The sequence below is a fragment of the Natator depressus genome, chromosome 9 (assembly GCF_965152275.1).
Source record: "Natator depressus isolate rNatDep1 chromosome 9, rNatDep2.hap1, whole genome shotgun sequence".
Classification (NCBI taxonomy): domain Eukaryota; kingdom Metazoa; phylum Chordata; order Testudines; family Cheloniidae; genus Natator; species Natator depressus.
This window is the reverse complement of record NC_134242.1, coordinates 79,510,951-79,583,039: the sequence shown is the minus strand read 5'-3', so window position 1 is coordinate 79,583,039 and position 72,089 is coordinate 79,510,951. Positions and strand designations below refer to the sequence as shown.

Here is a 72,089-nt window from a genome sequence, read left to right as displayed (position 1 = left end):
TCACTGATGCCATATAAAGAGGAAATACCACCTCCCCACTACTTGATATTCCCCTGTTTATACACATAAGGATCTGTTAGCTATCTTAGCTACAACATGGCACTGGGAGCTCATGTTCAACTGCTGATCTACCTGACCTCTGGAAGTGAGGTCTGAATTAAAATAGTTTCCCAGGGATATGTTAGCAACCTCATCCCTTGGGCTGTTTAAAACTGCACTGGAAATCTCAGGGGACAATCCAACTTTGGACATTGAGGTAAGAACTTGGTGGAACCTGTCAGGCTTTTTCCATCTCCAGCTTTTGTGACTAGAGAACAATCCTCACCCCTTTTTTGCTCAATGTACTTCTTGTTCCTTATAACTTTGATGGGGCCTGTGATGCACAAGGTTCGGAGTCTTAGGACTTCAGAATAGTGATTCCAGCCTCCTTTGAAAGAGAAGATTCAAGACATGATTCTCAAGTGGTTAAACATGCATGACCAAAGCAACAGGGGGACGGAGTGCAGAATCATTCCTGTTATATGTCTATGCGCCTTTTACTTGAAATCTGATTTGGGGTCATTGCAGGCACCTGAATCTCCATGCCTATGATCCACTCCTAGTTAAGTCCAGATTCTAATATAAGAGATATATTTTGTATCACCGTGATATTGAAAAGTCTTCCAAGGTGCTTTCATGCCTTTCCTTGCACAAATGTCTCAGTTTCGTACAAAAAATTTTTCAGTGTTGCCAGCTCTCGTGACTTTACCAGGAGACTGGCAATATTTGGTGTTTTTTGTAAAGGCCCAGCTCCTGGATTCAAGTGAAGAATTTAAAAGAAAAAGAAGCAAAAAAGATTGTTTCTAGCTCTCATAGTTGCAAAGCAACACTTGAAAATATGAATCCTAAAGGCTCAAAAACCATAAAGCAAACAAAAACAACTCAAATCATATTAATTGTAAAAAATCATTATTTTGGGGGACCTGACTCAGGAGTTTGAACACTATTGCCATCTGACGGCTCTTCAGGGATGTATGTGTAATGAGTTAGTGAGTCTAAAACCAGTTCTTTGTGGACAAGTGACACACCACAATTAGAATGAGCTGTCTTCTTTGTGGACAGTCTCAGTAGAAAGGTCAAATATTGAAAGTTCCATGGACACTAAATGCCACTCCCAACCCTAGAAGTGGTCCCTTCAAGTCAAGGCTGAGGCACTATTTTCAGGGCAGCGTGTGAGGATTTGGAATGGCCGCTGCTTGTGCTGTGTAGATCTTGTGGCTAGATAGGAATGAAGCCCTCTGTTTATCCACAAGAGCTATCCAGTGCAGGCAATGGGCTGTGCAACTTCTTGAATACTGTTGTTGTCCACTCCACCAGCCCAGGACCAAATGTGAACATAACACATGAAAAAGACTCAAAATGAAGGACACAGCAAATTATTTTTGCAAGAAATGCAAAATACAGTGAAACACCTTCCCTTGGTGTAAATAATGCTTTCATAACTTCAGTGTCATGGTTCTCTATTTTTGAAGTAAATAATTTTCAACAACAAAAAACAAATTTTATATGGAATCTAGATAACTTTGGGACTGAAATGAGGGACATTTGAGAGGCATGTCACCAATCCCCAACAGTCATTCTTTGGAGAGGACGGATGGTCCAGTGGTTTGGGTGTAACCTGGGCAGATTTGGAGTCAATTCCTTGCCCTGCCACAGACTTCCCATGTGACCTTTGGCAAGTCATTTGGTGCCTCAATTTCCCATTTGTAAAATGGGATTTTCCTATTTCCCTTCCTCACAAAAGTGTTGATGGTGGCCTTGTCTTCACTGCTGGAAAGAGGGATTTTTTTTTACCTCCGTAATTAACACGTGAGGTAAAAACACAGTGAAGGTCACAAAATGTATTAGGTAAGGCAGTGGTATGGTGCTGACATCGACTAGTTTATCTTGTGGTAAAACTAATGTGCCTTGTTGTCACTGGGTTTTCACCTCGGGATAGTTCATGTGCATTAGTTACCCTGAGATAAAAACATACCTTTTGCTATCAGTGAAGACAAGACCTGAGAGATGCTCAGATACTACGGCAATGGGAGCCATATAAGTACCTGAAATAAATGTGAGATACAATTAAATCAACAGAAATACAAAAATAAAATACACATTAATGGGACAAAAATCACTCTTGAACCCCAACTAAAATGTACAAAAATGCAGCCTGTTTCTTAGCTTTTAATGAATACATGTAAATAGTAATGAGGGGTTTGCTTTGCATAGCTAGTCACATTAGTGGGAAAGATTGCATTGTTGTGTTCTCATTTAAAGTAGGAGATATGACTAAGAACTAAGAAAGATTTGAATAAATGATTTGAAATCATATTATTTTCCATTAATCATGCCTATTTTACATGCCTCCACCTGTTACTGTTTTAAGATAATCATTTGCTTCATAATCATAGTTTCCATTATGTTCAGTAGATTAACTGTTTATAATTTAGTGTTTTCCTGCTGAAGCTGAATTACAGCTCAGATTCCCGGATCAGTAATCTTAAAGTAGTTCTGTGCTTAGTTCTGCTCACCCCAGCAGAACGGCACTTCTCCTCCTCCTTTGGTTGTACAATCATGTTGGTTTTACGATTCCAGGACTTTAATTTTCATAGAGTACAGTAGTTTGTTCCAATACTCCACAGAATCACACACTAGCCAGGGAACAAGTCAGCAAGATAGAGGGACAAGAGAAAATTGTTCTTGATTAGCTTTGGAGGACACCTAGTGGTTTTAGTTGGGTAACACCAAAGGAACCTGATCGAATCAAAGCATTTACAGCCCATTTTGGTGAGTGGTTGTTCGTAGACTTAGTTCCATTGTGCTCCAGCTGGCTTTGATGTTTGTGCTCAAGAATAGAGATTTCAAAACCTGCTGGCGAGCTTCCCAGAGCCCCCCCCGGGGGGGGGCTTTTATAAATTAAATGTATTATCATTAACCCTTAAGTATCAAAACAAAACACCCTTTCTAAACCAGTAATACATCCCTGATTGATTTTTCCAGGTTCAAATCATTCAGTTCTACTTACCAGACCTGTAAAATACTCCAGCCACTTCCTTAGAGCTTTTTAGTCATTAAAAGAAATGCTCTGTCATATTTTCCCTGGAAAAAAATGATGCACGGGATGTTAAAAGGACACAAGCTGTCACCGCCAACTTAGTCCTAGCAGGCTTTTCCCAAAAGCTAAGATCAAAAGAAATCTTTATTTGATTGTTTTGAGCCAATCGAGAGTGCAGTTTTACAAATACAAACTCCTTCGCAGTGCTCATCAATCCAGAATATCACAGCACCAAGAAATGAAACAGACTTCACTGATTTTTCCTGTCAAAGCTGAGAGAAAAAGTAAGGAGACACACAAATGATGAAAATGTGCCAGCTGGAGTCCTTAGATTCTTTCCATTTTAATAATCTACTCTGCTATTAGTAACATAGGAAAGGAAATGTTTATTTACAATAAATCATTTTAAAGTGAATGTTGTTCATTTGCAAAAAAACAAGCCAATCTATTATAGACTAGTACAGATCATGGTTGGAAAATGTTACTGACAGGTCATTTGCCATCAGCTTTTTGACTAAGTCTTTCTTCCAAGTTATAAAGATTTATGTTGATTATGGTAACTTTAAGGCTATTTTATTTGCATGACTCTCATTTGTTGTAAACCCACCTAATCATTCTAATTTCCACAGGAGTAATCAAAGGTGCATAGAGATGGCGGGGACAAGGACGGGGAGTGTGAGAAAGATCTGGGGGATGCAATGGAGGCAGTAAGCAAGCAGATGAGTCAATGTATGGACAGAGGGTATCTGAGGGTTGCTGAAACTTCATAGACGAGCTGGAGGCTGGGTACAGACATGAGCAGCATGAACTAGAAATTTGCACACAAGGACAGGAGGTAAAATATTAAAATGGCTCAATGCAATCACAGGAAAGAGACCCTCCCAGAGATGCAGCTTGCCATCCACTTTGCTCAGCATGCAGTAGGAAATAGATAGCAGAGATTCCTAAAGGCTTCAGTGGGCCTGCAGGGTTCTCAGTGCCTCAGCCCTTGGTCAGGGAAGATATTATGCCTTCTCAGGTACCAGATGCATCCCAGGATCCTACCACAATGCATCAGAAGAAAAGGCCCCAAACAGTTAGTGCAAAGGATTAACCTAGTGATCCAGAGGCCAGGCTGCATGTGGTTGAGAAGGTACATGCATATCTGTTCCAAGGGAGCAGCTTGTAGCATTCTGATCAAAACCCCAGGAGTAGGGCAGCAGGCTTTGCTGTCTGTGCTCAAGAACAGAGATTTGAAAACCTGCCGGCAAACTCCCCACACTATCCAAACTCCATTCACCAAAAGTTTCCATTTCTCCTCCTCTGGATAGTCAGGGTTCTGTTGTCTACAGAACAGATGACTACAGCTGGGCCAACTTTTTTCATCAAAACTTTTTTTTGACAAAAAATGGCTTTTTGACCAAAGCAAACACTGTCATGAAAACTCAGTCAGTGAACTGATCTCCATTGCATTTTGAAGTGTGGCTACATAGGTCCAAGCCTGAGACTGGGTGTCTGGACTCCTAGCTTTGACACTATTTCACTGTGTGACCTCAGGCCAGTCACTCAACTGCCTATTCCTCAATTTCCCCCTTCTATGGAATGGGGCTAATAATAATTCGCAGGGGTGTTGTGAGGCTTACATCAGTTGTGAAGCCCACTGAGATCTCCAGATGAAAGGTACAGGAGAAGGGCAAAGGATTATTGCTAGCTGAAAAGTGGCTTGCTTGTCTCTGAATGTCAAAGACCCTCAGTTCAAACCTCAGGGCAAACTTCAAATACTGTCGTTTGTTTTAAGTTAAGATTTCTCCAAACCTTACTTGAACCTCTTAGAACCATAAAATCAGACTAGAAATCTCTGGAATAGGGTCTCTCATGAGATATCAAGTACTGCCAGTTGGACCAGATATAGCAGAGAACAGCTTCTCTCATGGTAGCTCAGCCCTCATATGATGAGGGCTGACTAGAAACTGGATGTTCAAAAGCAGATGGAAGTGAAAAGTTCTCATCTTTCTGGGTCTGGGCTGGCTTTTCAGATCATTTCCTATTTTATCCAAAATGGTTAGCACATTCCTCTGTAGCTCCTCTTGTCAGGTTTGGTACTGATTTGGCCTCTTTGTTTGGGTACAGCTAATTGAACCCCCTGAACTAGTCCTTCCTTGCTGAAGAACCACCTACAATAGTTCTCACTTGTTTACATACAAATTACTGTTTTCTCAGAGATTTGACTTCTTTAGATCCCACACAGTTTGGAGCTAGGCCAAAAGAGTGAGAACTGCTCCTAATCATGAAACTTACATTAATTAATATATATGTGCAGCTGTGAGTGGAGACACCAGCTGGTACTTGTTTGGTTTGATTACTTTGAAAATGAAATTTTTCATCCATTCAGGTATTAACAAATTACATTTCCCTTCAGGTTCTAATCCAGCCCAGGTCAGCAGGGACTGAAAGTCATTTTCCTCTGATAGTTGTTCAGTGGCCAATGTGTTATGAGAGGATAGACACACACAGGAAGGTGTCCACAACACAAAAAGCACCATAGTATGCCCTCTTGTAGGCATTCTCCAGAGAGAAGCCAAGGACCCAGTGGGTGATGGAGATTCCACTATGGTTCCTTGTACATCTCAATAAGGAATGGACATAACTTTGCCTTCACATATGCATGAACAGCTCCCGCTGACTTCAGTGGGAGTTACATGTATGTATTGGAGGCAAAATTGGGTTGTAGATGTGTAACGTGTGTGTGCTGACGCTAACTTCTTGGCTTTTGAGTATTAAAAGTTGTAACCTTAATATTGGAGTAACATTTAGTATTTAATTTCCCAATTTAATTTTTAAAAAGAAGATAAAGATTTACATTTAATGTAAATTTTACTGCATGAGCCTAGAGACCAACTTTAGTGGTGACTTAGAAACCTAGAAGGTCCCAACTTGTAAAGTTCAGCAATTTTTGAGCTATGTCCGTGCAACTTTTTAAAAAAAATCTTAATGTTTTCACAGCTGAAAAAGGCTATTTTATTCACACACAATTCAGAATAATTTATTCAAACTCTCCAACCAAATTCACCTTTGGCTAAGACTAAACATGGAAAATTTTAGCTCAACCCTTTTTTATTTGGAAAGTTCTGCTCACATAGAACAGAAGGGCTAGAATACTTTCTGGGGTTTTATACTTTGCCTGTCACTGTGCAATCTGAGAGCCAACAAAAGCCTGAAGGAAATCACAGCACTAGATCCGCCGATGGAGTAAATTGGCCCATGGCAGTCAACAGAGCAACGCTGAAGTACACTAAGGATCTGACTCTCAGTGTTTGCGGATGCTTATTTCAGCGCAAAAAAGGGACAAAACAGAGCCACCTAGCATGCCGCTAGGTTGAGTATTGACTGTCCAAGTACCTGATGTGCAGCATGGGATTGCAAACTACTTCTTTCTATCTCCTCACCTGTAGCATTGTCCTGGAGAGAGCAAAACACAACAAGGTACTCAGTCCCCGATTCCAAAAGGTATATAGGCTCCTAACTTCCATCTTCCAAGGCCCTCATCTTCGAACTACCTGGCTACATCAAATATTATTGCTAAGGGCCTACTGTCCCCTGTGCAAGAAAATCCTGGATGGGAGAAAGCAAATGCAATGAGTTCCTACTAGCAAAGTTTTCTTAAAATTGTCCTGGTAAGTGGGATTGGGCTCCCTTCTCCCCACGGACATAGACAGGGGTTTGACCCATTAAGGCCACAGGTCTCTTGCCATCTACTGAGGGCCTGTGCCTCCCTGCTAACCTCCCAACCAACTACTTCCTTTGCTTTCCCTTACTGACTACTGCTCCTGAAACCACCACGTCCCTCTTCATCAGGAGAAGCAGCTGTCGCTGGACACTGGTTCAGACCCCACAAAGTAATACTGACGAGGTCGGCATTATCTTGTGCTGGGACACCCTGTGGAGGTGAGGAGATAGAACAAAGTGCAAGACCAGATAGGAACTTCTATACAGGTGAAATGGGTCTTGATCTGCAGACGCGTTGGGGCTGATCCACCCTAGGGCATTGAGAAGAATGGGCAATTGCTTGTATGTGCTACTGACCGTGTCATTACAAAGTGACCACAAGTTTAAAAATCCCCACTGTAAAATTAATCTTCCCAGGACATCAGTAGGTGTTTTCACTCAGACTGAGATAACTAAACTCACAGTCTGAATAGCATTATTGCCCTCAATGACACCAATACATCACCAAGCCTATCAGAAGACTTAGCATCACAAAAGGATCGCCTTGTGAGCACAGCATGACAGTGTTACCTGCCACCAGCAGGCTGCCAAGAAACATGTCTCAGTAGGAATTTGTTTGGCCTTAACAGCAAGTTGAAAGATACTGCTGCTGGGTTTCTCCTCTGGCACTGGCAGCCATTGATATGAGTACAAAATATGCACTCATCTATTTTAGTGGCTCTTTATGATGGCATAGCTGGGATTGGTTTACAGTGTGCAAAGAAAACATATGGCAAATGGCACAGTATTTAAGGCCAGGACTTCAGTGTACAAACAAACTGAAGTCAGTAACTAGGTGAATAAGTTATATTTTAAGTCATTACCCCACTACTCAACAACAGACTGCTTCATAAAATCTAGAAATGGGCAAGGCCTATTAGACCATCCACCCCATATCCCGGCCAACACACAATTGTTCCCTACAGTATATTTTCTGGGTTTTTTGTCCAATCTAATTTTAAATATGCCAAGCTAGGAGGCTCCTAATGTTTCCCCTGGGAGATCCTTTCACAGCCTAATAGATGTTGAGTAATAGATTCCATAACCCTTGAAATAACAATTAGATTGTAAGCCTATAAATAATGCAAAACTTTGCTCTGTTCCTGTCTGTGTTTCGCAAACAAATATAATCTTACTGAAGCCCAAACCACAGGGACATTTTGCATAATATTTCAGTAAAGACTAGGAGCTAGTGAAGTTGTTTATATCTTACACAAAACACAACTCAGGGAAACTGAAGAGAGCTGCTATACATCCCGAGGATCTGATGGCATCATAAACCATGTATGCGGTTACCATGGTGATTTGTATGTGTAGGTATCTTGAGAGCTTTCGGTTGTGTAGATCTTACCCAGTATTTATTTAACAGTGAGGTTTGGGATACAAATATAACATAACATGAACACAGGAGATATCCTGCCGAATCCTAACACAGAATAAAAGGCCTAAGAGTCAAGACATTAACCTGCCAGGTAAGTGCACAACCATCTGGCTGTGAATGGAGAACAGTGACACCTTGTGATTCTGAATCTAAGGGGAAAAAGAACAGGAGTACTTGTGGCACCTTAGAGACTAACCAATTTATTTGAGCATAAGCTTTCGTGAGCTACAGCTCACTTCACGATGAAGTGAGCTGTAGCTCACGAAAGCTTATGCTCAAATAAGTTGGTTAGTCTCTAAGGTGCCACAAGTCCTCCTGTTCTTTTTGCGAATACAGACTAACACGGCTGCTACTCTGAAACCTGTCATTACGCAAGAATCTAAGGGGAGTGTCCCCTGCAGATTTGGCAGGGGTGTTCTGTCATACTCTAGAGCAGTGCTTCTCTATCTGATGTGGGGGACCAGCAATTTTTTTTCCCAATGTGCACGCAGACCGGTATCGGTCTGCAGACCACCACTTTGAGTTGCACTGCTCTATACCACTTAAGCAATAATATTTGTATTAAAACATAGCTCGGCATTTCCTAAACCCATTCACTCCTCAGCTCTTTGCTACCATATGCATGATGTACCACATATAGCATGCACCTCTGAAGGGTTGAATACTATTTCACTGTACATATTTAAAGGCAGAAATACAAAACCAAGTGTATAGCAGCCATCTGATGTTTGCAGCATCTGTTAAGAGTGTAATGGGTATCTGCATATAATGCCAGCTCTGAGCATTTACCTATTGAACACATTTCCAATAGGAGGAACCAACCAGGCAACTTTCACTTATTTAGCTTATAAAGGAGTTAGGAAATCACCTCATCACAACACTTTGCAACAATGATTTCTAACTCAGACATCTGGGAGCTGTTATTGTTAGTTCATGCACCAGGGAGGGTTTGAGGGTAATAAGCCCTCAGTGTTTGATTACACACACTGCAGAGCTGGAAGCCTCATGAAATAGGGCATATAGTGGAGGATTGAGCTTACAACCAAACTACTTAGATTGTAAGATCTTTGGGGTAGGGACTTTGTGTTCTGTGTTTGTACAGTGGCTAGCACAATGGGGTCCTGGATGCTACAACAATAAACAACAGTCTGCCAGGTAGTTTTCTGTTAGATCATTTTACCCATCTATGTGCTCTTTAAAACAAACTTTGTTCCATCATGCTGTGTCTCACCGAGTAACCTTGTAATCGTATTGATATTCCCTGTTTCTTCCCCCGCTGTCCCCCTACTCTTTCATTACCCTGCCTTATTGTGTCCTGTCTACAGTTAGTTTGGGAGCTTGCTGGGGCAGATACTCTGTTGTTTGGGAGGCACCCAGCATGGTTGGACATGGTTAAAATCATTAATAATGTCTGGGCATCATATCATGGTTTTTTGCTTGTGTGGGCTCCTAAGAGAAAGTATTCTTAACCAGAAAGCAAGTAATCCAAATGCATCACTGGCACAAACGTACACCCAAAGGAGCACTTTAATGTGGACATGCCAGTTGTATTACTGGTGTGCTAGTGATTAACATTCCAGGTTTCTCTTTTGCAGCCAAGGCCAGAGAGAACAGACTTTACTGTTGCAAGTTGTGATTACATCTACACCATGATACAGCTTTGTGCACATAGCCAGTCTGTGCTAAAATATCCTACATATATTTGTGTCTCAATCCTCATCTCCTTCAACCCTTCCTGGCCCACTTGTTTGTGTCATCCACCTATGGTGTCTTCTAGACTTTGGGGTATGGACTGTAATTAATTATGTTTTTTTACAGCCCCTAGCACAATGTGGCTTCAGACTAAGTGGCTGGGTAATATAAAAGACTAAAGGCTTTACTGGTGGTGTCCAGCCTCTAAGAACAATTGCACCCATGAGCAAATCAGCTGTATGTTCATGTCAACAGAACTTCTGCCAGTCGTGATGGGCGGGCATTATGCGATGAATCCAGATAATGTTATAGGTGTCTGAGCTGATAATTTGTGGGGTGGAGTTCAGTAGTGATGAGTAGTTTTAGTTTCCTGTTTCAGTCAGTTGTTGGCTTAGTAGCAGACCCAGCTTAAAGACAGCCACACGGAGCTATCTGAGTGGAATTTTCAAAGAGCCGTTTCAGTTAGGATTCTGGGGTGTGGACACACAAACTTTTTAAGTGGTGTCTCAGACTGTTTGCTAACACAGGTAACCACTTACACTATGCTTGATTTACACAGAATTTAGAAAGCAAGGCAAGGGTCTTATAAGATACCTCAGACAGATAGATACACTCTTTGTGAGACGAGTGTTTGTAAAGCAAGGTTTAAATATTGGTGACATTCGAGGCTTTGGCTGCAAGTAGAGATGGATCTGAACTTCCCCAAATGCTGGCATGTTTGCATCCAGGGTGTGAGGCTAGGCCCATCTCATGTTTTAAAGAGTGGGAATCAGGAAAGGTAGGTGGATAAGCACCCAGAAGTCCAGACACTAGTCTAAGACACCTAAATCTGCAGCATGTTTGGGATAAAAGAAGCTCTCAGGAGATTTCAGGGCTTGTTCCTTCCACTCAAGCCAGAAGTAGCATGGAAGTGGCCTCTCTCCAGATAATCCAGCATCTCCAATTTCCATTCTCAGCCAGACCCTGGCAGTGCAGAGGCAGCAAAAGTGGGGGCAGGAGGGAGAGTGTTAATAGAATTGTTTCTAGCATCAGGAAAGGTTCCTTTTGGTCCAGGTCTGGTTTGAAGTGGAGCCAGCTTTTTATATGATCAGAACTGCTTGTCCAATGCCATGTACTCTGCACCGACCTCTCTCTGGGTACGTCTACACTGGAACTGGAGTAATTTTTAGCTATGGTAGGGTATCCGTGCTAGCTCTGATGAAGCCAGCACCTAAAAATAGAAGTGTAGTCAGGGCAGCATAAGCAGTCTAACAGGCTAGCCACTCGAGTACGTATCTAAGGTTTCAGATGAGACTGTACTCAGGGTGGCTAGCCCACCCTACAGCTTGCACCATCACAGCTACACTTCTATTTTTTAATCTAGTAGCTCAGTCAAAGCTAGTGCAGGTATGCGTACCTGAGCTGGAAATTACATCCTCTGCTTCAGCTCCAGAGCAGACAGCACCTCAATTAGTCGTGGTGCACTGGTCTGCTTGGCACCTCTCATTTTGAGGATGGGCTAGGACATTATTCATAAGTCTCCATTTTCCAGCAGTTCAGTACTCAGGCATCAAAGTTCAATCAGAGCTGACAGCATGTGGCAAAGGAGCCTGGGAGTGAATTAAATCTAAGGCCTCATCTACACTAGAAAAGTGCACTTGAATGAAGTCAATTAAAATAGTAATGATAAAAAAAATTAGGTGAACTATTGCACCCTTCTAGCATAGACAAAGCCTCACGAACTAAGGTTCACTAGAAAAGGGGAGAAAAATGCCCTTCCCCCATAGTATTAGATGCTTTTGTTTTTCACAACACACATTTAATGGCTTTATCATCAAATGGAATTTTGTAGGTAAAAAGTGGTAAAAGTGCAGTTTGGCTGGTAGAACTATGTTCACAATAGTGGCTTTTGACAGCAGAGCACGTAGGTCACAAATCACACCTCTTCACGCCCCTGGACAACACAGCTATGCTGGCAGAAGTGAGTCGTGTGGACATGCCAATGGCATCTCTTGGCTTTGCCACAGCCTTGCCAGGTGACCTTGGGTAAGTCACTTCACAACTCTGTGCCCCAAGGATAATGATACTTACTGACTTTTGTAAAGCACCTAGAGAGCTAAAATGTTGTACATTAGAGTTATCCCTATTTCTCACACAGGGATGAGGCACAAAGAGGTTAAGTGGTTTGGCCAAGGCCACAAAAAGAGTCACTGTTAGAGCCACAATGAGAACTTGTATATATCCTAGTCCCATGCTTAGTCTGTTAGACTACATCTTTCTCACTGCATGAGCTAGTATATATATTTTGTGGGCAGTCAAATTGGAGTTGCCAGTAAATTTAGCCCTTTTTTCTATTCAGCAGCAGGCTCATTTTTATGTATTTATTATTTGTAATGGTTTACAGAATAGTGTTTGTAAACACATCTTATCCTATGCCTGTGTGAGATTCATCATAGGGTGATTGGCTGACTGAAGCTTTTTAAACAAGAGACTAAGTAATGGCAAACAAACCCAAAGGTAGCGAATAGGAATACTGAATACATTTGTTCATGCACCAGTACCATTGCGCACAGGCAAATCTGGGTAGCTGTATGAACAGCAGCCAGCATGTGAGCAAAACCCTTTAGTGAATAAAAGGGGCCTGAATGAGATTGAACCAAAGAGCTATCTGGAGTTGGGGTGAATGTTCGTGAACACTTGCTTTGCCGACTTGAGCCTCGCTAAGTTTAAGCCTGGACCTTTGTGTTATCAGCCAGAGTCGCGTTCCCAACTGATATTGTGCCAAATTTGGATTTACATAAAGCACCAAGAGGGCTTCCTGTCTCTTCCACTAACAATGAAATAGTATTTCACCAAACAGGCCTGAATTGTTTAATCACAACAATAATATACATTTTGTTTAAAACTGTAGATTCATATGCACACAACAGATTGGACGAAAATTCTCTCCCCTTAATCCTGCCTTGAGCCATCTTTAAGGAGAAGATTGAACAATGTGTTTGAGTCTTTAAAAATGTACATATGGGAGGGGAGGAGGGCTCAGGGGACTGCATATGAAACAGAGTCTTTTGCCTCTATGTCACCATTTCAAATCCAGCCCAGGATTGGAAGTTATTACCAGTTGATGGCTGTTCTATGGACAATGATTACTGTCTATATTACTAAGCATTTTCTCAGTGCTATACAAGATTCAGAAGACAACACAATCACAGCCCTAGCTAGTGAGATAGTTGTCCATATCAGGTACTGATGAGCCCCCTGTTTATCAGTCTCAGCAGAGGCCAAAGATTGAATGGCCACCTTCTGACCCCCATGGGAATCACTAAGAGTAGGGTATGTTAGTTTGCACTGCTGTTCTCCATCCACCTTGCCACAGCACTCTTTGCAGGGTGCTCCGAGGGCTCCACTCTCCAGGTCTGACAAACTTCACCAGCTCTAAATTCACCCCCACACAATTCTGATGTAAATCACAAGTCTAGCTGCAGCTCTTAGTCCCAGCTCAGAAAGGCTGCGGTGCACTTTTATAGCTTTCCAGGAAAGAAGTGTTTTTTAAAAAACAAGACAGATAACTACGTGCAACTAAAGCCACAGCACGGAGCAAAGACCAACACTCTTTACCCTATTGTACCTCCTGTCCTCTCCCCCTTAAAAGTAGGAGGGAAAACCAGCCTTGCCTTTCAGGTTCTGGCATAGCCATACAGACATTTTTGGATTTGATTGTAACAAATCAGAAGGTGTAAGAGGATTAAGTTATGAGGGTATAAAACCAAAATGATATAAAAAACTGAAACCAGACTTTTTCTAACATTCTCCGGTCCATTCAATGCACTGCTAGAGGCAAGTTCTTTTCCATCTTCATCTACTGTTATCACCTTTTACCAGTTTGGTTCGGTTCGGTTCGTTTCAATAAAGGCCAAGCTGCCTTTTGGAGATGTAATTTAAGCAAACACACCCACAACAAGTAATGATGACTGAATCCTGGCTACCATGTACTGCATAATTGCTATTCCACAATGGCTTTTTATCAAGGTGGTCAACACATTACATAGAACTTTGTCTTCAAAACTTGCTCTGATCTTCCCTTAAGATTGATGTTTGAGGAAGTTCACTAGCACAGGTGGGATCCCCAGTTGATCTATGGCACGTGCGCTGTTGGTCAGTTTCAGAAGCTTTCTGACAGCCAGCCTAGACTGAGACATCAAGGATTTTGGATGAGCTGCACAAGAAGGGGGAAGGGGGGGGGGGGGGAAAAAGACTGTAAACTTTCAGGACATTCAAAACCTTCTACCTTAAGCAAAGAGAGCACCGAGAAGGAGTCTCTCTCACAGCACACACCTCATTCACTGTGATGCACATTCTGCTTGGCTTGTGACCAGCCGTAAAGGGACTGGCAACTGCAACATTTTAAACGAATAAATGGCAGCGCAATGCCACCTGGGAGCCATATCGCTGGGCGAATCACGAATGATGAGAGACACTGTTTCACGGTGGCATTCCTGAAAGCAGATGGGCCTGCGTGGTTCAGGTTACATAATGCAAACTGCCTCTCTCTGTGTTGTGAATTTTAATACACTAGAGCAACCCGATCATCCATGACAATGACATTTTGCTCTAGGTAGGTAAAATTCAAATGCTGCTGGGATACAGCCTTTAGCCACATTCTCATGCCCCCGGTCCTATGGTCACACACCTATGAGCTCACTGAGGCGTCTGCCTAGCATTAAGGTACTGCATCTCCATGGCACTATGGACACAGGAGCAACTTGTTCTGGAAAGTTCTTGATATAGCCTTTCCCCTTTCAGGTTTTTCCTCAATGGCATGGGACAAGCTCCTTGCTGTGGCTGAGCTACTTAGCATGTGAAATGATGAGCTTAGCTATGGGGGTTTCACAAGGGCTGCACCTATACTGACAATTTTAGGGCAGTCTCCCACTAGTACAAGTGCAGCTCTGTGGGATAAGAACAACAGCGGGAGAACCAGCCACTAGCATTACCACTGGCGTCACCTAACTTTGCCGAGAGCATGCTAGGTTGGTAGAAGTACCAGAGCCTTGTCTACACGAGTCCTCCCACACTGGCTATCAATAGTGGAGCTGCACTGGTGCAAATTCTGTTCAGAAGCACTTTGAGGAGAACATCAAGAGGATGAAGTTAATGTGTCTAGCCATCCTCTTCTCCCCCACCCCCATCTTCCATCCCTCTCCTCCCACATTCTCTTTCAGATTCTGGAAGACAAAATACTAATTGTTCCTATGCATATTTCTACTCCTCCTGCTGCCCCCTCCACAAGACACTAATTGATCTAATGTCTGTACCAAACTGCTGAGATCACCGTACCTGTTCCCCCACTTTGGTACCTGATAACAGGAGGGGGGAAGGAAGGAGAATCCTGAGTATCAGTTTGATTTGATTCCTGGCCATACTGACTTTGATCGTCTTTTCTTCCCTCAAGACTCTCTCTTACTCCTTGCTGCAGTAACACTTTCTGCAGTCAACTCAGTTGGGTTGTGGCAGTGGAGATTTTCAGACCAGGCTCTATTGATGAAGGAGAGGAAAGTAACCTTCCTTTTAGGTACTCCATGTACTGAAGATTTGGTGGTGGGAGAAGGAAGGAAGGGAGTTAAGCAGCCTTGAATGCAGAGGAGTCCTGTGGTGAAGCTACGACAGGCTCATTGGCTCTTAATGTGAAAACTCTAGGTGACGGTGAGGTGAGGTGATCTACACTGACAGCTATGTCACCAATGGCCTTATCTCGAAACCAGACCTCCTTCAGTAGCAGCAAGTTTCTTCATTCTTCACCGTGCAATTTATTCATTTAAACTTGCTGCTACTAAAGAAGGTCTGGTTAAAACATTGTGTGTTTTAACCTGACCAACCAATAGGCAGATGATAGATTTAGCATCACTTCATTTTTTTATCCTGAAGAATGCAACCACTTCTGGGGCAAAAAGTAGCAGTTAATAGCCGCCAGCACCACCACCCAACAGAACAGGAAGTGAAAAAATACTGTGCCCACCTGAAACTCCAAGGAAATTTAGGCTAGCAAAAAGCCCTTATCAAATTGATCTCAAGTTGCTTTTTTGGAAATTGGCGTACTACCCAAGTGATGTACTATCAAAGCTGGAAGTCTAGTGCAAGTTTCCAAATCTATGGCAGTGCATACAAGTTACCTCTTTCCCTGATCAGCAGCGCCAAAGCCTCACTATTCGGTGAAATCTTATCTCCTGCGATGTTTGGTAAGTACACATTGGCTCCAAAATCAATGAGCAGTTTTATGAATTCACTCCCACAACCATGTCTTAGGCAGATTTCAAGCACCGTCTTGGGCTGCTTGATTCGTGCGATCATTTTCTTATCAGTGCAGTTGTAATTGGGATCTGCTCCATAAAGCAGCAGCATTTTAAAACACTCCAGATATCCGTAGACCGCTGAGAGATATAAAGGGCCAGAACAAGCTGCAGAGTTGGCAGCCCACTCCGGGACTCTTGCTTTAACATTGACTTCTGCCCCATAGTCTAAGAGTTCTTGCAGAATGCTGACATCTCCATCTCTAGAGGCCGTGAGCAATGGAGAACAGTTATTGTAGATGCTGCCGGAAGGACTGGCCCCTGCCTCCAATAGTACTTTAACACAATCTAGGTGGCCATTACTAACAGCAGTGAATAGCGGAGTTTGCGCCTTCACATCTAGGCTGTCCACTTCTGCTCCATGGGCCAAGAGAACTTCTAAACTTCGCAGATGGCCCTTTGAAGCTGCTAGGCGAAGTGGGGTCCCAGGTACGCCCCAACCACTTCTGCAGTTAATAAATGTTTTGTATCTGTCTTGGCACAAGAGTTCATCAAGAGTTTGATAATCGTCCTGGGACACTGCTTGGTTCAGCTCTTGTCTTTCTCCATTATCATCTTCATTTTCTCTGGGCTGGAGCATGGAGAAGATTTTGGTTATATCCACTAGATTCATTTTTGGTCTGTCTCTTAAGTACAACTCTCATCATGAACTGTGTAAAGCATGAGATCTATGGAACAAGAAACAGGATTAGGAACTAGTTCTAAAAACAGTCTCATTCCCTGCTCTGGGGAATCTCATACTCGCGTGGAGGAGCATCAGGACAAAATAATTGATTACCTTATAGTCATTCCTTCTCAAACACTTACATTTATTTCCACACCGATAGGTCAGAGGAAAACCACATGCAAAGTTTTACAACAAAAAGATCTGGACCAATGCTCCAGTATGAGCATGGGCTATGAAACCTCAATCTGCCTACACCCATGTAGGTATTCAGAAAGCAACAATCACAGTGGCACATACTACTAATCCTTATCCTGGTTTTGTATGGATTTTCTGAGGGTGAAGGAAGAGGGTACTGGATTAGGCATGGAGCTAGGATTCACAAGACTTGGCTTCAGTACCATCTTGTTGTATGCCTCGGGGGAAGTCACTTAAGGCTAGATTTTTGGAAAAGTTCAGCATCCAACTGCTAAAGTAGGCAGCTAAATTTAAACAGGGCTCAGAACTCATCAGCTCCCATTTTTCTTAATGAGAGTTGTTGGGTGCTGAATGCTTTTGAAAATCTGGCCCTTAAACTCACCGTGCCTCAGCAAACACCATCTGTAAAATGGGAATAATAATGCTTCACCAACAGCCACTTTTGCAAAGCACTTAGAGACCTAGATAACAGTCTCAAGAAGGTTTAGGAGCTGGCAGTGTTACTGACATTTACAGGTACAATAGACAACCAGCCTGGACATTTTGTCTGTCTTGCAATTTTTAAGTGACTGGAAAAGCCATGTTTTATTTATTATTATTATTATTTAAAAGAGAATTGTAGCACTAAGTAAAAATGCAATTCTAATTAAGGATTTTCAGAAAGGATCGTAAGGGACTTTCTGAATTAAATATGCAAGCAGCTGAATCTCTTACAGCAGGAATTTTCAACCTTTTTCTTTCCAAGGCCTCCCCAACATGCTATAAAAACTCCACGGCCCACTTGTGCCACAACAACTGGTTTTCTGCTTATAAAAGCCAGGGCCGGCATTAAAGGGTATGAAGCAGGGCAATTTCCTGGGGCCCCATGCCACAGGGCACACCATGAAGCTAAGTTGCTCAGGCTTCTGCTTCAGCCCCAGGTGGTGGGGCTTTTGCTTTCTGCCGTGGGCCAAAACGAGTCTAACACTGGTCCTGCTTGACAGACCCCCAAAACTTGCTGGGGGCCCTGGACCCCTGGTTGAAAACTACTGTCTTACAGAGCAGTTTTCCCTATCCCTGAGCAGGGCAGCTGAACCAAGCGGCATTTACATTTGTCTTATGGGCAGGGGAAATGTCTGACAATTGTTTCTTTTACCCAGAAGCTGTAATGGAATATGGAGGTTTGCCATATGGGATCAGTCCATTGATCCAGTTAGTCTGGTATCTAGCCTCTGCCCTGGCCAATTCCTAATGCTTCTGAGGAATGTGAAATCCTCCACAATCCACCTGACCAGCTATGAAATGCTATAACTTAGGGAAGGGCAGAAGGAATTCTTGACACATTCCAATCCCAAAGCATCTAGAATTTCCTCTAACAGAAGCTGCATCAGTAACAGCTCTATCCGTTCCTTCTCCTAAATGATTCCTGCAAATACTTTTATTAGGAGCTGAAATTCTCTATTTGTCAAGTTAGCTGTGTTATGCATCTAGTCTATTCCTTCAAACACATCTCTGACAAGAACGATGCTAACAATGGGATGATACCCACTAGCTTTGTATTAGGAAGTGTATCCACTTAGTCGTAAACAACTGGAGACGGGGGGGGGGGGGTTAGCGCGCCCTCCTCCACCCCCCAAAAAATTAGGGGCTGTATTAATAAAGGAAACGCTGAGTTTGGAACAGAAGCTCATTTATCTCACTTTATTAAAAGCAGACAAATTTAGTTATGATCCAAAACTACACATTAAAATGACATTCAACAGCTGTTATATTATTTTTAACTAAAGCGCCAATAAAAAAAAACTAGTCTATGCCCCGATCTAAGGAAGTTCCCATGTACCATTCCATCTTAGCAGCTACATTTTCTGAATTAGTTGAATCAGTTTTGTGGCAGTGTGTGCATCTATGAATCTGTTGCATCTGTATCTTCTAAACTTGTTTCAAACAAACAATTACCCTAAGTTAAGCAAGGAAGCCTTGGAGTTTGAGAAGAGAAACATCATAAAATTATACACAACTGATTTTTTAAACATAGGACTTGATTTGAAAGGAATGCACAGCTATACTTAAAGGAAAAGATACTGAAAACAAAGAACAGCTGTAATATTTACTAACAACAAATCAATGTATTAGAATAGTGTGCAAAAGCATCCATGCAGTGACACTCTTGATAGCGTAAAACCTGTAGTGAGAAACATATTTCATATAATTACTGATCAGAATAGCCAAAAATGAGATAATCGTCTATAGATTGAAGCAAAACATTTGCATGTTTGATCTTCAGAGAGAGAGAGTTTGGTCACAGTTAATAGACTTTAACACCAATAGTACATATACTTACACATTTAAAGCTGTGGTTACCAGGTTACTTTAAAGTTGCCAGAGCTGCCTGGCCATCATGATGTTGCTGTCTTACCTCTGTGAGGTAGTTGATGCTCACCTAGTGCTGTGAAGCAGGCAGCTTGTCCCAGTGCTAATTCTCTTTTACCTTTTACAAAAAGGGAGAGACGAGATCTTCCCAGGAGGAGAAGCCTCACCCAGGAATGGGGCACCAGCTCTGTAGAACTGGAGCAACGCAGGTCGTCAGGCACACAGCTGAAATGCCACTAGCAGGGATAAAGGCCAGGGCGCTCGGGCTAATTTTAGCCCCACAGGCGTTGTATCTTACTACTTCCATTCTTGGAAAGTTCTCACTGAGAAGGGTAAATATAGAGGGGTGGGATGGTGATGCTTTTAGGGGATGGGAGGTGGAGGGGGAGACAATCAGGCAGATGCTATGGAGGGTTAGAACTAGAACATGAGCACAGATCAGACATGCATTACATTGGTTTCATTACATCCCTTCCAAAGTCAGTCAATTTTATGCAGACTTGATTATTTTTCTTAACTAGAACACTGGTCAGATTCCTGCCCTGGACTTGCAGCATACTTACTACTGTGTTAGTTACACCCAAACTGGCAGTTTTTGTAATCTCTGAATCTTGCTCCATGCTCTCCTACCATTCAAACCTATGTTCTCTCAGCCTCTAATCTCCCCTCTCCTCCAACATCTTTTGCACCTTCAGAGCAACGTGCCACTAATTTCCAAGCTTTTAGTTTGTTTTATTATTAACCTGTGGAGAGACTGAGCTGACAATTGGCCTGCCCTCATTTCTAAAAGGAGAATGCTCTGTGTGTGTACGAGTGTTCGTTCATAAGAGGCGGTTTTCATTATGCTTTACTGAAGATGGTGTTCAGACATATGGACCAGTATACACCCTCCTTCCCAACCACCTCTTTGGTATTACAAAATTAAGTAGCATGCAACAAGGCAAAAAATCTCCAGTACCTTGGGAGGAGGATTAGCGGTGTTTGGACTGTGTTATCAACGGCTGTCAGCAGGCAGCAGTGTAATTTTATCTTAGCCAGTTCATTTTAAACCTTTTGGGGGTGAGGGGAGTAATTGTCTGACAGTCTGAAGCAGCATTATCAGAGCTATGAGAGATCAAGAAATAAACCAAATTATCCAGGAGAAAGATCTCCAAATACAAGAACTAAATCATGGGGCACTCTAAAAAGGAAGTTTTGGTTTTTTTTTAAACCCTCCACCAGTGGCAGAGTCAGAATTAGTTTGTGCAACACTTTGAAAATTGTTAACTGTTATGCAACACTAAGATAATTACTACAGGAAATTTGAAATGCATTGAAAAATGTGTAGACTTTCAGTCTATTTGGAATTTCACTAACTCCAAATAGGATATAAAGCAGATTCTATTGATTGGAAAGGACTAACTTCCCAAAGCTCAGGAATATTGTGAACAAAATTGATTGGGAGGAAAAATAGAAAGAAAAATATGAATGAAAATTGGGAGTTGTTTAAGAAGAGTTTATTGGATGACCAAGAAGCCATGATTCCACACCAGGAAAGAGAATAACTTGGGCTTTAAGCATATCCTGGTTCAGTAGTAAAGGAAGAAATTAGAAATAAAAAAGCAACATAAATGGGGGAAATGAATAGCAATCAATACAAATAAGAAGTTATGAAGTGTAGAAAATTGATAAGGAAAGCTAAAGAGATCAGGGAAAAAACTATATATAGCTGGCAGCACGAAGGACATTAAGTATATAAGGAACAAAAGAAATCCTAGGAATGGTATAGGCCATTTATAGGTAAATATGATAAAAATGTTAATGACAAAAAAAGGAGAAGTGTTCAATATACTGTTCATTTGAAATAAAGTGGGATATTATATTCGTATCACATAAGGATGATAAAGTACTTCCTAGTTCATTAATAACTAAGGAGGATGTTAAACAATGTCTACTAGGATAAACATTTTTAAATCAGCAGGCCAGGATAACATGCACCTACGACTACTAAAAGAATGGGCTGAGGAAATCTCTGGCCTGCTGATGTTAATTTTTAATAAATCTTGGAATACTGGGAAAATTCCAGAAGACTGAAAGAGTGCTAATGTTGTGTCAATATTCAAAAAGGGCAAGTGGAATGACCTCGGTAACTATAGTCTCATTAGTCTGACATCACTCCGTGACAAAATAACTAAAAAGCTTATATAGGATTTAAATTGATAAAGAATTAAAGGATGGGAATATACTTAATGCCAGTCAACATGGTTTATGGAAAATAGTTTTTGTCAAACAAACCTGACTTCATTCACTGAAATTACAAGTTTATTTGATAAAGGTAACTGTGTAGATGTAGTATACTTGGACTTTTGTAAGGTGTTTGACTTAGTACAGCACCACATTCTGATTAAAATATTAGCACCATACTAAATCAATAAAGCAAATGTTAAAGGGATTAAGAACTGGCTAACTCACAGATCTCAAAATGTAGCATTATTGGGGAATCATCACTGAATAGGAGTGTTTCTAATGGGGTTCTGCAGGAACTGGTACTACGTCCGATGCTGTTCACATTTCCATCAATGATCATGAGGTAAATATAAAAGCACTGATGATAAAATTTGCAGATGACACTAGTTCATTCATCAGTACAAAATAAGAGTTGGTCTTGTTTCCACTGAAGTCAAGTGGCAAACTAAGGGCATGGCTACACTTTCAGATGTAGAGCGCTTTGAGTTAAACCAGCCTTCGGAGAGCGCAGTAGGAAAAGCGCTGCAGTCTGTCCACACAGACAGCTTCAAGCGCACTGGCGTGGCCACATTTCTGGCACTTGCAGCGGCATTGGGAGCGGCGCATTATGGGAAGCTATCCCCACATGCAAGTGGCTGCAACATGCTTTTCAAATGAGGGGGAATGGAGTGTGAGAGGGAGTGTGTTGTGTGTATGTGGGGGGAGGGAGGGGTGGGTTTTGGGGGGGCTGAGAGCATGTCAGCATGCTGTCTTGTAACTTCAGACAGCAGCAGACCCCTCTCCCTCTCTCACACACAGCATTCCACAGTAATGGTTGCTTTGTCTCAGAGTAGATAAGCAGCCGGCTGTCAGAAACAGAGCTTTCAAAGGGCATATCCGCATTCCTGCAGCAATTCAAAAAACAACAACAAGAGTGGCCACTTGACTTAAGGGGATTATGGGACATTTCTAGAGGCTGATCAGAGCGCAGTAAAGCAACACCTCGTTCACACTGGTGCCACGGTGCTCCAGCGGGGGAGCAGCAAACATTATTCCACTCCCCGAGGTGGAGTACCAGCAGCGCTGTAGCTGCAGAGTCAGAGCGCTCTACGTGCCTTGCCAGTGTGGATGGGTAGTGAGCTAGGGCGCCCGGGGCTCCTTTATTGCGCTGTAACTTGCAAGTGTAGCCAAGCCCTAAGACACCTTAGCAATTCTACCATCTTATTTTATACACTTCTCCATTTCCCCCTTGCCTGATATAAATTTCCCCCCAGATCCTGCCTTTTTGATGCTCAACTTAGCTCGCAAGTGCCTTGCCCAGGGGCTGTCCTTAATTACCATACAAAGCACCACGCAATCCCTATCACATTACATTTAAGTGTTATTATTTCAAGGGAGTGCTTGTGCCTCTAGTTTGCACAAGTGTTCCATTTAAAGTGCAGTTCTACTCTGAAGAGTGACTATATAAAAATAGAACCTTCTCATGCCACAGATCTGCTGACTTCAGTGACAAAAATAATTTCTAGTTGTTTACTTGTATCATCTCTGATTAACCAACACAACTATGGAAGAGTGAACTGAAATCCATTCTCTCTCGTGTATCAATGGAATTCTTAAGTTGCACTCAGCTACACCTATGCAAACTCACTGAAGACAGGTAAGTGAGAATCTAATTTGGCCCATAGAACATTTGTTACTGGTGTTGACATATGGGGGAGGGGGAGTGTTTTTTTAAACTCCAAAGCCCAGGTTCTCAGAAAAAATTGGAACTTGTAAACTGAGCAGATTTGCTAAAGAAATTGAAACAGGATGGATCAGTTTTAGAGAAGCACTGTTCAGAACAGAACTGCACTTTACTCAATGCTATGAACTGCTGAGCAAAGGAGTTTGTGACAAACCCCTTGTTCACTGTTCCAGGAAGCCCCAAGTTGAGGATTCCATGTTTCTCCTCCAAACAGCTGACAGCTTCACTGAGAACTCAATTCTACTACCCCACCACACTTAATGAACGTTCAAAATATTTGTTTCTATGCATTTTTATTCTGCATGTAAATTGTTACTAATCTGAGACCTTCACATTTGCCAGCTAACAGATTTGTAGCTCAACCTTTAACGCTGTATCAGTTTGTCATTTTATGTAGTCACGGAGCCTTAACATTACACTTGTCATGTAGCTCTGCGGCCACTATTAGTTAAATTTAAATCAAACACTGAATCCCTGTAAAAATTACACTACAGTAAGAGAGGAGGAATATTAAAGGCTCTAAGACTGTGAAGACCACACAAAGAGAATTAAACAAAATGGGTCACAAGATTTTGGATACTTTATAGGCAAAAAATAATCTTAAGAACTAAGAAGTGGTTTATTTAACTTAACTGCTTCCCTCTCAAGTAATTTTCATCTCAACTCAGATTTAGTTAATGTGCTGTATTGACAGAAAACAGCAGATTTCAATTAAAAAATTAAGTTTCAATTAAGTTTACTAATTGCTGTACTTTTAGTTAATGCAAGGTATCTTTAGGAGAAATCAACTCACCCTAACAGCTGATAGGAAAAACAAGGCTTTGACAACATACCATTTTTAGATGTTGTAGGTATCTGCCTCCTCAAAAGTTTAAGATCACATTCAGTGGTGAAGGGAAATTATAAATCACCCACACCAAAGTTGTCAAATAGACAATAAGCTTCCCTGACATGTAAATTACAGCCTTATAGACTCAATTCAATTCAACAAATCCTAAGAAAAACCTAACATAGGCAAATGAAGAATTTCATTGACATTGTCAGGAATATTTAAGATTACTAAAATGAGAAAAATCTTAGAAGCCTGCAAGGATTTAGAACTTCCACTTGCCAGGAACATTTTTGCCTTAGGATACAGAAATAGAATTTGCACTTTCCAGTTCCATACAGCAGTTGATACCATTGATCATTTGGGTTAACCATTGGGCTGGTTAACACAAAGTGGCCTTGGGCACATGTCTGAGAATCATCTACCTTTGGCATTTCTCTTTAGCCAGCGTCTTTGACTGGGGTGGCAGGACTATGTTGAGGCAATTCACACTCATACTTGTGTTTCTTTGAGGCAGCATGACCTAGTTAATGGCTAGAGACCAGAGTTCTGTCCCCAGCTCTGCTGATGACCTGCTGTATATCCATGGGGAAATAATCGCATATCTGTGCCTCAGTTTCCCCATCTGTGAAATGGGGATAAAATTACCTACCTTTGTAAGGTGCTTTGAGATCTATAGTTGAAAAGCACTAAATAAGGGCTATGGTCCAGATTTTAAAAGGTATTTATATGCTGCTGTGCTCATTGGGATTTAGGCGAAGTACTAAAATCCCTTTTGTAAATGAGGGTTAGGCTCCTCAATCAATTAGGTGTTGCAACTACCTTTAAAAATCTGGACTTAAGTGATATATTGTTTTATCTTTCTCAGATTCTGATCCTGTTTCCCACATAAATTTAGGGGGCTATAATTGTACTCACTAATAGAACATTTGTCAAGATTTTTTGATCAGCAAGTTAACTGCATGTTCCGCCTCATTTCATTTGTATCCGTTTCTGTTAAAGTTGAATAAACTATTTGAAAACTGTCAAATAAAATTGGAACAATTCCAAAGGGGGTAGATTTTTAAATAGCATGAAAGACAAAATCCACTTTTTGAAGGCCAGGTTTTATAAACAAAAAAAAAAAAGTGTTTGAGGCCAGCAATATTCTACGGTTCCAGTCTTCTACTTAAAGAAAAACTGATCTTTAAGTAGGATCCCACAATACACAAACTTTGCTGTTTCTTAACCATGCCCATTGCTTGTTACTATAATATATGTTCTACTAATACCTGCCACAAATTAACAAATTTTAACATGCCCGCAATAAAGTTTGCATGCCGGTGTGATTTTATTTATGACCTTGTGGAAGTTTCATTGCTCAAGTAATTTAAAACTATACTGGACAAACCTCTGGAGGATGTTCTACAGAGAATAGTCCTACATTGCCCCTGCGGAATGTACGTGTATGAAAGAAAATGGACTAACTGACTTAAGGCTTTTCTACTTCTTATTTCTAGGATTCTTGGAATTTAAGAAGGGCTGTTCAATTAAAGCAGTGTCGTCAGCTTCATCCAAAGCAGCAGTTTCTAAGATTTAAATGCATCTCAGGTTTCAGAAACCCTAAGTTCAGAAATCTCTTTTCAGAAAGAAAATAGTAACTACTTGATCAGGAAAAACAGCAGGTGAAGAAGTGTGAATCTGCAGACAACACAGTAGGGATGGAAAGAAAGCTGGTATCTGCAGAAAGCTACAGAAGCTTACACACCTGTGGAGAGAATTTAAGAGGCACTGGCTATTATACAGGATTCTTGCCTAGGACAGCCAGGCAAAAATTGTGGGCTGGAAACTGAGGACAGAAGAAGCCCTAGAGCCCATACTGGATTTAAAATTTAAAAAGGAGTCGATATAATTATCTGTAAATAGCACCTCCATCAGAAAGATTCCAAATGTTATACACAAACTGATGTCCAAATCTATTCAAATACACCAGTTCAGCTATCACTGAACAGTGGCCACTGGAGCAATACACCGCAACTGACAGAAGAACTGCTATTCAGAGATCCAGGCCCTGTGGAACTGGGAATGCGGACCCCAGTTGTTGCAGGATCAAACCTCTAGTGCTCTGAGCAGAAATACAACATTTCTTAAAGAGACCTGTTTTACAATGAGATGCAGGGAAATGAGCTGCCAGGATGGTACAAGACCAGAATTTAGAGAGCTGCTACTAAAAATTTGCTGAAAGTCATTCGAAATGCCATTTTCTAGGGAGTCATTTGTGTCAAGGGAAGGTTGTTTTTGATGGAGGAAAAGTGTGTTTCCTTCTAATATATGGAGGGGAAAGCTGAGCATCACTCTGGGATAGCATGAAAATATGGACAGCATGTATTGTGATGGTTAATTGTGTTTCATTAGTATCATTCACCACAGATCAGACTGAGACCTCTATTGATATTGAGTAGTACCTTATTCTGCAAGTAAGTGCCACAGAAGCCAGTGGGACTGCTTGTAGAGTGATGTACTAGTCAGCATGAGCGGGGGTGAGGTATAGAGAGGGAAATCACACTCTAGTTAAGGTAACGTTTGTGATTTCTAGCCATCTGCATTGATTTGGCATTTTAATATTTTAAATTTTAACCCACGGCAGGAATTCACAAGCTAAAAAAACTGACCAAAGAGAGAATCATCACACAAACCTTTACCTTAAAAATGCAAAGACTTTCATTTTATTTTTGTAGGAAATAAAAATAAAATTGTAATGCAAATGAAGTGTCTTGAGCCAACCAAATGCCGTTTGAGACAAGAACACAGTGCTGCTCTAGACATGGTACAAAAAACGTTCAGCAGTGAATCAACGCAGCTGATTATACATATGCAGCTTCAAGGAAAACAGCACATGGGCTTTAATCATACACATTTTTATACAACTGTCCCTCAAGAAGTACATTAAAGACAAAATACCAACCGACTTACAGAAATAGCAAAAACATTTAAAGGTTTGAGCTGACTAAAACACAGAATTTTAGAGAAGTTCCTACAAAGACCAGCTCATGGCTAGTATAAGAAAAAAGTACTTCTTGTGCTCTGTTTACAGATGACTAGATCCAGTGCTACAAAGTGCACCATTAGTACACTACTACAGTAATACAGATGCCTATATACACATGAATGAATAGTATGAGAAAAGACATAGGCCAAACATTTTAACCGTGTCTTTCTGCATTGCTTTTGCAGTTTGAAGACACCAACGGATGCAGCAGCACGTGTGGTTTTAATACTTAACCTAACAAATCACACTGACTGCAACTGGTACTGAGTTGGGTACCATTAATACTACAGATATTTAGGAAAACAAGGGTTTTAACACTGCCTGTTGTGCGAATTTGCTTAATTGTGTTAATTGGGTGATGTATAAAGTATTTTAATTAAAACAAAACTATTACATTCGGAGAGGGCTTTCCCCAGCAGAACCCACATAGAGAATGTGCCTGCATGTGATGGGAACAGAAGGTAAAAAAGGATCGGCTTCCGATTCACAATGTGCATTAGTCATTTCCACACAAAGAATCTGGTCACTCTTTGCAAATTGGGGGTGGAGGGGAGAGAAGAGATTAAAAATGAAAATAAAAATTTTTTTTTTTTTTGCTTCCAGCCCCACCATAATGGTCATCCCCCATATATTTCTTATTGAATAGTATCAAAAACCAGATTTTTAAAATTAATTTATTGCATAAGTCACCAGCTCTAAAACTTGACTGGAAGACCAACTGTTCCTGAATGGGGTCTGATCCTACAAGGTGCACAGTGCCCAATGCTCACCGACCTCAGTGGGAACTGGAAGTACTAAGCACCTCAGAGGACTGGGTCCAAAGCGTATCTCCATCTGTGACCGAGAGTCAGTTCAAATGCAAAAAGGCAATTGTATAGGTCATGATCCTGCAATGTGCCAAACTCTCTCAGCTCCCTGAGGATATCATTAGGCATTGAAGGTAGCAAGCATATCCAGGAGGCACTCTACACTTTGTGGAATTGGACCCATAAAAGTTTAAAACAACAAAAATGTCCAGCTATTACTAGCAGTCTCCTTCCCTAGTCAGGAGGACTGGAGAGCAAAACCAGCAAGCACTCATATTCACCCTCTTCCCACTCGAAGAGTGTTTTTTCCTATGCATTTTATGGATGGAATTCCCTTACAGCTGAAATACACTGCAGCTAGACAATGCCATGGGAAAGAGTGTATAAACCGTGTTTTGTTTACTCTAAAAAGGGCCAACTAGAACTACAGCAGCTGTGACCCAATTAAACATTCCCTTTTTTCTGCCAAGCAGCGGAGAGAGCACCACTGTAGAGAACAATTTTGCAAGACAAAGCATAATTTAAGATTCCAGCATTATGAAGCTCATTAAAATATTCTGAAGAATGTGAAAAAAATAAAGCCATATTGCACCTCTTCCATCTCAACCTCTAAAGCATGTTAGAGTATCGACAGCTTCCTTAGGACCAATACATTTTACAACCAGATACCCACACACATTGTAACACTATCCATTGCAGCATGTGAAGTGAGAGACTATATACAGATGTGCAATCATTAGAATTTCTAATTCAAAACACAAAAAAAGCCCCAGGAGAGAAAACATTTATACCAACAAGACACCACCCACTCGAAATAGCGCATTTTCCAGTTATACAAGTCAGAATGGAAAGAGGCATGTAACACTGTTCCGTTTACAGCTCCAGATAAAAGTAGTCTTGACCCAATACATGCAGGCTACTGACTCTGGATAAATAAGTTACAGTAGTTTGTCTCCTATAAGGTGGATTTAAGACAACTGCTTCGTAACAGTTTTTAGATTTCCTGTTACACTAGTAGTGGCCCTATAATCAAATCACTCAACATCTTATCAGCAGGCAGGACATTATAAACAGAACATAGGCTTCTACAACCATTTTGAAAGCAACAGTAGGAAGCCAATGCTAGTCGATAGGAGTCCAGAGGACATGCTGCAGTGCTTTCAACTGCCTTTTATTTCTGAAACAGAAAATCTTCCTCTTGAATGAAAAGCTTCTAACTAGCTGGTCTTCAGATAGTCCAACAATGTTACGGCATCCCAAGAAACTATGGAATCGTTCCCATGACTACTACTTTACTGCACTCTGATTAGCACTATAGTACAAATGACTTCTGATACACACTCTAATTGTACAAACATACATCTTAACAAGATGAACTTTGTTGTAAACAGTTTCCCTTTTCAGTTGAGTTTTACATTTTGAAGATTTACAGCCATGCACACAGTTTTGTTACTGAAATCAAAAACAAGATTAAATGCAAAGATCACTATCAGTATGTAGAGTAATCCTGCCAGAGCTGCATGCACATACCAATAGTCAAGACAAGAATACAAGGGATTTGCAAAGATGTCAAAATGTCAGATTGTTCTAGATATAATAAAGGTCATAATGTATCTTTTTAAAAAACAAATCTATGGATGGTTTAGAAGACAAGGTACTGTATGAAGACTTCATAAAAACATTTTGCAAAATGCTTTTGTACAAAGATTAATGGTATGGCTAAATCCAACAGTAGTCAGTGGAAATCGTTTTTATACACACAGCACTGTACACAATTTTCATTAAAGATCACATAGAAGAGTGTTGAAGTTTAATATAATTGGTCCTGAAGAGTACCTCTACTGGCCTCATGTGCAATTTAAAAGTTCTCAATTTCAGGAAGGCCTATGTAAGGTTTAATACACGTTTGCTCCTGTCCAGAAAGGAAAGACAAGCTACATCTATTGATCCTTTTGAGAAGGGCTCAACCAGCAAAAACTGCCAGTGTGAAATTAATCTCTTATGGAAACTGTTGGGGAGAGGCAGAAGGAAAAGAAGTTCCCATTAAAATACAGTTTTCCATAGAAATCTAAAAAATCATTTTGAGCCATGCATACACTTAGAATTCTGGACCAACAGACTAAGATTAAAGGTGTTTCCTTTAAACATAAAACAACTATGTTAGTGTGGCAAACATGAAAAAAAGAGGTTAGCATACAGGTTAGTTTTGATTTTAGGAGTTGGGCAGAGCCCTTTTCTCTTTAAGGCAGAGGGATTCAAGAGTGAATTTTCTTCTCTTGAGATGTGAGATTCATTGCCACAGAAATAATGCATTTAGAAGTGTTAAACTAAACACCAAGATATTAAATGCATAATCATTTAAATGATGCAATATTTCTGGTGTATACCATAACTTAACATGTGTAGAAGAGTGGCTTTTTTGTCCTTAACAGATCTTTTCACCATCAGAGTTCTGTATTTGATGTGCTTATTACAGTGTTTACACTGTTTAGATACTATGTAATTATCTCCCTCATATCCTGAAAACAAATATTTTTATTTTTAAATCAGACTAAAACCAGCTTGCTTTAAAAACTGAAAAATCCACAAGAAAAAAAAGAAAGGACTTAAAAGGCTTGTTCTCATTGCCATTTTAGGCACTATACATTCTCTGCCATTCACCTTTTTGCATTATGTATATTGTGACCCATAACAGGATATTTTCTTGCCCAAACTGCAAACGAGATACTGAGAGTAATACAGTCAGCATAAAACCAGAGCTAGTTTCCTTCTTACTATTTACATAGTTTTACTTCCCCAGTCTCTACACATTGATCAGTTTGAACACTAAAAATAGCCTGTAGTCAGTTTCACATTCAGGTTGTATGCTCTACAAGGAGGGCTGCTGTATTTCATATTACCACAGGGGAATGTCTGAACTATTTATTGAAATAATATATTTTTTTAAAACTTTGAAAACATTCCTATTTGAATTAGGTTTCCATAAATCTAAAATTGGGTTTCAAGACCAGTACAAACTCTAAAACTTGAACCAGAGGAAGCAGAAATATTTTCAGGACAACTGAATATACACAAGAGGCCATTTGAAACCTCAGAGATATTTTACTTTTTGTAATATATTTCCCCAGAAAAGTTCAGTACTGATGGAACACCTGTTTCTCCTTATTGCTGGTTTTTGTGTGTGTGTGTTTTTACCCAATTTCTCCAGCTGAATTTACTGAGATTTAAGGAAGTCAAATACTTGGCAAACACCACAGTGAGTCCATGACTCAGCCAGAATTACAACCCAGGGAGATATCCTCTCCTCCCCCCCCCCCCCCCCCAAACAACAAGATGACAATCCCCAATAACATTTTTCACCTGTTTTACAAAATCAAGAAGTCCACTGTCATGAGAGGTGTTGTTTATTATCATGGTCTAAAGCAAAAATCTTTTTAAAAAGTTGCCTGTCTGAATGCAAATTACTGAAAGGTAGGCCAGTGAGAATGGAGACTATGAGCAGTAGGATCATCCCTCTTTGGCTTTAACAGAACGGGAGCTGATACATAGTATTTTGTGTATAATGGAATTGATCATGAGAGATGCTGAGCACCTGCAACTGTTACTGAAATTAATGAAATGTTTGTTTTGTTTTAAGGGGGGGGGGGGGAAATGAGTTTGAATGTCTTAACTAGAAACGGAATGCAAAGTGAGCAGAATTTGCATTCATGTTTTAAGATCAACTATTACATTCTCAGTTGGCACTTAGGATGTGCTGTGAGGCGATCATTTTTAGCCTTCGTTTTTAATACAGAAATACATTGCATTTGTTGTTGCTGCCTTGTTTCTAGGTTTGAGAGAAAGCACATTTCTAGGTCAGAACAAAAAGTTATCCCCTTGTTGCAAGACCCACGTTGGCAGGATAAAACAAGAAAAGTTCTGGGGTAAAGTTAAACATTTCCCTCCTTTCTGGTTTGTAACTCACAGGATTTTAGGGGAAACGTCTTCACCACTGTCAAATGCAAATACTACAGTATGTTTTTGTGTGGTTCAAGTACATTAAATCAAATAGGGATAGGATATTCTTAGACATGTGGGAGTAAAGAAAAGCCAGTGACTCAGGTGACCATCTGAGATCCTAGGAAAGTTGGCAGCAGGGACATATACAAAACGGAGTTTTAAAAACACTGACCACAAAAGAATCATGTACTAAAGCTGCATATTACAATAATAAAAATTACATTGTCGCGGTTGGACATTAAGATGGTCTCAATAAAAAAAGGCACAGTTCCTTACAAATGTGCAAAGGAAATGAAAATAATTAATCAGCCTCTGCTACAGTGTAGGATTCCATGCAGAGCATCATTAAACAGTTAAGAAAAGCCTTTTTAGCATATCCACATTTTAAGGTGAACTAAAATGGCATTTACATCCTTTCATTGCCAAAACCCAAATCACATCTCTCCTACCCCAGTTATAAATACTGTGTGGCTTTTAACCCTCCATATCAAAGTGACCAAAAGCATCTTTATACTCTGAAAACCTAGTAATGGAAGTCATCTTTAAAACCTGGTAGGAGAGACCACATTTCCACTGGAAAATGAGGTTTATACTCTCAGTCAAGGTAGCCTTCTAGGCAGCTCTGCATGCACATTTATCTTTTAATCTGTGGTGATGCAACCCAAAACTAAAGGTAAAATCCCTTCTCTAGGTTGTTCACACACCTCACAAAGAACAGCCCCTCCACACACACACACATTAACACTTGGCTGTACATGGTCGAGGCAGCTATGCCTTCACAGGGCACAGATTTTGCATACCTTACTGCCACATTTGCATGGCTCACACAGACTACACTATAAGAACTAATCACTGGTGCTGCAGCTTCTCTTTTTTAGCGTCCGATTCTATAACTTCCGTGGTGCTGTTAAGGTCAGGAAGCACATGGTGATTAGCAAGGTTCTCTTTGTTCCTTTGGTCCTGATCAGGCATGATGCTGACTTCTTCCACTATGGCACCATTGGTCAACAGAGCAGGTGGTTCACTTTCGTAATCCTGGGGAGTGTTCAGCATTGGGGTTTTCGAAGACTCAACTGAGGCATTAACAATTTTAGATAAGGAGCAAACTTCATCTGGCAGGGGACCATCTAGGAAGGGCAGCTTCTATACCAGCAGAAAGGAATTAGTGAAAAAGATTAACAAAAGATGAGACACCCTGACACCAGGGCTTTATGTTGAACAAATGTTAATAGTCTTGAAAAAAACACTCATATCCACCAGTTCCTGAGCAATGCATCTCCTAGGTCAATGCCTCTTTTGCAATAAGCACTCTTAATATTTTATGCACAATCTGTATGCAACATAGCATTTGTAAGAGTATCAGGAAAATGGCTTTTCTTAAAACAGTGTGTTTGAGCTAGCAATTCTACAATTTTCAGTATTCATACTAATCTAACAAAGGACTCAAACACCACCTCACTAGTCTATTTTTAGATGCCTAGTCATGTGCACAGAAAGGAAATCATAAGTATAGAATTTTGCAATTTAGCAATTAAAAGCCACACTGCTCTTTTCTGTAGGCTGTATAGAACAGATATCTATGTACAAGCTACAGATCTTAAACAGTGGATCTACACTATTTTTTCTGCCTTGTGAATTTGCATCCTCATTTTTCTCTGTACAACAGGTCACAGAAAAGAAAACACTTCTATATTTAGCAAAATTTTCTTTTGTTACTGGTGAAAGGAGATGGATTAATTATACTAGATATTTTAGTGCTTTGTTCTCCAGGGGTGGCACAGCACACGCAGCAACAGTGCTAGCTTCTCCCATGTACCTCAACCCTGTTCAGGAGTGGCCACTCTACGGGGGGAAGAGAATGTGACCCATTTACTCTTTGGTCCCTCTGATATGAGGGAGTCAATTGTAATCGGGTTGTAAATGTCAATTACCTAGATATATTCAAACAAGTGTTGGGATTCCAACGTGTGCTGGATTTGCACCAGTCACCTAGAGATATATGGCGCCACTATCCTAGTCTCAGACATATTTGCTCAGATCATCATGCAGTTTTGTACATTATCCACGTGCAGGACTCACGTTTTCCAGGTCAGTTGCATTGTCCTCCAACTTTATCTTCTGGCTCATGCAGTTGAGAAGATGGTCCAACACACACTGCTTTGGATGCATCCCTTTGTCAAAGCGGTTATACATTCCGCACCAGAACCTCAAGGACAGAAGGAAAGGGAATTAAAAGATCTGCTGTACTCTGTTGCTTGTGACAGGGAGCAATTGTTGTTCCTGTTTAAAGAAGAGATTTTCCACTAGTTCAGGCTCCACGTTTACTTAAAAACCTAAAATCCTAGGTTTTATAAAACCTAATAGGAATAGACAAGTTTTCATGAAGTTTTAGAAGGGCTAAATAAAAAGTTCTGAGGATCTACATATTCTTCACCATGCCCAACATGGTCCAGAGAATAGGGTACCAGACAAGGAGGAGACCCAAGTTTGCTCTGCAATGGATTGCACTGTGAGCTTTGACAATTCAATTAATGTACATACCTTTAACTTTTCCCATCTATACCCTCATTTCCAAAGTACCTTGACTCTGCAGTAATATTTAGCACTTTGAGATTTGTGGATTGAAACAGCATTGTGCACTAGTGACTGAGGAACAGGAAGTGAAATTGACCAATGCAATTGTACAGTAGTGCCCAAGGCAAATAAAGATGAAAAACAAGCAGCATAAAATAATAAAAATCCATTCGATTTTATAATAATTTCAGCAGCAACAGCATACTTGTGTGTATCAGCAGCACTTTAACACAAGAAGATCCCTGTTTTAAAAAATATATATATAAGGAGGCACTATTTTTAACAATAATGTGTCCACTCTCTCTAAGGAAAGCTCTCAGAGCTGAAGTGGCATATATTTTAAATTATTCTTATTTTTTTCCTGTAACAGGGAGGCGGCTATCCGGAGATCAAATATTTAAAATAATAGTACTTGCACTTATTTAGTAGATATCTATCAATTTCAAACTGCTTTACTAGTTGGAAAGCATGGTTATCCTCATTTTACAGATGAGGAAATGGAGGCACGCAGAAGTCAAGTGACTCATGCCAGGACACATGGCAAGGCATTTTAGTTATCACTTCCATTCCTGTGAAAAAAAAGTGTCCCTCCTCCAGTAAGTGACTTACTGGAAACTGAAAGGTAGAGTGTTTGGCTTAAGCTCCTTGTAAGCTGTGAATCCCTTATACAGAGGATTCCTGAACTCCTGCTTCTTCTGTAATAGGAAAGGCCACAGGGAATGGGTCTTCTCAAAGATCCTGTCAATTACAAAAAAATCTAATCACTAACAGTTACGAACAGTATTAGTATAATTCTAGCTGCACTGTTCAAGATTTGAGTAGGGCTGCATAGAAGATATTTATCCTTTCTATAGTGCAATTAGTGCACCTTACAAACACAGACACACCCCAGTCCAAGCCCTAGGGAGCTGAAAATTTAAATTAGACAATGGAGGGAGTAAAGTGAAGGGGAATAAATTGACACCTGTAAGTTACTGTGGAGTTGCTATTTAAAACAGAGTTTTGGGGATACATTCCTCAATAGATGAGATTAAGTCTTTCACACTGCAGAGCACCTGCAAGAATTAAGAGAATTTATCCCTTAACCTTGATTACCTTTCCAATTAAATTTTTAAAAAAAAGAGTTTAAAGAGACTTCCAGACCTTTGCCCCATGAACTGCCAACTCACTTCAGAGCCTCCCGTTCCCTATGGCAAGTCCCAAGGAAGTTGCCAAACTGGCAGGAGTAGACATGGTCATGGATTTCGAGGAGGAACCGCTCATTGAATTCAAATGCACAGGGAAACTGCTGCATGAGTTGCCAGACACATTCAGCGAACTGAGTGAAGACAGGGGACACTTCCTTTGCATCACCATCGAGATGGCCACACCTGGAGAGTTAGAAAGAAAGCTACGAGGTTGCATCCTATAACATTCAACAATAAGAGAAACACTCTGACCATCATGTGACCTGGAGAGAGAGTAAATCTTTAGGAGAAGTGACCCCAGTAAGTCACTCTATATCATGTATGGTTTAGGTGCCGAGATAGTTGGTGCTGAGGTACAGAGTACTGTCAAGGTAATTAGTACTGAGGTTGGAAGGTTCTGGGGAACACATAACCAAGGCATTTGGTACCGAGGGAAGCAGAGTCCACCAATTTAGTGGGGATCACATGTCCTGTCTTGGCGGTTGATACCAGTACACTGGAAAGGTCTTGACAAATGAGTCTGTATTGTGAATCTGATGACTCATGTCTCAGTTTGCTAGGTGCCAAGGATGGTGACCTGTGCCTTGGCTCATCTCTGGAGTGGTAGTGGCAGACAAATGAGGCCTCTAGGTACAGGTGGCCCAGGAGTTCAAGGTGCAATCTCGGTTCACCAGGACACTAACAGAGAGAGAGAGAGAGACCGACCAGATGGCTGAGGCCTAGTGACAGCCCTCCTCTCAGGGTATGTCTACATTGTGAAATGAGGTCCATCTTATAGAAGTCGATTTTTAGAAATCCATTTTATACAGTTGATTGTGTATGTCCACACTAAGCGCATTAAGTTGGAGTGCATCCTCACTGCCATGGCAAGCATCGACTTATGGATCGGTGCACTGTGGGTAGTTATCCCACAGTTCCCGCAGTCTCCGCCGTCCATTGGAATTCTGGGTTAAGCTCCCAATGCCTGATGGGGCAAAAACATTGTTGCGGGTGGTTTTGGGTACATGTCATCAGTCGCCCCTCCCTCCGTGAAAGCAATGTCAGACAATTGTTTCGTGCCTTTTTTCCGTGCAGACACCATACCAGGTCAAGCATGGAGCCGCTCAGCTCAGCTCACTGTCACCGCTGCTGTTTTGTCCTGTGTGCTGCTGTCAGCAGACGGTGCAGTAGACTGCTAACCATAGTCATCCACTGCTTCTGCTGCAACTCTGCTCTCCTGCAGACACCGTGCCACGACAAGCATGGAGCCCACTCAGCTCACCATCACCGCTGCTGTTGTCAGATTTGTAAACACCTCGCACATTATCCTGGAGTATATGCAGAACCAGACTAAGAGACACCAGCACGAGGAGGATTTTGATGAGGACATGGACACAGACGTTTCTGAAAGCACGGGCTGTGGCAATTGGGACAGCATGGCAACAGTGGGGCTAGTTGATACAGTGGAACACCGATTCTGGGCCTGGCAAACACAGACTGGTGGGACCACATAGTGTTGCGGGTATGGGACGATTTCCCGTGGTTGCAAAACTTTCGCATGCGCAAGGCCACTTTCCTGGAACTCTGAGTTGCTTTCCCCCACCCTGAAGTGCAGAAATACCAAGATGAGAGATGACCTGACAGTTGAGAAGCGAGTGGCAATAGCCCAGTGGAAGCTTGCAACGCCTAACTGCTACCTGTCAGTCAAGAATCAATTTGGAGTGGGCAAGTCTACTGTGGGGGCTGCTGTGATCCAAGTAGCCAATGCAGTCATTGACATTCAGTTATCAAGGGAAATGTGCAGGTCATGCTGGATGGCTTTGCTGCAATGGGGTTCCTTAACTGTGGTGGGGCGATAGACAGAACGCAAATCTCCTTCTTGGCACCAGACCACCTTGCCAACCAGTACATAAACTGCAAGGGGTACTTCTCAATGGTGCTGCAAGCACTGGTGGATCACAAGGGACTTACTTCCCAGACCAGAAAATTACCCTTGGGGATGTTGAAATGCCAGTAGTTATCCTTGGGGACCCAGCCTACCCCTTGCTCCCATGGCTCATGAAGCCTTACACAAGCAGCCTGCACAGTAGTAAGGAGCAGTTCAACTATAGGCTGAGCAAGTGCAGAATGGTAGAAGAATATGCCTTTGGACATTTAAAAGCGCGCTGGTGCTGTTTGCTGACTAGGTCAGGCCTCTGCGCAACCAACATTCCCATTGTTATTGCTGCTTGCTGTGTACTCCATAATAGCTGTGAGAGTAAGGGGGAGATGTTTATGGCAGGTTGGAAGGTTGAGGCAAATCACCTGGCGTCCAATTTTGAGCAGCCAGACACCAGGGTGATCAAAAGAGCACAGTAAGGCACGCTGTGCATCAGAGAGGCTTTGAAAACCAGTTTCATGACTGGCCAGGCTTCGGTGTGACAGTTGTGTGTGTTTCTCCTTGATGCAAACCCACCCCCTTTGTTGATTTTAGTTCCCTGTAAGCCAACCACCCTCTCCCCTTCAAATTAAAGTAACTATTGTTTTGAAACCATGCATTCTTTATTAATTAAAAAAAAATGAGATAGCTGACAAGGGAGCCTGGGTGGAGGGCAGAAGGAGGGAAGGACAAGGCCACATAGCTTTTTGTAGCCACACTAAAAATCGAACTGTTGAAATGACAGCCTTCTGTTGCTTGGGCCATCCTCTGGAGTGGAGTGGCTGGGTGCCCGGAGCCCTCCCCCCCTCCCCCCGGCGTTCTTGGGCGTCTGGGTGAGGAGGCTATGGAACATGGGGCGGGTAGGCGGTTATACAGTGGATGCAGCGGGGGGTCTGTGCTCTTGTTGGCTTTCCTGCAGCTCCAACAGACGCTTCATCATGTCCGTTTGCTCCCCCATTAGCCTCAGCATCGCATCCTGCCTCCGTTCTTCGCGCTCACTTAATTCTTTCCTGGCCTCTGCCACTGAATACCTCCATGCATTAAGCTGTACCCTATCAGTGTGGGAGGACTGCATGAGCTCGGAAAATGTGTCATTGCAAGTCCATTTTTTTCAGCTTCTAATCTGCGATAACCTCAGGGACAGAGATGATGGGGGAAGAGTAGAAACATTTGCACCTGGGGGGAGATAAGGGAGAGTAAAACTGGGTTGGCTTCTTACACCTCTGCAACATGTGAGAATGTTTCAAACTGCAGCACCCTCCCTTCCCAGAGCAAGCAATGGGTTGGGTTTCACATTTAAAAGAAGGGGCTGCAGTATTCGGGTAGATGTGAAGCACACACCTACCCCCACCCCATGGCTATTCTCCAGGATGATCCCTTCACACCTCCTCCCCCCCGCCGCGTGGCTATTCTCTGGGATGATCCGTTTTAGCCAAGCGCAAACAGCCCAGCATGAATGGGGTCCTTTTACTGTTCCCTTACAAAAATTCCCCTATTTCAATCAGGTGACCATGAACACTATTGCTTTTAAACCCTGTACTGTAGTTACAAATGTGCTCTCACCAGAGGTGCCTTCTCCGGCTTCAGGGTCAGGGATCCCGCCTTGGGAGGGTATTGGCTCCAGGGTGATGAAAAGGTCCTGGCTGCCAGGGAGAATGGATTCACCACTTGCCTGCTGTGCATTCTCCTCCTCTTGATCCTCCTCTTCATCCACAAAATCCTCCTCCGTGTGGCGTGAGACTCCCCCCTTGCAGATGTCCATGGACAGCGGTGGGGTAGTGGTAGGGTCCCCCCCTAGAATGCCATGCAGCTGTTCATAGAAGCAGCATGTATGGGGCTCTGACCCGGAGCGACCGTTTGCCTCTTTTGTCTTTTGGTAGGCTTGCCTGAGCTCCTTAACTTTCACGCGGCACTGCTGTGTGTCCCCGGTGTAGCCTCTGTCCAACATGCCCTGTGAGATTTTGGCAAATATATTTGCATTTCTTCTTTTGGATCGGAGTTCTGCCTGCACAGATGCTTCTCCCCATATAGCAATCAGATCCAGTGTCTCCCTTTTGGTCCATGCTGGAGCTCATTTGCGATTCTGGGACTGAATGGTCACCTGTGCTGCTGAGTGCTGCTGAGCTCGCCATGCTGACCAAACAGGAAATGAAATTCAAAAGTTCCCGGAGCTTTTCCTGTGTACCTGGCTAGTGCATCAGAGTTCAAAGTGCTGTCCAGAGTGGCCACATTGAAGCACTCTGGGATAGCTCCTGGAGGCTAATACTGTCTATTTGCATCTGCACTACCCCAAATTCGACCCAGCAAGGTTGATTTTAGTGCTACTCCCCTCATCGGGGAGGAGTACAGAAGTCGATTTTAAGAGCCCTTTAGGTCGACGGAACGGGGTTGGTTGTGTGGATGCGGTCATTTTTAAAATCGACCTAACGCAGCTAAATTCGACTTAACCCCATAGTGTAGACCAGGCCTCAGTGTCTGAGGAATCTTGTATCAATCTCAAGGAAGAACAGCTTCATACAGGCTTCCCTTACTCCGAGTGCATTTGGAAAAAGTGTGTCAAATAGAACACGGTTCTGCGATGTGTCCATCTCCAATGCAGAATAGGCAATACGAGAACCCATCATTAATAGGCAAAGAATCACACAGGGGACAGATCTTAAATACTGGTGATTTAGTTTCTGCCATGAAGCTAGTACCACCCCCATCTCTCCATATTCTATACTAACAAACGTATTTAATTAAAATATATATATTGCCAATGGGTGACTAGGCATGTGAAAACTTCACTACCACAGTGCTCTGGGAAAGGGCAGATACTGCATGGGTTCCATCTTGCTGCAATGGGCGGTAAGAAAAAACTGAGGGGTGGTTGGGCCTGTTCTGCACTTTATGCCCTTGGATGGAGGGTGCGCAGGACCTAGGGCACAGGCAGGGCTTCAACAGACATTGCTGGCCAAAATAATCCAATTTGCACACAGACTGGAATCCATACGGACAATCATCCAAAGAACATTATTGCTTAGATGAGGCTCAGAACACCTCATATAATTTTGCAAAATGTTTTCTAGGTAAGAAAGGATTATTTTTCCTTTTAGTATATCCAGAAACAAAAGGACCAGAACAAAGGAGGGTTCACAACAGTTTAGCAAAGCAGGCAATTCTCCTACTCTGGCACTGAACATTCCACCACTGCCAGGAAAGCCAGTGGGTTGGAAAGGGACACTGCCTTCAAATCTACAGAAACAAGTAGCAACTTTTGCAAGTTTGCTTGGGGCAAACAAATTGTTCAGTACTATTTTTTCCAAGCTAATGGCAACATGGTCTCCTGCTACAGAGAGCAAGCTGAATACATACAGGGGACAAAGTCACAGCCTGAACTCCTTCATTCTATCTACAGTATCATGCAGCTAACCAAATTACAAAGGGGAAATTCACCTTCCCATGAAGCATCGTGCACCAATCATGACTAGAGGCAGAATAACTCTCTCATCCTATGTTCCTAGGCGATGATGAAATTTCACTCTTCCCTAAGAGCTTGACAAAGTGTGCAAAAAGTAATTTACATTTTATGCTGTCCTTCCTTTACAATACTGGTGAAAGGCACATTTAGTTTCTGGTCTTAGAAAAACACAAGGTGAAAACAGTTCTTCCCACAGAGGGAAGAACTGTGGGATATGTTTGTTTGGGCTGCAGTTCATCTTTGAATAAGTCCTTATAAGGTAACGTTATGTGGATCTCTAAATGGGCTTTTCTTCAGGTGTGTCTCACTCTAAGAAAAAATATTTATTGACTACACTATTAAACAAGAGTATTTTCATATTGAGACAATCGTTAAACAAAGTTCACTTCAGTACAGAACCTCAGTTCTTCACCATTTAATGTGATAAAATAATCAGACTATTTCTTCCTAGTGTTAGTCTGGACCAAGTAAATCTCTGTATTTTTCATTTGTTAATTAAGTTACCATGCAGTGCAAATGGACTATCAATTAGAGAGCAACATTTTTATAAGCCCATGGAATGCAAGTCTTAAATTGGTTACTACTAGAATTGTGGGCTGAAGTTAAAGCTGCAAATACTCTGTAAATGTTTGTTGGGTTTTGCCCCTAGCCCGGTCAACTCAGAAGGGGATCAGAGGCAAAAAGCCCCTCCAAAACGTGAGTGTTTCACACCCAGTATCCATGTAATATCAACCCATTGTACAGATGGAGAAATGGAAGCGTAGAGGTTAAATAATTTGCTCATTTTGTAAATCAATGAATATAGGAAAACATGCACAAAACCCAAGAGTTGATGAACCCTAAGGACTCCAATTCAAAAAGAGCAAATGCCCCTTACTCTAAGCATATACAGGTTGCATTTTATCTTCAACCCTTCCCTCCTGTTACCACCCCGAATATAATCGGCTTTTACCTGTGTGAGAACTTGTGGCCCATCGCAATCCATTCCTTTTCTATTAGAACCTTCAGTTTCAAAGAGAGAGAGAGAAAGTAAATGAAAAACTATTAAGTTGCTTGGAAAAAAGTGAAATGATGCCTCAATACCACAGAATTCTTCTAGCTAGGCTTAGTGGATAGTATCTGTCATACCCTGCCTATTTATCAAAAAAGGTTGATGAAAATTATAAGATGATTTATGGAATTGGAACGATCCTCCATCACCAGTATTAGACTATTGCTGGGATAGGATGTTATTCTGAATCTTATTGAGAATGTTTGTGCTGTCACTTTGCTGGTGATTTTGCTTTATTAACATAAGAATTAATTTCAATAAATACATTACTACCCCCAGGATACAAGTAAACCCTTTCAAAACATAACCCCACAGACCAGACATCTGGACATTTTTCTTGAGGTATATGCTAGAACCATCACTGTTTATTCCACTACACAGCTACTTCATTCTGAAGAGACCCAAAAATACCTTGAAAATTTTATTTTTAAGAACATATAAATGGGAATGTAAGGAGTATTCCATCAAATGGTACAGGCCTTAATTTCTGGCCTTAAATATAGCTGCATTTTTTTGTTTACTTAATTGAGATGTTTCTATTTTAGAAAAGTATGAACCTTCATAAAACCCTTATCAAAGAAAATGTATGGGATTAATTTAGCAAGGACATGTACAGTGATGCACTGAATAAATGAATCGGTGCCTTAAAGGCATACCTTTTTAGACCATATTACATAGTCAGCCCAGAAGTCGTCATCCAGGGATTTAAAGAGCAGAAGATACCCATACACTTACATTATTTTACATTTTACATTATTATTGTTTTAATGGTTTTGGGATCTTTTTTGGGTATTTATTATATTGACCTGGGAATGACTACACTTTTATGATTCATAAGGTACATTTTGGATGTTACAAAAATGAAAAAAATGTCTTTTATATTATATTAGCACCCAGTGGTCCTGATCAGAATCAGAAGAATTCGCCGCTCCAGGCCAATGGGGGCTGCGGGAAGCAGCAGGGGCCAAGGGACATGCTGGCTGCCCTTCCCGCAGCCCCCATTGGCCCGGAGCAGCGAACCGTGGCCAGTGGGAGCCGCAATCAGCCGAACCTGCGGACGCAGCAGGTAAACAAACCGGTCTGGCCTGCCAGGGGCTTTCCCTGAACAAGCGACAGACCAGCTTTGAGAACCACTGATCTAAAGTGTTTAATCAGGGCTTGTTTACATTCCAAACACTTCACAACGCTACAATGCATATTTCATTTTTAAAACCCAAAGCATATCTGTTCTTACCATGAGTCCTTTAAAAGTTCTATAAAACGGGTCTAAGAGGAGGCTAGCCAGTGAACAGACCTGAGCTGTACGATCCCACCCATCTGAGCAGTGGACTAAGACACTGGCTTTTTCTTCTTTCACTGCCTGCCAAGAAGAGAATAAAACAGAACACAATTTAACAGCTTGGTAGTTGTGGTAACTAAACATAATCCCTTCATCTCACAAAGTCTGATTTATCTTTAATAGAGTTTCCGAACGGCACATTACAGAACAAATACAGAGACGTGGCCCTCACCTCTAAGAGTTTTCAATTTAACTTGAAATGTTACACAAGTTGGTGGGAGGTAACAAATAGCAAGGAAGAGTCGGGATGAGGAAGGACACAGATTTCAGCAATATGAACATGCAATTACTTGGCATGTGTATATTCATATCCATATAATATATATTTGTATTTGTATTTGTAGCTGACACTTCTTGTGGGCATTATGGGGGAAGAAATCTTAAAGATGGATGTAAATGAGGAAAGTTTGCCCTATCGCTACTCTGGGACTGGGAATTTTCAAGGAAAATTAGGGGACAGAGGAAGATCATCACCCCAACTTCCTCCCATATTTGTGTCTCTCTTCCTTTGTACCAGTAGCAGAAGACTAATACAAAATCATTCCTCTTTTAAAAAAAAATCAAGAGAAAGGAATTCACCATGGAGCAACCCAGAGAAGAGAATATTTATGCAAGGCAATTGATTTCTACCAATCATTTCCTGCATTCCCTTTGCGGTTACTGAAGATCTGTTTGCGGCAGCAAATTTGCTCCTTCCACTTGATCAGCAGAAAAGTCATGTGCCTTACAATTGCCCATGGAAAAAGAGATCAGTGTTAAAAGTTCAAAATTATGCCATCCATATGGCATATAGTGACAGGAGATGACAAACACACTCAGAAAAACCCTCACTTAGAGCACCACAATTTTTGCTAACTAGTGAAAGTGTTAAGAAAAGTTATGAGTTGTTTGCAACATTAATTACACATCAGGGCACCTAGGCATCTTTTTTAATTATTCAAATTGAAGTAAAATAAAATTAAGGAGGACAAATGAACAGTAGGCAATGTTGCTCGTTAGAATATACTGGATAGGTCACAGTTTCAATCCATGTAGGAAAACACTATATTATAGTCACAAGACACACACAAAGAGACAATTAGGTCTCCCAGTCAAAGTCTTTACCATTGCAGGCTCATTTTCTACATTTTCGGGTAGAGTCTCCAATCTAGTGTTAAGTGTCCAAACAATGGGGCTTCCCCCACTTCTCTTGGGCAACTATTTCACAGCTGTCATTACTAACAGGAGGGGGGGTGTGTGTGGGGGGGGGGGGGAGGGAGAGAGAGAGAGTGTGTGTGTGTGTGTGTGTGTGTGTGTGTGTGTGTAAAAATAAATTTCTCTTGGGGAAAGTTATACCTTAGCAAGAAAGACTCCAGCATCCATTACAGCTTTAATGTGCCGTAACCAGCCTGAGTTCTCCAGTCCAGTAAGAAAGTCACTCATTGAGGGAGATTTTGTTTCACACACTGAAAACACAAACAAAAGAATTAGCAGAGATTTCTCAAATGAAATGCACAGTAACCATGATTTTCTCAACCCCTCCTGTCCATCAGTGCTAATCCTCCTCCCCTCCTCCACTGAATAATAGTGACACAGCTTGGTTGATCCTGAAAGCTAATGTTCTCTGAATACTGAAATACAGGAATCAATTTTCTCTCTTTAAAGAGATCACACACTATGGATATTGTGTGCGTGTGTAAACACACAATTAAAATTCTTTAGCTTGCAGAGGGCTCTAGCATTTAAGCCTGGAGGATCTTTTCCCTCCTTTCACCATTATAATCAAAATCTCATTTCAAAAGAGCTCTCTTCAACCAAGGCAGGTGATTTAAGGTTTTATGTGTTTACCCATCCCTTCATTATAGGACATCACACATACTCAGACACCACCATCATATAATCACTATAAGAAACTGACTAGAGAAAGATGGGGTGTTCTAATTTCTAGAGGTAAATGACGTATCTAACCTTGAAGAGGGCTCAGATAATATGGTGAAAAGCATGGTAGAAAATGCTTATAATGTTATAGTTCAATAGTTCCTCAGAACCTCTGAGACATACTATCTTTGTCAAGGCCTTCTAGCCAAGGGGATAAAATAGGAATAAACTAACATTTATTCTGCTTTTTTCACCCACTCCAAAATAAATCATCCAGCATCAGGTCCTCTTGACTAGAGCAGTACTTTTGCATATGCCAAACCCCCTGTTTTGTCTAGCCTGATTTTTCTCCAAGGCCAATACCAAACCCTGGATCCTACCAGACCAGCTGATCTGAGCATCAGTTATTCGATCACTCCATAGCATTACATTGCCAACCCAAATATTAACCTCTTATATATTTTGAATGACTGTGTTTGTATTATATGCCTCACGATTCTAGGCAATGGGACAAGACAGAAGGACTTATAGTATCAGCTTCAAAACGTTCCCCAGCCTCCGCCAGCGGAAGGATGTTAATACTATAGTGAATAAGCCAGCAGGAAGTACTGTATCAATACTCTCACTCTTCTCTTTCTTCACTTAGGGTCTGAGTCCCCTTTCAGTTTTAGACCAGAACAGCTCCATTAGCTTCAATGGCATGGCTCCCAATTTACATCAGTGTAAATGAGAGGAGAATCAGACCCCTAATCTCCACTGGTCCAGAAGAGTGTCCCCTCAAGTTCACCCCAAATAGCCATGCAAGGCCCTGAGAATGCACATTCACATTTAAAAACAAATGAAAAAAATAAAAATTACATAGTACAAGTTGTTAACTCTCCTGCAGGAGAGCTCTGAAACCTACTCTCACATCACAGATTGCTCATACCAAAATAACCCAAATAAAAATAACTTCTTTCAATTGCATTTCAGTATTTCATAAATTAACTAATGATCAGCTTAATGGTAAAAGGCTATGATCATCTTACTTGTTTGTTTTTATTTTTGTATGTGGTTGTTTACTTTTAATGACAAAATTTGCTAAATATTAGCTTTTATTTTAGATGCATGGTAAAACTGAACACAATGCCTCTTATCAGATCCTTTTTTAAAGTATGCAGTATTGTTGCAGTCGTGTCAGTCCCAGGATATTAGCGAGACAAGGTGGATGAGGTAATATCTTTTATTAGACCAACTTCTGTTGGTGAGAGAGAGAAGCTTTCAAGCCTACCTAGAGCTCTTCTTCGAAAGCTTGTCTCTTTCACCAAGTTTTTAAAGAACATTTTAACATCAGCTAAAATACTGTAACACTTTGAGCCTTTTCTATAAGACTAGCACAAAGCCAGATATTTACTCTCCTTATCTTTTTTCTGTCCCATGCCCCGAAGTGCACATGCAGTTATGTACACAGGATGTGTCTATTGTGGACTGCGAGTTACGTCAATAGGTGGCAACCAACACCACAGGGACACAGGCAAGTGCCATACCTTCCAAGAGTTTCTGCAAGCTGCTCCGCATCACGTGGATGTTTTCTATGCCGATGAATTTAAAGCGAATGTTGTCATAGTTATCTTCATTCTCATAACCCTTACCAGCAGCTCGGTTTGCCATGGCATTTAACTGTAGAAATCAAGTGAAAAAAAATGCATAAGCAAACCTGGCTCACAAATGCTTTTCATCTTCCAGAACATCAGGCAAAGCAAGTTCACAAAAGTGAGAGTGGTGGGGAACGTTGTTAGTTTTGGTTATTTTTGCCCATGAATTGTTTCCAATCGTTTTACTAAAATTATGTGTGTGCAGTCAACTAACACTAGGCAAAGGCCTAAGAACCTGGATGTCAATTTCAAGCTGCCTAACACAAAGTAGTATCAAAAGCTTGTTTAACTACAGAAGTTTCATTGTTATCACAACTGAGATTCATTTTCTCTTTTTAATTGAGAAGCTAGAAAAAAAACAAATAAAAGCAACAGTTACATTTGAACACATCTTTCATCTAGCAGAAATATTTTTATAAAGCACCATAAAGTGCATGGTGCTGCAAAAATAATAAAAGGATTCCAAAGCACTTGAAAAAAAATAAAGAGAGTTTGTTTAATCTATCACTAAAATGCAGCCAACTCAGAGGTGGAACATGGCAGCTGCTTATTAGCAAACAGCAACAATGTGTAAGTTTACAACAGCAAGAATACAGTATTCAATTGAAGTTGCACGAAGAAGTTAAGGAAAAGGGATGTTGATTATCCAGAATGGAATTGAGCCAGGCCCATACGAAAGTTACCATAAAATCTAGAATGGCCACAAGTGAATAGGACCTCAGTTTTAACTCTCAATCCCAAATCCATGGATTTTGGAAGTGGAGTAGTTTGCATCCATGGAAAGGAATGAGGTAGAGAGATTCAGAAACACAAGCCTAGTAGCACATAGTGAAAATAAATCTAGGTTATTTCATTCTCCTTAAACAGGTTAAACACTGGCTAGTGAGAGTGAGAAACGTGGCTAAATATAATCTCCTCCCTTGCCATCGAGTGGATTATCACTAAATAGCTATTAATTTAATCATAAATGTCGATGGAACACCTGTCAAAGTACACGAGCACCACACAAATGCCAGATGAATGTATTATGATCAATGTTACTACAAACAAATGATTATGGAACAAATAGCACAACAGAATTAGCTCTAGGAAACACCATACTCAACAGCCGAAGACTTGCTGAAACATCCTCTACGTTTACCTGGAGGAGACACCTGATCTGCACCTTGTGTGTCCCATTTCCAGCCTAATACAGGCCATGCCAATATCCCCTAATAGTAGATGAGCTCACTACTTCAGATTCAAAATGGCCAGCAGTATAGAGCTGCTTTTTTTGTAGTTGGATAGTATGCAAATCCTCATGTTCCAATTTCCTTATGCCTAGAACTCTTCATGAATAGGTCCACAACAGATGCAGACATCTCACCTTGTTTTCAAGCTATTTATGTCTCAAGATGTAATCATTAGATGTTTCAGTGCAACTTCATGCAAGCGTTTCCCGATCGCCTAGGACAGAGCTATTACTGAGCCAACATCCCAACAGTGACGTTTTAGCCCTGAAGTGCCATTACTGAGGTAAAAGGAACTCCGTATACTGTAATGGCAGGTTTCACAACGCACTAGCAACTTTTATGCTCTCCACTGCAATATTCATTAAAATTACTTTTATGTCAGAACATTGCAGGAACTGCACTTCTTCAGACTGTATGAAACCAGATAATCCTTGAATGCCACTGTGCCTCCGAACCATACCAATACTAGCACTTCAGATTTGTGCAACCAGTACTTTAAACTCTCCTCCCAAGTCAATGATAAACTCGGGGCCTGACCTCTGTACTGGGACCCATTCCACTGCCTCAGTCAACCACTAAAGGTCATTAAAGTTGGGCTACTCTTAACTATAACGTCAGATAATCTGGTATACTCTAGGAACGAGTGCCCCTATGATGACCGCAGTTTGATCTCACACAAACGAATGGGGGGAGGAGGGGAGACATTAGGACCAAGAACAGCAGCTGGACACGGAGTTTATCATTAAGGAGTGGTGAGGTGGACACCAGTTTCTTGGGGAAGGAAGGAGTGGCCTCTGACATCCCCCACCATAATTTTACCAGAGCTTCCTCAGACTATACTAGGTTAGAGATCTGAAAACCATGATCCATTGGAAGCAGTGTTGACATAACAGATGTGAACTTTAGGAACATCCACAAATCCCATTGATACCTTTGGCCTTGTGTCTACAACATACATGAAGGGACTCCCTGGGTTGGCTTGTCTAATTGCCTGCAGCATCTGTTCATCCTCCACACAGCGAGCACTGAACCCAGAGAGAGGCTGGCTACAGCGACATATGGCAGCCTGAAACACACAATAGTTTACTGTAGAGAAAAGATCAAAATCAGGCATATTTATTGCTCTGAGGGACACACTAAAATTTGATGGGGATGGTTCTAAGCCTGGTCTCTGTTTAACTGTAAAGCTTCTGTCAAGTGGACAAATTAGTGAAAAATTCCAGCTCATGCTTCTAATCTTCTCAAGAGCTTTGGGAGTCTCAAGTGGATTGTGCTTCTATGGAGACAATTATCCACCCTCCTCTCAAATGCATTGCTCTTCTGCCTAATGACTCCTATCTGTTGTAATAATTGGGCCTCCAAATTTACCTTAATCATGCACTCAACTGTTAAAAGTATGTGGAAGTTCATAAAATGCCATAATAACCTATAACAACAAATGTGGATGGCAAACGATGCAAAAGGGAGATAGAATAACTGAATTAATCTAAACAAAAAGGCCAAATTGATCTGATTCAAGGACTGTGTTGAAATTATGCTCGCTAAAAACAGAAGATGTGGAGCTGGAAGTTAATGAGCCAAAGCTTGTATGTTGGATATTAGGCCTAATTGGTGGACAACATAATGAGGGTGTGACATACTATACCTTAGGGAAGTGTCTTATAACCCCCGTATTCCTCATCTGTACATAACTGTGATACTGCATATAAAGCATGCCATGTGAGGTAGCAGGGAAAAGGTTATGATTGGCTGAAAGACACTGTTCTATCTAAATATGTGTATCACCAATACGTAAGAATTGTGTTGTATGGTTTTCACTAAAATATGCTGTGGGTTTGGGAGGCACCCAGATACCAGCTATACAGAGACACTGACAAGGGAGGTAACCAACAACCAGGGGGATGCTGTTGAACAGACATCAGCCATTGTCCAGCGAGGGAGCTACAATGAATGACTCACCTGCACTGATGAAGTGGTGAACCAATTAATAAATCTGCACTGCTCATCTTCAGCAGTGCAAGACGGTATATTCCTGAGGTAAAGTGCTGGGAGCTAGTGGGATTTTGCTAATGCCTTTCTCTGTGTGATTCATGAGCGGCTCTGGAAGCATTCATGCAATCTAGCTGAGTGTGGGACTCCACATGTGGTTGTGCTGCTGAGTGATAACACCGCCTGGAGGGGCTTACTGCTTGTCACTAGCAAGGCATTGTGAGAGACAGCCCAGGCTGGAGAGAGAAAGGGACAGAGCGGTCCCACTGTCCCAGGCTGCACCCTGGGGATCTCGTCACAGAGGGGATGGGCTATTCCACCTATCACTCCCATCTTGGGTCCTTAAAACAAATATTTTGTGGGGAAAAGTACTAAAGGACCAAAAATGAACAACAGATGGAAAGAACAGAGAAGGCTACTGGAGCGAGCTTCATATCAATGGATGCCACTCCCACCATTTCCTGGGACTCTGGGCCTTCACCATCCTGATCCTGAGAGGTGTCTTGATCAGAAGGGGCCGGAAAGAGAGGGACCCAAATGACGTTACCATCTCTACCAGCTCAAGCTGAATCCTAACCACCACGTGCAAAGACAGTTATTACTATCTTCAATACTATCTAAGAGACTGTCAAACAAGGGGACCTTTCTTTCTAAGCCTCGTCTTTAACAACAACAGGATCTCCAGCCCAACTCAACTAAGGCCTGGTCTACACTGGGGGAGGGGGATCGATCCAAGATACGCAACTTCGTGAAAGTGTAGCTGAAGTTGACGTACTTAGATCTACTTACCGCAGTGAAGACACCGCGGTAAGTCGACTGCTGATGCTCCCCCGTTGACTCCGCCTGCACCTCTCGCTCCGGTGGAGTACCGGAGTCGACGGGAGAGTGCTCGTAGGTCGATTTATCGCGTCTAGACTAGACTAGACGCGATAAATCAACCCCAGCTGGCTGAGGTCTCTATATAAAAGCCAGACATTGTTTAACACTGTTTAAATGTTGGACAGTGACTGATCTATGTTCACGTTTGACCCATTTATTCTATCTAATACATACAACATATCCCAACTGTTGCTGTCCCCCTTCCCCACACCCCTTCCCTTGTTCTGACTTCCTCTCTTCATGACTTTAGTTAGCTATTACCGATCCACACTTATAGCAATGCTGAATTTGACTGTAAACTTCAGTAGTTTCTGACAACACAACTCCATGCAATTTGTTGTGTCAACGCAAGCTTCCTCAGGAAAGCACCTCGAGCCTAACAAGTTAACTGTGACAGGATTTTGCTCATCTCTGCGCCTGAAACAATGCTGAAACAAAGTTAAAAAAGCTGCATTCTACTCTTCAGTTAGAACACACTTCACTTATTCTGAGTTAATACAAAAAAATAAGGATTTGTTCCAAGCTATTTCCTTCTGTTCAAAAGTCAGAAAATTGAGCTGAGTTAAGCTGCAATTTGTTAAAGATTGTCCATTGTAACTTACTTAGTTTACAAACCCCAAAAGGCATTTCTTACAATTGATCCAAGTGAGATTTCAAAGAGGAAGTTTGAAAGGATCATGCTTTTTTTATGTTGGTGTAGAGGACAAGCTTTGCCAAGTGACTGTTTTATTTGGGGAAAGGGGAAAGTAAAAAAAAGTCTCAACTTCTGATAGCTGAAGTTGTGTTTGCTTAGAAATTTCTTCAAATGTAAAAAACAATAGTTACACTTGCATATACATTGCTCATAGAAGGATCTCAAGTGCTTTAAAAAACAATTAAGCCTCAACTCCTTATGAAATAGGTCAGCATTACCCATATCTCAAAGGATTATATCAGGTCACATTGCAAGCTAGTGGCAGAGATACAACTCCTGGCTTCTGTTCTAACTCTCCAATTCTTTTAACAACTTGATCACATTCCTTCCCTATATTAAAGCTGGGTGGGCAGCAAGAAAAATAATGAGAAGACGACCAGAATGTGCATAACTAACATTGTTTTCTTTGTAAAGATAGGAAAGCACTGGGATCCGCCCTCTGCTTCTGAACTTTGAACTTCCAAACACAGTTGCTTTATTAGCAGCCTTTGGCACCACTATTTCTGGAGGGTACGTGTTGCAGACCTAGAGTACAAATGGGGGGGAAAAAATCCAAATATTAAATTTGCCAGCTTGATATTAAGATGCCTGAATAATTAAAGATTTGTTACTTAGCTTTAATAAATAGTAACCATGGATCAGCTTGATATACAACCAAAATTAATCTTTCAAAAGATTAAAATAATTAATGCTGTTTTTCAAACATGTGAAACACTATAATTAATATGGATGCACGAAACTAAGTAAACATTTGATATACTAATTCCAGTTTGTCCTTGAAGAAACAAGACAATAGCAATGCATAAAACAGTAAGATTATACTAATAAAATGCATCTTCTGAGGATCGTGGCTCATGTAGGAGCAAAGACTAGAAGTGAAGACAGGTTGTTCTTACGTTAAATAAAATAACTGCCCCCCACTCCAATGCCCTGTGCATCTTGGAATGAGCTCCAACCACACAGAGCTGATACTCGAATAATTTTCAGCCCCCCAAAATTTTTAAGGCTTGGTGTCTTTTCAGTGTACACTTCAGACACAAATTATTCTCAAAGCCTGGCTTTACTTAGATTTGTTGTTTATAAACCTAAACTGGGAAACACTAGAGGAATTAAAAATAAAAAGATCCCGAATGAGAGGTATACACTGAAGCCTAAATTTCAAAAGTGACTAATGATTTTGGGTAATCAACTTCAGATGACTGAAGAGGCTTAATTTTCAGGAAGTGCTGGGAGCAACCTTTCAGAGATCTCAAGTTGGGTGTTCAAAAACTGAGGCACCAAAAATTACTGATCACTTCTGAAAATGTAGGTCTGTGTTCCTTGGTGGATATCCACTGCCTGGTGGCAGAATTATACACACAATACAATTTAATAGACTGCCTCCTTTCTCAGATTTGACTGCTTTGTCTTTTAGCCAGGAAAGGGATCTCTCCGTGTACAATTTCCAAAGAAATACAGAGAACATTTTAAAGCAGGTGTCTAAATAAGTGATGCTTAAAATCTTTCTTGGCATAAAGCTTGTTGGGTTTAACTGAGCTTAAAGAGAGGAGAGAAGGCGGCAACTGGCAATAGCAGCTCAGTAGGAGTGGAAGAATCAGGGATTTAGGCCCCTTTTTTCTGAGAGAGGATTGAAACCAAGTAGAGAATGAGCCAGTCCTTTTTTACTGCTTTTGTTCTTTTCTTTTTGCTCCCAACCTGAAAAGGCAGAGTGGTTCCACTGCTCCTCCACACATCAGATACCCACCTGGGTATGTATATATGGGGAAGGGGGTTGGGAAGGTTCCCTTTTATCTAGGGAAGCTAAAGGAATCTTAGTTTCCTGGTGAGTTTGTTTGATGCTTCTCTAGAAAATGAATATCTGGTATTTTCCCAGTGGGATCATGCAAATCAAGAAGACTGCAGCTCTCTGCTCTTTTACACTATCACGATCTCTGGCTTCATATCAAGAAGATGATACTTTAGATAGACTGAGCTCACTTCTCTCAAGGCATCAGTTACGCAGCAGTAGAATGGCTGTTCCATGTCATTAGTACAAATAAAAGGATGTTGCACTGAGTGGCTACTCTGCACAATAAGTTACCTCATAGTCCTTATTAGCATCCGTTATTTCCCAGAAGTCATTTGGAATTCCCATACGCTGATAATCTACTTTTAAATCAATCAGCTTCCATCCAATCTCCCGGTTATCTTTAGGCATTTTGGGGTTATAAGAAAATGCATAAAGTTCTTCAGGTTTCACTGGGGAGAGGAAATTTAAAAATTAAATAGAGAGAAAAATTTAATACACATGCAAAAGAAAGTCAAATGTTCCACACTTTCTCCTAAAGATTGTCCCTGGGGTCAGGCACACAGGGCAAATCACCGTTCTGCATTTAGATGACAACTAAATGAAAGCTAGCAGAACCAAACCTTTTCTGGTTCTTTGGCATCATTATACCAAACGTTTAAAGCAGTCAGTAAAGAATGATTGGGAGACCTAGAAACATATGCATGTTATTATACCACACCAGGGGACTGAAGAAAAAGATACAGCAAGTTACTTGTACTTTTATAACATGAACAATCAACTATCCTAATAGTTTTGCTAGTAGTTTGTTATGCACTTCTCCTCCATTCTCTTTAGAGGAAACCTTTGCATGCATGCTATTAGTGACAACGTGTATTCAGTCTCCAACTCATAATGATGAAAAACCTATAAACATGGTCCATCAGAAGGTATGGTCTAAATTACCACCTTATGACTTAAGATATCATATATGTTGTACAGATTCTTTACCTATGTTACTAACAACATCACAGATGAAAACTGACACAATCTGAAGTATTTACTTTAATTTTCACCATTTCTTTTTGTTCACTTGTGGAACTTTATTCAGCCTGAAAAAGGTATCTAGTCTGCTTCTCGTGCACTACCAAAATGTTGTTCAGAGCATCCTGAGAGCACAGAGGTATGGTTTAAATAAAAAAAGAAAGTTAGTGAAAAACATTTCTAATCACATTAGGTGATACATGATAGACTGCCTAATGACAAAAATATGAGTTAAGCACCTCTCAGGATCAAGGACTATATTTATGAAGGGCAATATGTTAAAGGCCAAAACTGTACATATAATGTTCATTCATATATACATATGAGATCCTGAGATGCATTCAGATTCATAATTTTAGTCATTGGGAATTGCCTCTACTCAGGACCCAACCAGATCAGGTCCATACATAGGACCTGCAGCCTGTATCATGATGCTAAACAAAATACAAACATCCACCATAAAACCAAGCAAGCACTAAAACAAACATTTTAAAATGAATAACTTTTAAAATTTTAATTTTAGACTTAAAGCTATGTATTTCCTACTTAACAGGTTCCATTAAGAATACATTGGCCTTTCCCAGCAATGCATGAAGATTTAATCCATAAACAGCAGAGAGCAACTAAAACTAACAGCTTCTGCAAAGAGTTCACACAACACAGTTCTTATCAGCCTGGAGCTTCCCATTTCAATAGTGTGCTCTCCTTCCTGCAGGAAAACTTAATAGATCTCTGGAGCATTACTGTCAGCCCAACAAGAGCTTCAGGCTGAGTCTGAGAAACGGTAATTCCGCCATCCCCTCCACACCACACCTCACCTCCAATTTCATTCCTTCTCTTCAAAAAATGCAAATCCTGTCAGTAACTCACTCAGTTGATACTCAAGACAGCAAGCTTTCCTGAGACAGATTGAGTCCTACCAGAGTCTGAAAGTACCCAGCTTGCCAAACAGGTAACCCTCAACTGTCAATCACATACTAGCAAATAATGAATAATTATTTGCTCTGCCAAAACAGATGAAGCAGGCATGCAAACAGAAATCTTAAACTGACAAGAGTAAACTGTGAGAACCCATGAATAGGACAGAATAGTTACAGTAAGTTACATATGCAGCCACAGGGCAATAGAAATTTTCTATTTCCTGCAAGTGACAGTTACCACAGTATCTGTAATATTTCATAGCTATAGGACAGTAATAGCCATTAACAGATCACCAGAAACTTGTATATGATCATATGCCAGATTACAAAGTTTTAATTCTAATACTGTAATAAGGAGACTGAATAGCTCAGGAGATAAATGAAAGTTTTTATCATACTATATTCCTCTAAGTCATCAGTTCAAACCTAGTCCAGGGTTCAAGCATTTTGCTGGGACAGCGTGGGTAAAGTCTGCACTGCGTCTGTACAAAGGACTTCATTTTACTAGGCTGTCAGTTTAGCATCTTTCACCAGTACTAAAAAAAAAAAAAAAGAGGATCATAAAGTTCTTCTGGGATAGCAGACTAGACACATTTCAGACGGCATCAACAATTCTGCCTTAAGACTCTCCCAACCATCTCATTTACACAGTAATAAATACTAGGGCTGTTGATTAATCACAGTTAACTCACGCAATTAACTCAAAAAAATTAATCACGATTAATTGCAGTTTTAATCGCACTATTAAACAATAGAATACCAACTGAAATTTATTAAATATTTTGGATGTTTTTCTACATTTTCAATTACAACACAGAATACAATATATATGAAATCAAAGCGTATATTTTATTACAAATATTTGCACTGTAAAAATGATAAACAAAAAGTAGTATTTTTCAATTCACCTCATACAAGTACTATCATGACAAAGAAATTGCATTAAAGTGCAACTTACAAATGTAGATTTTTTTGTTGTTACATAACTGCACTCAAAAACAAAACAATGTAAAACTTCAGGGCCTACAAGTCCACTCAGTCCTACTTCTTGTTTAGCCAATCGCTAAGACAAACAAGTTTGTTTACATTTACAGCAGATAATGCTGCCCGCTTCTTGTTTACAATGTCACCAGAAAGTGAGAACAGGCATTTGCATTGCACTATTGTAACTGGCATTGCAAGGTATTTACGTGCCAGATATACTAAACATTCATATGCCCCTTCATGCTTCAGCCACCATTCCAGAGGACATGCTTCCATGCTAATGACGCACATTAAAAAAATACGTTAATTAAATTTGTGACTGAACTACTTGGGGGAGAATTGTACATCCCCTGCTCTGTTTTACCCGCATTCTTCCATATATTTCATGTTATAGCAGTCTCGGATGATGACCCAGCACACATTGTTCATTTTAAGAACACTTTCACTGCAGATTTGACAAAATGCAAAGAAGGTATCAATGTGAGTTTTCTAAAGATAGCTACAGCACTCAACCCAAGGTTTAAGAATCTGAAGTGCCTTCCAAAATCTGAGAGGGACGAAGTGTAGAGCTTGCTTTCAGAAGTCTTAAAAGAGCAACACTCCAATGCAGAAACTACAGAACCTGAACCACCAAAAACGAAAATCAACCTTCTGCTGGTGGCATCTGATTCAAATAATGAAAATGAACATGCATTGGTTCACACTGCTTTGGATTGTTATCAAGCAGAACCCATCATCAGCATGGACACATGTCCCCTGGAAGGGTGGTTGAAGCATGAAGGGACATATGAATCTTTAGCACATCTGGCAAGTAAATGTCTTGCGACGTCGGCTACAACAGTGCCATTTGAATGCCTACTCTCATTTTCAGGTGACATTGTAAACAAGAAACGGGCAGCATTATCTCCTGCAAATGTAAACAAACTTGTTTGTCTGAGCGATTGGCTGAACAAGAAATAGGACTGAGTAGACTAGCAGGCTCTAAAATTTTAGATTGTTTTATTTTTGAATGCATTTTTTTGGTACATAATTCTACATTTGTAAGTTCAGCTTTCATGATACAAGTACTGTAGTGCAATTTCTTTATTAGGTGAATTGAAAAATACTACTTATTTTGTTTTTTTACAGTGCAAATACTTGTAATCAAAAATAAATATAAAGTGAGCACTGTACACTTTGTATTCTGTGTTGTAATTGAAATCAATATATTAGAAAATGTAGAAAACCTCCCAATACATTTAAATAAATGGTATTCTATTTTTGTTTCTCTATGCGATTAATTGCGTGGTTAATCTTTTTAATTGGTTGACAGCCCCAGTAAATACTGCATTTACTTGCAAGCTACCGGCCCTCTTTTAAGGGCCAGAATTTTGTGCTAGAATAGTGCGCTAAGTAAACAGCAGCTCAACAGTGGTGGAAATGGCTTAAGATTTCAAATCCTTCCTTCCTGTGCTGACTAGGGAAAGCCAACAGCCTAATAACCAGGGTTTTCCCCCATTGCACAAACATACTTGCCAATTAGTTGCCTTTAGATTTCAAAACAGACTCACTCCTGAGTACCTGGTTGTGAAAGTTTAAGCAAGGATGTATACACTTCATGACAATCCCGTTCATGTCCAATGACAAAGTGTGCCACACGGAAGTTCTTGCAGTGAATAAGCAATGGACATCCAGATGTGGTCAGAGGCAACTTCTCCACAGTAGCTATATGATGATGTAGAATCTGAAAAACAGGAAGGGAGACTAAATCTTTCTGCACCAGCTGACAAGTGACAATTATAACCAGATACGTATGATTCTGCAATAATATTTGAGAGAAGTTTCTCTTTATCTAATCATTTCCTTACAGCACCTCGTTTAACACCACAAGCTCCTTCTTTGCTAATTAGTGACAAATTACCTAGCAAACATGAAAAATCCAAATAGCCCCTCAAATTGGGTTATTTAACTAAGGGGTGGACAACAAAAAATGTATTTCCTTTGCATGGTCAAACTGCATAAAGGAAAATAAGAGCTTTTCAATTATAACAGCTATTGATCAGTCTATTTTTGGTGCTGGCAACGACCTCCGTTTGGGGGAAAATCATGGACACACACTTGCATTGCTTAATGCCAACATTAACTAGGATGGAAATGATACATTAGTCACTGAATTGCAGTAATTTTTTAAAAAGATGACCCACAGGATACTGAATCTTATTCTCAAATGAAAACAAATACACTAGCAAATACAAGAAACAAGTTCCTGGAAATTTTAAATTTTAAAAAGTTCTGCAGATACAGAGTATAAGTCTGCTACACCACATAGCACATCTTCACCAGATACGCTACACTGGCACTGCTGTATCAGTGCAGCTGCACCGATGTAGCACGGTAACGTAGATTTGCCTTCAGATTGAGGTACTGCTGCCTTCAACTCTTCATACATCCAAATGCTGTAAATTAAGATATTGTGGTCTAGTGTATTGAATTTGGGGGTGGAAGTCAAGCAAGCAGGGTTCTGTTCCTGAATCTAACACTGTCTCTATGTTTGTAAGACACTTTACATGAAAGTGCTATAAAGTTTATTATGACCTCCAAATTAATGAAACCACAATTACACACAACCAGAATGAGAAATTTTAATTAATATTTTTACAAGTTCCACACATTACAACATACCCATGTTTCTTTCCGGACTTCAGCTGAAGCATCTACGTAGATCAGATGGGTAGCTGTCAGGTATAACGTCCCATTTGCTGGCTTCCTATTGGTATAACGATCTAGTAATTTGACATTTTCTACCTGCAATATGGAAAAGGGAGGAAAAGCAAATCAACTTACAGCTGAAAGGTCTGTAATTTACATCTGAACTGCAGCACGTATAAATGTTCAATGCACAGCTCAGAAAGGATGCTTGAGTAAAGGTTTCTCCTGCAACATTAACTCAGCCACATTGCACATCCTGTCTGTTTTATGCTACAGATTAATAAAAGATAGACTCTTTCAAGGCTATTCACCCCAAATGATTAATTTTTGACAGGCAACTAACATTTTAGTTCTCTCTTTATCAAGCATTACGGTAATTGGTGAAAGGCAGGCAAGTAGATTGTGTGCCTGAGATGGTCATAAAAGTTTGCCATTTTGCAAGCTTGTAGAGATATTTTAAGATTTAAGAAAAGACAGGAAGGAAAAAATGCTGCAAGTGTAACATGACCAAGTTAATATTGTGGTAGAAAGAGCCCTCTGGAATTTCCTATACTTCTGGATGCTTGATTTCTCATTTCTAACATTGCATTCATGTTGGTTTTTGCACTTAGTTTACCGAGTATGTAGTTTCTTAAAGAGAAGGAGAAAGTACTGGTAACTGTCTATATAGCAGAGTTCTTAAATGTGAACACCCATTTTTCTAAGTCACACTAAGATAACCCCATAGAGTCAATAGAAAATTACAATGCTGTGAAAAATGTGAATTTATGCTTAAAGTTTAAAATTACTGAATGGATTTTCTTCAGGCTCATATCCTTCTTCGATGAGTAGTTAAAATAATTTTGTTTTAGCAGATGAGCAAAAAATGGTGCAAAAAATTAGTTGGAATGTATACAGGAAGTATTTCTCTCTCACACACACATCCCCAATAAAAACCAAAAGTAAAAAGTCACCATTGGACTGAGAGAAAGCATGGAACATTTCAGGCCAAAAAGAAAGGTAAGAAAATTCTAAGGAACCGAAAGGGGAGGTTTAGAACACAAGCCTCATTTCAACATTATATATTTTTAAATCGATAGCAATAAGCACTATAGTGGCCCTTTATCAGTCCAATAAGGAATAGCTGAATGGACATTAAAGTGCCTAGTGCAAGTGTACTTAATTATCCCTATCAATACATACTTGACCTAGTGTTTAATACATTTTATAACTAAAGAATAAAAAAAGTGTTAACTTTACTGAAAGGGCCACACCAATGAATTAACAGCTGGCAGGATATGCTTACCAAGCAAACGCAACATGTCACTTGCAAGATTACCCACTGTTTTGAAAGTTATTTATATTTTGTTTTATTAAGTTGCCCTCTGATTTCAGCCACACACACACACCAGTGTGGTGGAGCATTCTGGAACACGACAGAGTTAAAATGTACAAGAGCCCTACTCTAACCACTTCATGGACCAGTATCCTTGAAAAATTCCACTTGCTACAACCAGTTATACTGGGGAAGTGTCACATGTCAGTGACTGAAAATACACAACAACTGTTAGTGACATCTTAAACAAATGTGCGGATGTTCAAAAATATGCATTCTTTAAATAAAGGCAAAGACACAGAACATTAATTGGAAGAAACTTATGTTTTAAGCTTGAATCACTCCTGTCAAAACATACCAGGCTGAAAGTAGAGCTAGTCAAAAGTAATGCTTTTTTATTTGTTGGTATTTTCTGTTTTCATTTAAAACTCAAAGAATCCCATGAAATTTTTTGATGAAAATTAAAATGTTTACCTTAGATTATTTTTGTGGGAAATAAAATACATTTCCCAAACAGCTCTATTTGACTGTGTCTAGGTCTGAAGTTCTAGTCACAATGACTACAACATGGGAAACAGCAGTTCAAGCTCATCCACAACATCCCACCAATGTGACTCCATTTTCATCTTAGACTTTGTCTACACTGCGTATCACAGCAGTACAGCTGTGCCACTGTAAGGTTTCCCACGTAGCCGCTCTTTGCCGGCGGAAGAGAGCTCTCCTGCCAGAAGAATAAAGCCACCCTAACAAGCAGCAGAAGTTTTGTCCACTTTTAATTGGTAAAAGCTTTTGTCAGTCTGGGGAGGGCGGCGGGTCTTTTTTTCACATCCCTGACGGACAAAAGTTTTATGGACAGAAGTGCTAGTGCAGACATAGCCTAAATGGATCACCTATAGAACTGGAAAGCATCAATTAGCACCAATCACGGAGGCCATGGTGCATATCATCAGTTAGAACTTGATTGATGTAGTTAAATTTACTTCTCTTAGGTCACCGAATAGCTAGGTGGCAACTTTGTTACTACCAACTTGAGTTCAATTTAAACAAGTGAACAACTACCCAGTTGCCAATCCTCAAGTCATCCCAAAATGAACAGTTTAAAAAAAAAAAAAAAAAATCAACCATGACTTGTGGTCACTAATGACCTAAATAAGATGGGGTTTTTTTTTTTTTTTTTTAAACAAATCAATGTATTCCCCCTTCTTTTAAACATAAGCGAAATACTTCTAGGGGCATTTCATAAACACTACTCACCTTAAAAGAAGTTAGAAGGTAGCAACATCACATACTTTAGAGTAGCCTGAGAAACCAATTTGTAATTAGCCTCCTCTCCCCAAACACTGATCAGCTCCAATAGCTCAGCATTGCTCCAAGCAGGGGATTGTTTGCTCTGTGGAGTAGGCATTGTCACCTAGCCAGATAAGTGAGCACTTGCCAAGAAAACAGGAAGGGGAGTTTCAAAGTTCCAGGGGCTTTACAGGGTGAGGGGTGGATGTCTGTTTACCAGAGCTGCTGGCCAGAGTGGTCACCTAGGCACTGTGGGATATCTTGCAGAGGTTAAAAGTTCTATAAACAGGAAGAACATGTCTTCATTTGCACATCACCGACAAGAGCTGCATGCTTCTCATGGAGGTGGTTTTCTTTCTGTGGTGAAACTCCAAGTTTCACTGCAAAAAGTCATTGGCAAGTGTAGACACTCCCACAGTTTTTGCGCAAAAATAAAGGACTCTCTCTATTTTAAATGGCAAGTGTAGATATACCGCAAGTAACACACAGTATCAGATAATAAGTACTGTTCATGAGTAGCAAAAACCAAAATTCTAAAGCAAAAAAAATACACAATGCTCATGACAGTCCACAAACAAAGCCACTAACATAACTTTTGATGTAATGAAAAGAAGTTCTTGTTTAAACACATTGGAGACTACAACAAAATCAAACTAGTTAGTCTAATTGTCTGAATCCAAGATACTTGGTAGCTCTCAACCATAACTCATCTGTTTGTCCAACACATCAAAACAACTCAAGAGCCAATGAAAAAATCCTGGGTAAGGATACCCACCTCATCCCTAAAAAACTGAAAGTTTAATGAGCAAGTCATTTCATCTCACCTTGAATCACATGTTCATTAGTATTTTTAAAAGCATCTGCTCTCAACGAAGCAACTTCAGACCTTGAAAGTAGCAATAAAATACACTTAGATCAGTGAAAACACCTGTGGGCACACAGCATCCCATCATCTAGTGCAAATATGGGTTTCATTATGGGTTTTATTTTAAAGATCACAACAGAAAAGTGCAGTAAGCACAGATTATAAGAACCACGCTCAAGTTCCCACATATGTAACTCAAGAGCAAACAGATACTCTGACCTCATAATTAAACAATAAAACCATCACACAGATAATCATGTTATTTATACCAAGGGTTTAATCCCACACATCTTACTAATATGAGCCCTCCAGATTGCAATTTAAGATCTGTTAACCCTTCACATTATTTTATGCATTCATAGAACATCCATCAATGTAGTACTCAGATACAATTTTGACCAGCAAACAAGAATTCACAGAAGTAGAGGACATATAGAGATCTTTATATCATATACAATATATAAGCTTTATTATTTTTACTAGACTAGTAACAGGGAATCTTGACTGATTTCTGATAATCTAGAGAATTTTCACTGTTGCTACTAGGTATCTGTCACAGACCTGGTAAGAAAAATGGGGCATGTCAAAAAACAGAAGCTTCAGAACCCCAAATCTATAGTCCAGGCCCAAGGATGGAAATGATCAGACCTGGGACTAAAAGCAACTGAGAAGAAGAGAAGTGGAAAAGCTGTTTTAGGGAGACTGTCACAAAGAAGATAGCTGGAGTGGGGGGGGGAAGGGAGAGAATAGTTTAGAGCGTTTTAGGGAACAGAGATTGGGAAGTAACAGAGAGAGGTTTTAGGAGGCTGGGAAATGGGGTTTCGGAATCTAAGGAGAGGATGAGAGGTTTTCAGGGACACTGAGGAAGCTGTAGGGGGAAGAACAGTTTCAGATATATTTTAAAAGCAGGGAGAGCACTTTGGAAGCCAGGGGGTAGGAGCCCGAGGGGATGGAGGGGAACTGGGGAAGAGGGGTCAGGAGGCAGGGAGAGAAGGAGCAAAGCCCTAGGGGATGGAGGGGTACTGGGGAAGCTGGGGGAGGTGGTTGAAGACAGGGAGGGGAGTGGGGAGCCAGACAGGATAGGGGAGCACTGGGAAAGCAGAGGTAAGGGGAGCACCGGGGGACAGAGGGAATGGGGGGGAAGCAGAAGTAGGGGCAGAAGCCGAGTTGGGGGGCACTGGGGAAGCAGAGGTAGGGACAGAAGCCGGGTTGGGGGGCACTGGGGAAGTTGGGGGGGCGGGAATGCGGGGAAACAGAGGAAGGGGGCAGAAACCGGGTTGGGGGCACTGGGGAAGCCGGGGGCTGGGGAAAGCAGAGTGGGGGGGGGCAGAAGCCGGGTTGGGGGGCACTGGGGAAGCCAGGGGGAAGGAATGGTGGGCGGGAAAGCAGAGTTGGGGAGCCGAAGCCGGGTTGAGGGGCACTGGGGAAGCCGGGGGGGGGCAGGTAGCGCGGACAGGGCCTGTATCGGCGGAGTCTCCGGAAGGGGCGGGACGCTGCCGCTGGAACCGGCTGTCCTACCTTCGGGGTGGTGATGTGCTCCATGGCCGCGGCCCGACCTGCCCGCTCCCCTCCTCACTCCGGAGCCACCCTGGGTCACAACTCCTCCGCCATCTGCACAGGCCCGGTCCCGCCCCTCCCGCTCAAACACCGCGAGACTCCGTCGCGAATCCGGCATGAAGCCTAGGCCGCCATCTTGGCAGAGGGCAACTTGCCCATACATCTGCTGCTGGGGGCACATGACACAAGCTGTAGGGGTTAGGCCAAAGGGGCCTGAGTCTAGACTAGAGGGGACCCCGGCCCGGCCAGAGGGGTCTGGGCAGAGACATAGCTGGGCAGAGACATAACTAGGGCTACCAGGAGGGTTAACAACGCCCATGACTTTAGAGCAGTTCTGAAGAGATCCTGTGACAGCCCCAGCGGCCATTTTAAACAGGGGCTCCAGCCCTCCATGTGGTAGAGATGGGGCTGCCAACCCTCCAGGATTGGCCTGGAGTCTCCAGGAATTTAAAGATCAATCTGTAATTAAAAATTGTGTCATGTGAGGAAATCTCCAGGAATACAGCCAACCAAAGTTGGCAACCATAGGTAGAGAACAGCTCAAAATCAGGCACGTTTAATGCCAGAGTCGGGAGTCCATGCATTATTGTTGTTAAAGTCTTGTGCCAGTCTCATGGGTTTTGAAGTTCCGACTCATGATTTGTTAACACTCAAGATTGGCAGTATTGCAACAAGGCCATGTCTAGAGAAGTCTATGCAAGGGCCCAGGCCAGATGGGCTGGTACAACCTTTGTTATGTCTTAAATTAAGCATTTTGTATCCCTTTGCCCTGGATTCAAACCCTTTCTATTCCTGCTGTCATGATGCTGGTACAGCACTGCCTGTTTTTAAGTTATTTATAAAGCTGTTTCTCATTGTTACTCAGGGCATTGTTTTAAGGTGTTCTTTTTTTAAAAGCTGTATTTAGGATTTTATTTCACACAGGTACAATTTTTCAAGATGCAAGGCCACATCAGCGTAGCCCAGTCTAATAGCAATCATTACCTGGCTTGACAAACAGGAATGGATATGTTTATGACCAACACTAATATTTGCAATTCTGTAGCTAAAATGCGGTGAGCAGATTTCATCCTTCACAGATTTTGTTCATTGTAAGAGTGTTCCAGAAAGAGAATTAGTAGGGAACCAAATGAATCTCTACAAAGAATATCTACAAAATCCAGATGTTAGATTGACAGATGTTTTCCTGGAGGTCTCTTAGATAAAGATCTCAATCACTATTTCAGTTATGGTTTCCAACAGTAGTGAAAGTTGGATGCTCAAAGGAAGATATAAAAACCCATAATTCACTTAACTGTCCCACACTATGTTTGTAGGATTTCTTTTTGACCCCCCCTTTTAGTGCTCATATTCATCCCTGAAGAAAGAATCTCGTAGTCCTTATAAACTTACCTTAGTTAGTGGCACTGCAGAGCCTGCTTTTATTTATATGGGTCATTTTTTTAAATTTAGTAAGCTATTCGCCTTAATATTCTACAGCAGCAAATTTCACAGATTAATTATATACTTCATTTTAAAAATTGCTTTTACCTGTTTTTACATTTGTTTCCTTTTAAATACATAGTATGTAGCCTTCTTGCTCTCTTAGATAATCAGATTTGATACTGGAGAACCACTGTGATTACCATTCACCCTGTGCTGCCTCCATAATCAGTATTTATGATACCTTGCAAACTCAAGGACAGTGAAGTTTTCCCAGGAGTGTTCCTAGTAAGACAAAACCACATTGCGTTGGCTGAGAAGTTACTTCAGGAAGAATAACCTTGTATCTATCCTACATTTCCTGAAATGGTTACATCAAGTGTGAAATTAGCAACTCTTCTGATCAATGAGCCAGCTGAGTTGAAAGATTTAGAAGCAAAAAACTTCAGGTTTTTTTGTTTGTTTTGTTTTTTGTTATTGTTGGGTTTTGGTTTTTTTATGCACCTTTGGAAAGTAGGTAAAGGACTGAATTTTTCTACTTCCTCACTGCTTTTGCTATGCATGAATCTAAGTCACAGGTGATTTAATTAAAGGAGAAATGCTGAAATACCATATAATTTTCCAGTTTCTCTGACAAGAGTCCAGGACCTTCCTGACTAAAACAGATGGGAACCCCTGCAATTGTAATCTACCTTATTTATCTGGCAACCTAGCTGTGAGAGGTGTGGGGTTGAGCATACTGATGTTCCAACAAGGAAAATACATTAAGCCAAATTAATCTCTGGTGTAATTTCCTTGGCTTCAGTGATGAATGTGAACCATTATCTCCCATCTCCTCTTGCTTCTCTGGGTTTTGGAAATGGTGCCGTAGATCAATCCAAATCTATTTTTGCTATACCCAATCCTGAGCTTTGCGGTGGTGTTATCTTTTATCATTATTAATAATAAACATTTGTACTAATGCCACTTAAATTCTGCAACCAGGCTGGTCCCTATTGTGCTAGGTACTCTACAAAAACATATAATAAATTTCAGTCTCTGTCCCAAGAAGTTTACAACCTAAAAGATGAGACATTACAAGAGAATGAGACACACAAGCAGACTGGGATGCGTAGCAGAGGAAATAGGTTACAAATATCACAGAATGGGCACATTTCTTAGCCAGTCAGCAGCAATCACATCTCACCACCTACCTATTCATTATCAGGTTGTAGAGGTGAGTTTGGGGGAAGGATTTACAGGAGGACAAAGTGATGGCTTTATAAATTCTGACTGGGAGCTTTTTCCCACTAGTGTGTAGTAGCATGGGAGAAAACACAAAGGTGGCTGATCATGGCTGACATCACTGGCAAAACGAGATGAGAAGAAGGAGGAGATTACAGTGTCAATGTGTGAGATGACCAGGGGTTAGACAAAATATTATCTTGACACAGTGACTCACCTGTGGCTTCGCTAGTTTGCTAGAAAGCCAGGCTTTCAAGGACGTGATGAAACTCATTGCTGAGGTAAGGCTGAGCTATGTTTCTTAAGATTAACCTGAGATCTAATCTGCATTAAATCCATCATAGCAGTGGCTCACTAAGGAGGAATAATGTGGATGTTGAGATGAACTGGAGGCATGATCATGAAAGAAATAGTTGGAGTTTCAGGGTGCCTGCCAGAAAAGTTATTTTTAGAACAAGAGTTATGCTTAGTGGAGGCCTCCTAGTTCCAAGCAGGGCCATCGTGCTGTTGGAGCAAAGGGAGACATGCCACCTCAATATATCCTCCGCCAAAGAAGGGCTGCAATGTCACAGTAGAACAGAAATCATTTTAAGGTGTGTCTAAGGGTCCAGTCCTGCACACACTTAAGTCAATTGCAAAACTAGCTTCAATGGGTGTTTTGCCTGGGGAAGGCTGTCATATATACCCTAAATAATTGAGCCTCATGATCCAGTGAGATAAGTACTATAACTCCCATTTTACAGATGGGGAAACCAAGACCGAGCAGCTAAGTGACTTGGCCGTGGCCACAGAGAGAGTCAGTATCAGAATCCAGGTTTCAGAGTAACAGCCGTGTTAGTCTGTATTCGCAAAAAGAAAAGGAGTACTTGTGGCACCTTAGAGACTAACCAATTTATTTGAGCACGAGCTTTCGTGAGCTACAGCTCACTTCATCGGATGCAAGATGAAGTATCAGAATCATGATTCGACCTTCTTGATAGCCAGTCCTGTGCTCAGACTATAGCATCTTCAAACACAAATCCTTCCCTTCTCCCTTAAGGCTTCGTTCACGCTTTGTGCTGTGAAATCACCATTGCACGCTATTTGCATCCTAGGAAAGACCTGCAAAGTCTTCATATGGGACTGATCTTTTTATTTTAATCCTGCATTTCACATTATTAATCCTTGACTTCCACAGAGTTACAACAGGGATGAATTTGGCCTTAAGTATAGATCAAGCTAACCTTTCCTAGGAGTCTTTATGTTTGCATTTTTTGAATAATTGAAGTGGTTTTCTATGGCCATTCCACATTCTGGCATTCAGTCTGACTATCTCTGTTTTACTATGGGGGTAAGCTTGGAATTAATTTTGGCTACAGTATGTTACTCTCCAGTGAAATGCCTGTAACCTCATTTTCAATGTACATGCCCATACTTTGGGAATCTTATAAGCAAAAGCTAAGCTTTGCTACATACACTAGCCAAATGCCCATCAATATAACAGTCAGGTTTGGGGTAATTGGACCAGTTACGTTTTGTGCAGGAGACACTCAGGAAGCATTTTATGATGCCATTTTTATGGAGTACAAAACAAGAGGGTAGTTTTCAGACATCTATTTCTTCAGACTCCTGTAAAGCATGTCCAAGTAGCTGCTGACAAAAGGAGCCTGATTTAACACTGGTAGCAGGAGCAAGTTGCCAAAAATACTGACATCAAGACAATGTGCTTAGATGGAATTAAAGAAACAATTTCAGAGAAAATGCTCTGAGTGCTGAGGAGATGCTGGGTTCTGTAGTTTTGCAAGTGGAAAGCACATTGCAAAAACTGCTCTTGCTGTGAAACAAAATTCCCCAGCTAATTGATTCTGCCTGGCTGATCCTGGTATTGCAGCCACATGCATTTTTGAAATGCCATTTTGAAAGACACTCGTTTCAGAAATGAACCAAGTGCATGAAACATGATCTGTACTAACAATATGACACACTTTGTGTATTTAGGAGCCAACTTCATTACAGGTGCAATGACAGTTAATTCAGTGGAATGGCTAGGGTTACCAGGTGTCTGGTTTTTGACCAGAATGCCCGCTTGAAAAGGGATCCTGGTGGCTCCGGTCAACGCCGCTGATCAGGCCATTAAAAGTCCGGTTAGCAGCAAAGCGGAGCTCAGGCAGGCCCCCTGCCTACCCTGGCTCTGCGCAATTCCCGGAAGTGACCAGCATGTCTCATGTAGGTGCAGGGGCCAGGGAGACTCCACATGCTGCCCCCGCCCTGAGAGGCAGGCAGCACACAGAGCCGCCTGGCCGCACCTCCACCTAGGGGCCGCAGGGACATGCCGGCCACTTCTGGGAGCAGCCTAAGGTAAGCACTCCCTGGGGTCCGCACTCTGAACTCCCTCTCATTCCCCAGTCCCCTGATCCATCCCTGAGCCCCTTCCCACAACCAGACTCCCTTCCAGAGCCCGCACCCCACCCTGCACTCTGAACCCAGCCCCAGCCCGGAGCCCCATCCTGCACCCCAAACTCCTCATCCCCAGTCCCATCTCAGAGGCCACATATCCCAGCTGGAGCCCTCACCCCCTTCTGCACCCCAACCCCCTACCCCAGCCCAAAGCCCCCTCCCACACTCTGAACCCCTCGGCCCCATCCCCCAGCCCAGAGCCTTCTCCTGCACCCCACATCTCTCATCCCCCACTCCCCCCCAGAGCTCGCACCCCCAGTCAGAGCCCCCACCTCCTTCCACACCCAACCCCCTTGCACTAGCCCAGTGAAAATGAGCAAGGGTGGGTGAGAGCTAGTGAGGGAGGGAGGAGGGATGGAGTGAGCAGGGGCGGAGCCATGGAGATGAGGCGGGGCAGGGGAAGGGCCTCGGGGAAGGGCGGGGCGGAGCAAGGGTGTTCAGTTTTCTGCAATCAGAAAGTTGGCAACCCTAGGAATGGCACCAGGGATGAATTTGGCCTTAGATTTTTTCCCCCACTTTAATGACACTCAAGAAATATCTGTCTTTCCAGGAGATTTAAGTGCCTCAGGAGACAAAGTAATCTGGATATTTTCCTCATATTTTAGGATTTTGACTGTCACACATATATTCTTACATAGCTTCCCAGAGGAGAAAATTTCTTAAAAGGAAGTAGCCCAATCCAGGAAACCTGAGGCCACCCAGGAGCATGAAGGTAGAGCTGGGTCTAAATACCTGTAAACGCTGTGACCTCAGGGGTTCCCATTATTCTAAAGGGATCTTTGGTGGAAGCAGGTTTTAAAAAGGCATGAGCTTTAACAGGTGCCAGAACTCTGTTTTGATGAGGCTTTGTATGATTTCAGGGCAGCCCTCCACAAAAGACACCTATTGCTATTTAACTTCTGGGAATCCTCTAAAGAAAAGCCCCCTCCCCCCGGGTGCCCCTGAAGCTTTAAGTGGATCAGTAGTGTGAAGAAAACCTTGCAATGTTTGTCCCTCTTTTTTGCTGGCTGGCCACTTCCTTAGTACAAGATGGCTGCGTCAATTGCAGTGGCTCCAAAGACCTTCTACTGGCTGATGGGACTGAGATTCTGATTTTCATAAATGAAGTCTCGTGACATTCAGGGTTACCTTTTCCAAAACATGATGCTGGGTTGTAGGTCACTTCTCATTAATTTAAGGAGTCACACATCTAACATAGCATGCTCTGCTTATCTGAGATTTTATCCCTAAAGTCACTCAATAATTGTGCTGTTTAAATAGAGCCCTATGCAGGCCCGACTCCCACCTTCAAACTGTTTCACTCAGCAGAAGAGGTTGCAAATGCAGACAAATGCGCAACAGGCAAACTGCATGAAAAGACCACCCCTTTGCTAAATGCAACACAGTCAAATGGGGAGGCTCAGGTGTTCATGGTATTTTTAGACTCCCCAATTGCTTTTCATCAGACTGATAATCTGCTAGACATGCTGTGATGGGGCTGCGGCACAGCACCTCCAACCTGCTCAGAGTCAGAGGATTTTCAGATAAATAAGGCATCACTTGCAGAGACTGAAAATCACTAAGGGGCTATCAGGGAGGAAAATGTTCAGATGAGTGTATTTATTTTTATAGCTGCTGTGGCTAGGTATTTTTAATGGAAAGAAAACAAAAGACATCAACAGCCACTCAGATGAAATCTCCTGGTACTTGATCCACTTCCAGCAGAGTTTAGGAAGCTAATTGGTGAACCCTTTGTTTGTGATCTATTTTAATCTAGTTTGTTGCACTTGGAGCTAAGTGAATAATTTTATAATGGATAGTTTATTCAGCGAAGTTTCTTCCCTTTTCCTATGAAGATCTGCAAATAGATTGTGATTTTCTTAGGTTCATTGGTTATTCAAAATTATTCCATAACATTTTCAAAAAAGTGGTTAACTCTGTGTTTTACTAATCAAAATTTGAGCTGTGTTGCTTAGTTGTGAATTGTCAGACCCTCAGAACAGTTATTCTGGGTCAGATCAATGATCCATCTAGCCCAGTATCCTGTCTCTGACAGTGGCCAGTGTCAGATGTTTCAGAGGGATTGAAGAGAACAGGGAAATTATCGAGTGATCCATCCCTGTCCACCAGTCCCAGCTTTTGGCTGTTGGAGGTTTAGGGACACCCAGAGCATTGGCTTGTGTACCTGCCCATCCTGGCTAGTAGCCACTGATGGACCTGTCCTCCGTGAACTCATCTAATTCTTTTTTGAATCCAGTCAGACATTTGGTCTTCTCAACTTTCCAAGGCAACGAGTTCCACAATTGCTGTGTGAAGAAGTATGTCCTTTTGTTTGTTTAAACAGGCTGCCTATTAATTTCATTAGGTGACCCCTACCTAGTTCTTGTGTTATGTGAAGTGGTCAGTAACATTTCCCTATTCACTTTCTCCACACTGTTCATGATTTTATCGACCTCTATCATATCCCCCCTCTTTTCTAAGATGAACAGTCCCAATCTTTTTAATCACTCCTCATATATAAGCTGTTTCATAACCCTAATCATTTTAATTGCCTTTTTCAGCACCTTTTCCAATTCTAATATATATTTCTGATATCCCATATGTTACATGGTATTGTTTTTATTTCCTGAATAAATTCACTCTCCAGGAGCATTATCAGGCATGCTCATATGAAATGCACTCTTTGCAAACGTTCAAGCTACTAAAACTCAGTTTCAGGAACGTTCATGGAATGGAAATGGAAAAGAAGTTTGAGGAAGGCCAGAG

The 72,089-nt window shown here is 41.3% G+C and overlaps 2 protein-coding genes across 4 annotated transcripts; both read right to left on the bottom strand.

The window, feature by feature from the left end:
- Positions 1-11,637: 11,637 nt before the first annotated feature.
- ASB12 (ankyrin repeat and SOCS box containing 12) lies at positions 11,638-20,750 on the bottom strand. Of its 3 annotated transcripts, none has more exons than XM_074962401.1 (3): positions 19,405-20,750; positions 16,046-16,890; positions 11,638-14,091 (listed from the first exon to the last, which is right to left on the bottom strand). In XM_074962401.1, the coding sequence occupies exons 2-3, from the start codon at positions 16,833-16,835 to the stop codon at positions 13,958-13,960; spliced, it is 924 nt and encodes a 307-aa protein (XP_074818502.1). In that variant the 5' UTR covers positions 16,836-16,890; positions 19,405-20,750; the 3' UTR covers positions 11,638-13,957. The 3 variants fall into 3 exon arrangements, with proteins under 3 accessions (XP_074818502.1, XP_074818503.1, XP_074818504.1); XM_074962402.1 differs by having other exon boundaries at positions 19,480-20,750; XM_074962403.1 differs by having other exon boundaries at positions 19,504-20,750.
- A 10,649-nt stretch (positions 20,751-31,399) lies between these two features.
- On the bottom strand, positions 31,400-64,334 carry MTMR8 (myotubularin related protein 8). The gene is made up of 14 exons (XM_074962400.1): positions 64,224-64,334; positions 59,212-59,334; positions 58,111-58,273; positions 53,918-54,075; positions 52,234-52,362; positions 49,207-49,341; positions 46,936-47,068; positions 44,888-44,997; positions 43,448-43,573; positions 42,115-42,164; positions 35,788-35,988; positions 35,228-35,356; positions 34,124-34,250; positions 31,400-33,187 (listed from the first exon to the last, which is right to left on the bottom strand). The coding sequence occupies exons 1-14, from the start codon at positions 64,245-64,247 to the stop codon at positions 32,894-32,896; spliced, it is 1,902 nt and encodes a 633-aa protein (XP_074818501.1). The 5' UTR covers positions 64,248-64,334; the 3' UTR covers positions 31,400-32,893.
- Between the last annotated feature and the right edge of the window lie 7,755 nt (positions 64,335-72,089).

Bases quoted from the DNA above. Each gene is read 5' to 3' on its own strand.
- ASB12 (XM_074962401.1), bottom strand. From the start codon at position 16,835: ATGAATCTAGTGGATATAACCAAAATCTTCTCCATGCTCCAGCCCAGA. The intron at 14,092-16,045 runs GTAACTTGTATG...CTTCTTGTGCAG, and splicing joins GCTGCTGATCAGGGAAAGAG to CTCATCCAAAATCCTTGATG.
- MTMR8 (XM_074962400.1), bottom strand. From the start codon at position 64,247: ATGGAGCACATCACCACCCCGAAG. The intron at 58,274-59,211 runs GTATGTTGTAAT...CCTGTTTTTCAG, and splicing joins AAGTCCGGAAAGAAACATGG to ATTCTACATCATCATATAGC. The intron at 44,998-46,935 runs GTATGGCACTTG...TTGTGTTTTCAG, and splicing joins CTTGCAGAAACTCTTGGAAG to TGTGTGAAACAAAATCTCCC.